At 34.5% G+C, this 72,089-nt stretch overlaps 1 protein-coding gene across 4 annotated transcripts; it reads left to right on the forward strand.

Annotated features, from left to right (window-relative positions):
- The first annotated feature begins 10,589 nt into the window (after positions 1-10,589).
- On the forward strand, positions 10,590-42,997 carry ODF2L (outer dense fiber of sperm tails 2 like). 4 transcript variants are annotated; one of them, XR_004234315.1, is made up of 18 exons: positions 10,598-10,720; positions 13,967-14,117; positions 15,491-15,663; positions 16,839-16,971; positions 17,366-17,425; positions 17,553-17,624; positions 18,406-18,522; positions 25,058-25,243; positions 27,397-27,506; positions 28,888-29,023; positions 30,229-30,339; positions 30,855-30,959; positions 33,480-33,638; positions 35,564-35,646; positions 35,747-35,909; positions 38,274-38,399; positions 41,390-41,531; positions 42,848-42,935. XR_004234315.1 is itself a non-coding variant. In XM_031969391.1 (17 exons), the coding sequence occupies exons 3-17, from the start codon at positions 15,551-15,553 to the stop codon at positions 42,974-42,976; spliced, it is 1,803 nt and encodes a 600-aa protein (XP_031825251.1). In that variant the 5' UTR covers positions 10,595-10,720; positions 13,967-14,117; positions 15,491-15,550; the 3' UTR covers positions 42,977-42,997. The 4 variants fall into 4 exon arrangements, 3 of the variants coding, with proteins under 3 accessions (XP_031825252.1, XP_031825251.1, XP_012403052.1); XM_031969391.1 differs by lacking the exon at positions 41,390-41,531 and having other exon boundaries at positions 10,595-10,720; positions 42,848-42,997; XM_012547598.2 differs by lacking the exons at positions 41,390-41,531; positions 42,848-42,935 and adding an exon at positions 39,045-40,987 and having other exon boundaries at positions 10,600-10,720.
- The last annotated feature ends 29,092 nt before the right edge of the window (positions 42,998-72,089 follow it).

The following is a 72,089-nucleotide window of genomic DNA, read 5'->3' on the forward strand; positions in this document are numbered from 1 at the left end:
TTTGTAAGCAATATTCTTAATGTAAATTCTATGTTGTTCAGTCATGTCCAACTCTTTGCAACATCATTTGAAGCTTTCTTGGGATAGATACTAGAGTAGTTTGTCATTCCTTATTAAGCTCATTTTACAAATGAGGCAGAGTTTGGTGACATGTCCAGAGTCACACAGCTATTACAGGTCTGAGAATGGATGAGTCTTCCTGATTCCAAGACCAGTACTCTATGTATTATATCTAGTTGTCCCTAATTTAAAGTTCTACTTAACCAGAATATGTAGTATGGTGAATATAAGTCACAAACTAAATAAAATGTGCCTCCTATAAATAAGTACTCTCCAGATTGCAAATTTTCAGAGAACTCAGTAAAAAACATTTGCACTATTAAAAGAAAACTGGACATATGTAATTCTTCTGATTCTCCTATATTGTTGCCAAGTGACATATCCATTGTGCCACAATTCCTCATGACAAAGAATACTGTACCATGGGTAAAATATTTGAGAGCTAGTACTGGATAGATTGTACATTCAATTACATCTGGGCAATGATGTTCTTTTCTCCCTTGATTTTATCTTGTGAAAACTATTAAGTGGTACAGATTTCTTGCATTAAGTTCTGTGTCCAGGGCTTGATATCTTTTCCAGAAAGGAAGATCTAGAGAGTCTTGCCATCCACAGAAAATGAGTCTTCAGCTAAGGTTTCACATCAGATCCTTTCATTACGGTGGAGAACTCCTTTGGCCAGAGTATAATTCAATAATTCTGATATGCTGATATCAACGCTGTTGAGAAGAGAACCTTCCAAATTTATTAGCTGGGACTCCCTTTTAATAATGAGCAAATAATCTGGCTTGATCAGTTTTGAATTGGGTATATTTTTAGAAATTATATTACAAGATCTTTAAACTGAAGACATACAATTACAGTTCTTATCTAAGCCCACAACTTCATGTATTTCAATATCATGAGTTCCTTTCTAGATTGAAACCATTGTATGAGAAATCTACAGCCAGACTACCTTTCAGATGTAATATTTGCTCAATTTAAGCTCCTATTCAGAAGCCTACAAAAACCTCTCCACAATTTATTAGGCTGACATTAAATTCCTCCAATCTCATGATAGTGCTGTGTGCATGGGTGGATCACAGAGTCAAGGAATAGAGAGTCAGACTTAACAGAGCCTTGATAAGTCTAGGAGTTAAAACAAAGAAATCCAGTTTTTTTTTTTTTTAAACAGATTTCTGAATAGCAACTTGAATTGATAAAGTGTCACACCTGAAAGGTAATCAGACTAGAGTGTGTCTCAAACAATGATTTCCATATGGAAGGGAACTCAAGAATTAGAGAGTCCACGTCATAGCCAAGAGATCAAGATAAAGGCAAAGCAGCAGATTAGAAGCCAGGTACACAGTCAAGTCAAATAGCAGACAACAGACACTGGCAACAAGCAGGATTTGAATCTGAGAAAACTGGTTTTAGAAAATAAATCTCATGTACTTCTTGCTAAGACAGGACCTAAATCTCAGAGCCTGAAATGAGAATTTACTTTAGGAAATAGGTTGTCTTTGTTGTAATAGGGAAGTAGAACACATGACAGAGACAGATCCTAAAACCTACTTCCAAATACAGGGCTATGACATATTGAAAAGAAAGTTGATTTTAAAACAACAATTACTATATAAAAACCGTATGAATCTATTTCAAAGCCCTATAGCTTCATAACACACTTTTATGCAATAGGGAGATGCTTATTGCATGCTTCCTCTCTCCCCCTTGCCCCAAATTATGACTCATTCAGCATTTATAAGGTATTTGTGGAGCCCTTTCTAAATTCAAATAAAGTTCATAGATATCATACTTTTCATGCTCAGGTCTATGTATTTTATTTTATTCTTAATTTATGGAATAAAACAAGTATTTCCATAACATAGTTCAATAAAAAAGATGGAATTACAAATGAAGCTGTAGATTTAGTATCATTTTATGCTTAGGCCTATGCAATTTATTTTAAATTTATGGAATAAAATAAGTATTTCTATAACATAGTACAATAAAAAATATGATTGTAAATGAAGCTGCAGAATTACTATGCACAACTTGGTATTCCTTTCAAATATACAATGAAATTATCATGTAAATTTCTTTTTTCTCCCCTTATCTATTTCCCCCACCCTCTGGATGCACAACATCTTTCTTCATATGTCCTTTATAGTTAATTTGGGTATTTATAATAGATAAAATAACTTATTTGATCAAAATTGTTCTTAAAACAATATAGTTACTATTGTATACAAGATTCTGCTCTTTTTTTACTCTCCATTGTTTTGTACAAGTCTTTCCATGCTTTTCTAAAATCGAGTAATTTTTTGCAGCACAATAGGATTTCCAGTTCTTTGTCACCATAAAGAGAGCTTTTATAAACATTTTATAACATATAGGTTCTTTTCCTTTCTCCTAATCATCTTTGGAAATAGACCAAGTAGTGGTATTGCTGGGTCAAAGAGTATAACTCTGAGCATAACTCCAGATTGCTCTCCAAAACGATTGGATCATTTCACAGTTCCTACCAACAATGAATGGGTGCTTAACTTTTTCCGCATCTTCCCCTTCTTTCATTTTAGCCAATCTGGTAGGTGTAAAATGATGTCTCAAGATGGTTTTAATCCTCATTTCTCTAATCAATAAGACCTATGTACTTTAAGTTGTACCCAGGAGTTGTTATATTTTTTCTAGTTTGAGATACTCCAGTGAAGTTTTTCTACATCACTGATCTGCTAAAACTACTTTCTCTATTATAAAACCTCTCAACCAGTCTATAAGCTCCTCTGTTACATTCTTGATTTTAGAAGAAGGAACTCGGAAATTCCCATTTCACTGCTCAGTGATTGGAACCCTTTTGACAGAGTACAATCTTGAAGCATTGTATTAGCAAAGAAACCTCTAAAAGGGGGAAAATGTTTTCTATTTTAGTAACCCCTTCAACTAACACATTAAAAATCATAATGATAGGGGCAGCTAGGTGGTGTAGTGGATGGAGCACCAGCCCTGAAGTCAGGAAGACCAGAGTTCAAATCTGGTCTCAGACACTTAACACTTCCCAGCTGTGTGACCCTGGGCAAAATCACTTAACCCCAATTGCCTCAGCCAAAAAATAAAAAAATCATGATAGCTAACATTTATATAGATGTGTTACTATATCGTACAGACATTATGCTATGTTTATTATATCATAAAGGCTCTATGCTAAATGCTCATTATATAGGCAGTATGCTAAGTGTTTCAATATTGACATTTATATAATGTTTTGTATATTATAAAATATTTTCCTAACAATTTTGAGAGGTAGGTAGTATAATAATTTAAGATCTTTAATGATAATAAAATGCTTCAGGATGTTTATAGTTCAGCACGTGTAAGTGACTTGATAAAAGGTATACAGTAAGTCAGCAGTCAAGATAGAACTCTTTTGAGTCCAAGACTACAATTTTCCCAATAAAAAGATGTAATCACAGGATCTTAGATTAAAAAGGCACTTTAGAGATTAATTATCTACTCCATTTTTATCAGAGAGGCCATGTTGGCCTAGTCATAGGAGTTTCACGCTTTGGGTAGATTCTAGGCAGTTCAGTTGTAAGAGTGCCTGGGAATGCTTATCTGCTCTGGAATTCTCTTGGTAGGAGCCCAGAGTAAAGCTGACAAATACAATCAGAAAAAAAAAAAAACAAAAAAGGAAAATGTTAGTTCTGAGGAAAGAGGAAAAAAAAAAATTTTTTTTTGTTTTTTGTATTTCCAGTACACATAGTAAATGCTTAATAAATATTTATTATTGAAAGGAAGATTGGCTCACAACTCCATTCTCCATAATGTTGAGAACATTTGCCTGTCTCTAGAAAGAAAAAATCTGATGGCTAAAGGTATCTCGGTGGCCACTTAAAACTAAGTAGGGAGAGTAGCCACTGGGAAAGGCGTCCCAGGACTAAAATCTAGATAAACTATTAATGAGCAAATGCATATTCATCTTAAGTTATTAGGCACAGATTAACATTGGTAGTAACGGCTAGAAAATGATTCTCTATATAAACATATGACAATTAATGAAGCATCAAGGTATATACAAACTGAGTTGGAATCCTACCCCAGACATTTACTAGCTGTGTTATTAAAGGTAAGACACTTTTAACCTCTGTCTCAGTTTCTTCATCTGTAAAATGGAGATAATTGCACCTGCCTATCAAGGTTGAGAAATCAAATGAGATATCATATGTAATAATCCATATTATACTGTATTTCAAGGCCCATTAACTCCTTTCCTTACAACACACCTGTGAAGTTGGCAATATATTTATGATTGTTTATAGATAAGGAAACAGCCAACCAGTAAGACAACTGGCCATTATTAAGTCTTTTTACCTACTGTTTGCCAGGCACTGAGGTAAATGTAGGGTACACAAAGGAGGCTAAAAGTGAGTCCATAGTACCTGAACTCAAGGAACTCCCAGTTTAAAGGAAAGAGATCTGAGAAGTGGGCCCCAAGTCAGCAAACATCAGGGCTCAGAAAATGGGTGTGTGAAAAGTTACTAATACTGTAGCCAGCACCTCTGCAAACTCTAAAACAGACCATCTGTCTCCCATCTGCTTTTTATGCTTTGGTTTGCTATCTGGCCAAACATTTCTTGTAAACGAGAAGGCACAATTGGAAGTTTCTCTTCTGTCCTTTGAGGCTCTATAACTTAAGTTTGTGTGAGATGAAGGAAATAAGGAAACAATGAATGCATTATGTATGATTTGGAACCTTTAGCAAGGCAGAATCTGTGTTTATTAACATGTGTAGTATCTGTAAACCTTTTGTGAAAAGAAGGAGAAAAGTCCAAACACTGCTGCAAATGAAGATTTCCCAAAATCAATCTCACATTCGGATAGGACCTCACAGGCCATTTCACACCTGAACAAAACCAATCTGTACCTCTACAAAAATCCCTTCTACAAAACACCCAGCTTGAAGACCCGGGGATAAAGTATGTGTGTGTGTGTGTGTGTGTGTGTGTGTGTGTGTGTGTGTATGTATGTTGAAAAAGTCCATTTCACTTTGGCACAGGTCTTGTTGGGAAGTTTTTTACTGACATTAATTTAAATTTGCTTTTCTTGAAACTTCTACCTTTTGCTTAGTTTTGTCCTCTGAGACAGTAGACTAAAACCATTATAATCCTTCTTCTGAGGGACAGTTAGACCTGAAAGTTGTTTTTAACACTAACTCCACACTTTAAGACATTACTTTTCCCTCTTTATTTACACTCACAACTCCCATTTTCCCTAAGTTTCAAGATGGTTCATCACTTCAAAATCTCCCATTTGCTCCCATGTCTTTGGTTTATGGTCCTTATCAGACTTAAAAGGGACCTGAAAGAACACCCAGTGTTAAATGTAAGAATTCCCTATCGGAAACAAGTGGTCACCAGCTTTTGATTGAAGACATCCCAGTAAAATAGGAACCCTTTCACCCATTACTTCCTAAAATAATCCAATTTACTTTTGAATAGCCTTAATTATATCTGAGTGTAACTGGCCTAGAACCTGTGGGTGGCCCAAGTGTAACAGAGCAAGCATCTAACAGAAATTTAATTTCAAAGTGAGGGAAATGGCTTATAAGCATGTTTCAAAAGCTCACCACTTCTGTGTGGCTGAACCTTGATTTATATACTTAGTATAGTGTAGTGTAAAACAAAATCTCCCCGAGTATCTTGATAATTCTAAATTATTTCCTTACAATAAAGCATCCTCAGAATGTTCAAAGATCTTCCTAAATTCATCATGAAGTCTATCTCTTGTTTGCCTTTAAACTCTCCAGTTTTCTTGTCAGTCTAAAAAATGTGACACTGTGGAGCAGCTAGGTGGCACAATGGATAGAGTGCCAGCTCTGAAGTCAGGAGGACCAGAGTTCAAGTCTGGCCTCAGACACTTAATACTTTCCGGCTGTATGACTCTGGGCAAGCCACTTAACCCCAATTGCCTCTCAAGATGAGCACAATAGATATGGGATTATTTACCTCACATTGCCAAATACTCATGTTTAGGTTGTTGTCAAGAATGCTAAAGTCCCAGATCTTTTCTCAACTTGTGTATCTTAAATTTCTCCCATCTCGTACTGAGAAGTACCACTATGTACTAAAGAGTGCTGGATTTGAAATGTGGATTTTCCTTGCATTCAAATCCTACTGCTAACACACACTAGCTTGACCCTGAGCAAGTTATTTTACTTTTAGCGTGTAAAATGTACATAATGTTATAATTCATATAAAGTTCTTTGTAAGTCTTAAAGCATCGTGTAAATTTAAATTTTTTTGGAATTTGATTGTTTGAACCCAAGTTTAACACTTTATCTGTTAAATTTCATCTTTTTCTAAATACAGTTGAACCCAATATTTTAAATTACCAGATTATCCTTCTCCACCCCAAATGTCATCCAGTATAGTTGATTATCTTCTTCATATATATATTTGATAAGATTTCCACCTTTCTCCAATTTAATGATAAATATTAAATTCCAACACTTCTTATTTTTGATTAATTTGGTATAATTATAAGCCAATACAATTACAATATGTTCTATTCCAGTGGTCCTCAAAGTGTAGTCCAAAGAATTGTTGGGGTCTCTGAAACCCTTTCAGAGGGTCTACAAATTAAAATCATTTTTTATTTCTAATATAGTAAACAGCTATAAATATAACCCATGTGAACAAAAACTCTTTGAACAGATCCTCGATCGTTTCTTTTAACAACATGAAGATATTGAGAACAAAAGTTTGAGAACTACTGTATCTACTCTAAGGATTTATGTACAAACTATTTAAAAATCTTTAAAAAGGCTTGTTCTTTTAAAATTTGCCTCTTATGTAAGACTGGCAAAACTGGTTCCTGTTCCCCAAAGGGTGGGAACAGTTAGTAAGAACACTTAAATGAATTAAGCATAATTTATTGTAAAGTGAAAGTACCTCTTATGGATATTGTGAGGATAATAGTATTTGTAAAGTGCTTTCCAAATCTTACATGAATACAAGTTTGCTACCTTTTATTATTGTGATCCTTCAGGCAAATAATTCATTTCCCTATTATAAAATGAGGAGAGGTGGTGTTGAAATAGTCAACTCTAAATGTAAGGTGCTAATTTAGTCATAATTTAGTTGTATACAAGAGGTATCAGTGGTCTTATATTAAGGCACCAAAAAAACCCAAATCTTCATTCCCTTTGTCCTCCTATTAAGTGCTGTTCCTAATTTCTGTACTTCCTCTAAATTTTTAATCCAAAATTGTCTCTTCCCAGGCCATCCCTGGCCCTATGCCGGTGGTTTCCATCATTAGGGAAGTTCCTTGTATTTGTATATGTACCTCCTGTTCTTGTCACTCTACTGGCACATAAGCTAATGATGCTTTTTAATTTATTCATGGTTACTCAGAAGCCCGCAGTATTGAGCCAGGCTAGTTTTTTTCTGAAATATGTGCTTTTTCCCATCATTCATATATATATATATTGGATATATAGCAAAGATATATAGCTCCAAGAGAAATTGATTAGCTCACATAAAGGATAAGGCAAAGTGTTATTGCATTAAACACTTTGAGGACATCCTATAAATACTTAATGGGAAGTGCTTTAGGTTCTAGCAGCACTGTCAAAGTATGGGCAATTGCCCATGTGTACATTTTTCATAGATGCCTATTAGTGTAATCAATCTGCATTTCATGGGCACATTTACTATGTGCTAGTGTGTTAATATACTTTTTCCAAAAAAAAAAAAAAAAAAAAAAAAAATTCTACTCATTCTGTCTTCATCTCACTATTTAGGGAGGGGAAAAGAAACCAGAGAACTATTTGTAAAAAGTAGTTTTCGCCTTACTTTCACAACCCTTGAGAGGGCAAGATAGTATTATCCCCATTCTTACAAAGAAGGAAAATGGGGCTCAAAGAGACTAAGGAACTTGCCAAAAGTTGCAGTAAGTAGTAGTTAATGGAAACAAGGCCTTCTAAATAACTCCTGCTAATGCTCATTTTTTCAGTATGTTGTACTTTGTACTTGCCAATTCAATAGAAAAAAAGGGACAACACATCAACCACCAAAACTAGTTTACTTGCTATATAACCTTATGTAAACAGAGGTAAATTCTTCTAGAGCTTTCAGCCTCCACCAAGATAAAAAGCTGCAGCTAAAAATGAAGCAAAATTGGATTTGGAGTTTTATAATAGCTTCCTGGATTATGGATCCTTTGACAGAGAATTTTCCAAAGAACCAGTTTAGTTGTCAGTTGTCAAATCTCCATCTACTTCCTGACCTTGGAATTAGGAAAATTTCACTTGAAATCTCACCTTAAGACACCTGTGACCCTGGGCAAGTCACTTCACCTTGTTTGCCTCAGTTCCTGATCTGTAAAACGAGCTGGAGAAGAAAACGGAAAACCCCACCAGTATCCTTGCCAGGACCACTCCAAATGAGGTCACAGAGAGTTGAATAGGACTGACCACAAAATTTCCAGGTAACCTGCTTTCTTCATTAATCAAATGAATGGAAATTTACAATATATTTACAATAAAGTCTATATTCAATTATTGCCTTTTAAAAAACATAAACGTATATTTTCTACACACTATTATGACTTATTTCTCCTGCATATAGCAAGGAAAAGGGCGGGGAGCCACTGTGAATGTCTATTATGAACAAAACTTCAAAAGTATCTCAACAGGGTTGGATAGCTGCAACACCAAACAGATAATATTGTATAGCAGAAAATGCTCTTTTTTGAGCAAGAGGACCTTCTGGCACTTGGTTGAATATTGCCTCTAAAACCGAATTTCATACCACTACACATCTCTTAGATTGGCTAAGATGATAGGAAAAGATAATGATGAATGTTGGGGGGATGTGGGGAAATTGGGACACTAAAACATTGTTGGTAGAGTTGTGAACCATTCTGAGAGCAATTTGAAACTCTACCAAACTGAGCATATGCTTTGATCCAGCTGTGTCTCTACTGGACCTGTATCCCAAAGAGATCATAAAAAAGGGAAAAGGACCCACATGTGCAAAAAATGTTTTGTGGCAGCCATTTCTGTAGTGGCAAGAAACTGGAAACTGAGTGAATGTCCATCTGAATAAGTTCTGGTATATGAATGTAATAGAATAATAGTGTTCTATAAGAAACACTTAGCAGGATGATTTCTGAGGCCCGGCCTTACATAAACGGATATTAAATGGAGTGAGTAAAACCAGGAGATCATTGTACACAGCAACAAGAAGATTATACAGTTCTGATGGACGACTGTTATTCAGGCCAGTTCCAATGATGAAGAGAGCCATCTGCACCCAGAGAGGACTGTGGTTTTAAGTGCGGATTATAACATAGTATTTTCACTTTTTTGTGGTTGTTTGCTTGCAGTTTTTTTTACCTGATTTTTCCTGTGCAGCATATTTGTGTAAACATGCATAGAACTGCACATATTTAACATATATTAGATTACTAATATAATTAATTACTAATATATAATAATATACTAATATAAAAGTGGGGAAGGGAAGGAGAAAAAAATTGGAACACAAGGTTTTGCAAGGGTGAATATTGAAAATTATCTATGCATGTATTTTGAAAATAAGCTTAAAAGAAGGAAAAAATAAAACCCAACTCTATCATCTATTTTGTCAAGAGCTTAAAGGCACAGAACAACAAACTCTTATTCCCTTCTCCTTTCACCACCTGTTTTTTAAACTTTTATGCGCCTGAATTTTCTCATGTCTTAAATGCGGGGGATTCTATTGTTTACGTCTTCTCCAGTTTTCCTTCTAGGATCCAAGGAACTAATTAATGATATAATTGCAGAATTGTAAAGTTTACCAGTAAGAGGGCTGTGTGTTTTTTTTTTTTTTTTTTTTTTTGCTGAGGCAATTGGGGTTAAATGACCTGCCCAGAGTCATACAGCTAGGAAGTGTTAAGTGTCTGAGGTGAGATTTGAACTCGGGTCTTCCCGACTTCAGGGTTGGTGCTCCATTCACAGCGCCACCTAGCTGCCCCAAGAGGACTGCATTCTTAAGCACCGAGTCCCGAACCATTTAGACGTTTGACTTCCGGTTCTCTTATTTCACAAATCAAGGAAGTTACGCTAGACAAGCTTGGGGGGAAGTTCCCGGATGAGCCACGCTCATCCCCAGCGACCAAAGCGGCTCCATCCGCAACCTTCGGGCAGAGCTGGGGAAAGGACTGATTTAGGAACCTAAAAGAGGCCGCGCCCGTATCAGACGCCTCTTCCCGCTTCCTTATCGGGGCCCGACCGGTCAGTTGGGCTGAGAAGCAGGAGGAAAGGCAAGCTCCGACCGCGTACGTTAAAAAAAAAAAAAAAAAACAAAAACCGTTTACCCTCCCTTCCCCCAAGGACAAGGCAGCGCATGCTAGAGGGAGGTTCAATACCCGCCCTCCAAAGTCAGTGATAGGTAGAGCCCGAGCCGGCTTCTTCTCTTCCCCCACGTGGAGTAACCTTGACAGACCCTCGGCTTCCCCCCCCAGACCCGCCCCTTTCCCTAAGCCCACCAATAAGAGAGAGGCGCCCAGAGCCCGCTCACTCCCAAGGCCAGCCAATGAGTGAAGGCGACCACAGGCACAGCGGAAAAGGAGGGGCTTGTGGTTGCCAAGAAGCCGCTTCCCTCGGTCCCCAGCGCCGCTTGCCTTCCTCCTTCTTTGTCCGGTAAAGGTGACTTTTCCGCTAGCGAGCCCAAGGAACACGCTTCTTCTCCCCGGGCCTCCCACCCACCCTCCTCACTCCCCCCTCCCCGGCGGTTGAGAGAGCCGCGGTATAGTAGAGGCAATTGTTCGCCCGCCTTTCCTTTTATACCGGGCGACGCGACGCGACGTGACGTGCTGACGCTATCGTCGGCGTACTGACGTTCGTAGCGCCATTTTCTATCTGGTGGGGGGCGAGATCGATCCGCGCAGAGCTAGTTTCCGTTCCTGACCCCTTTGCTCCCTCGGCGGCCGGGAGGGAAATGCCCGTGGCGGGCCGACATTTGCGCGGTTTTCTCTGCCCTCTCTGCCTTTCCCAGGGAAGTACCTAGCAGGCCCCGAGCGCTAGCGCTTCCCCGGGCCCCGCCCACGGGCCTTCCTCGGCGTCAGGGCCGGGGTGCGGCCTAGCAGAAAGGGCTCCAGGGCCAACTGTCCCATTCCTGCGGGAGGCACTCGGGCCCGAAGGCACAGCCCCGGAAGGTCGGAGCTGGGAGCACCCGAGTTCTATGCAGCTTCTAACTTGTCCCTGAGCCAGCCAGTCCCCCGCCGTGTTCTCCTCTGTCTACTCTTGTAAAAAGAGGATAATAGCCTCTCTGCCCGGGATTGTGGGGGTCAAAGGGTCAGTTGGCACGTAGTAGGCATTTAAACGTGAGCCATTGGTACCATCAGTTCTTCCGATTGTTCTATTCTATAGTAGATGATTGTTGAGGGGTGAGAGAGCCCCTGGCCTGTGGGCAGGCTTTGTGAAAGCATCCACAAACCCCAATGAGCGCAGGCTCGAGATTTGTGGCGAGACACGGAGAAATATCTTTCTCAACAGGCAAACTTCCGTGGGCACTTTTGCAAAGATGGGTTTAGAAATTAGCAGAGATAGATTGCCAGGCCTTGGGTTAAATCTGATTTGTTTGGTTTCTGAGCGAGGAACCTTTCTATAGAGGGTGGTGATCAAGCCCCTGGCCAAGGTCTCCAATTCAATAGGAGATGACTCTCTGGGAGTTTTCCCTGTGAAAGGTGGGGCGCCTCCCAGAGGGTGGAGGGTTTGAGACGGGACCACTCTCCCCCCAAAGATTAAAGGGGACACAGTTTACATCAGGGTCTTTCCAATCCTTCCCCCCCAAAGATCAGGGGGATAGTTTACATCATGATGATCAGTATTAATATATATATATTAGATATATCAATTTATTAGGCATAATAAATGTTAACTGTTGTAATTATGCCTATTATAACTGAGCGTATTTATATCTATAACTAGGCATATCTTAATGTTAGCTATTATTAGCATTGAAGTGATTTGCCCAAAGTCAGGAAAATGTTTGTTAGAATCTCCTGATCTTGGATCTCCTCTAAGATCCCAAGCCTGGGTGTCATCACATGATCATTACATCACAGAGTGATGAGAGGCCGCAGGGGCTAGATTGGTGATTTCTCTAGTTCAGAACCTCCCTAGTGAAGAAACTCCTGACCGCAGTGCCTACCTTGCTTGAGTCCCAAAGAAAACCCCAGAACACTGGCCCCAGTCCCACGAGTGCTGGCTCATCTTCCGCCCACACCCATTTTCAAGGCCCTTATGTCCTGCTTCATCTCTGCAGCTTGAGAGGTTATTGTGGAAGAATCTTAGACTTCCCGCTTTGTTACAAACAAAAGGACTAAATTAGGAAAATTCACCAACGTGCTTTGGCCTTTGTTGAATTTTCTTTGAATTTGCTTGATATTGCTTCTTTTCCTGGCCTATATTTATCACTTTTTAAGTCATTCAATCAACAAATATTTATTAAGTGCCCGATCCATATTGTTGATCCTTAAAACACTTGCTGTGAGGGGCTTTGCACTAAGCACTTAAAATACAAAGGTAAAAACAGACCTTGCCTTGGACCCTGGGAAATCATGTGACTTGACCACTTACACATCCATTTTATATAGAAACATGGGTCTCTGAATCTCTGGCCAGTTCTCTCCATTATGTCATGTTAATAATGATTTAGTGCCTGTTTGTATTGGTATTTGTCACAAGTAATGAACAATAAAACATGTTTAGGTTTGATATTTTAGTTTTTATACTGTGGAGAGCCAGTGTAATATAGTGAGAGGCACTAATCTTTAAATATAGGTTTGAATTCCCGATAACTTGCTTTACAACTATGATTTAAGCCACTTAATCTCCTGTGAACCTATTTCCCTATCTATAAGATAAAAATAAAAATACTATTTGTTGCAGTTATAATATACTATTGAAACAGTAGATAAAAGGCACTTTAGAGTTTATCTGTCTCACCAACTCAAACATAGAGGAAAACTTATAACTAGACAAGTGAAATGATTTTCTTGAGGCCATGCTGGAATTCAATACTAAGTCCTCTCCAGGATTCCCAAGTTCTGTTCTTTCCCTACTATAAAAATCCTTCTTAAATTCCACATGGAAGAAAAGTATGGTTATCAGAAATCATAATAAATTCTTTACTTATCTGGAGGGTGTACACCTGGCACCTTCATCTATTGACTGTATTTGAGACTTAGGAAGCTGCCAAAATGTGTCACAAAAAAAAAAGTGTCACAAATTCTAGAAGTAGGTACCTTACACTTGTCCTCTTGACCTCACGGACTGTTCTTGCCTTAAGAATTATAATAAACTTACTTTCCAAGTATTTTAAACAGCCTAATTGAGGCCTTCAGAGTGGAGGAATGTTCAGGAGACCGCCTCTTTGCTCTAGGCACAACCACAAGAAGTAACAGCTCAGCAGGAAGCATAGGGGCAAGCTTTAGAAAGCTGTGGTCTGGGGTCACTGAATGTGGAGGCTGACAGCCTTCAATAAACCTGAGTCTCAGTCTTTATTATACTGAAGATCTATTTCATCTGCTTCTCACAATAGCCCTTTAAAGCAAAGTACTGTCCTCACTTTATAGGTGTAGAAATGGGCTCAGGAAGGTATTTAATTCAGTTTTATTCACCAGGTTAGTAGATGTCCAAGCTGGAACTAGGACAAGCTTTTTTTTTTTTTTTTTTTTTTTTTTTTTTTTTTTTTTTAAACTCTAGTGCTTTTTCCATTGTACTACACTGACTTATCAGAGAGAGGCTAGATTGGAAGATATGTACTCCACGTAAGGAGAGAGAGAAAAGCTTCTAGTTTCCTGAAATTTCTATCTAAAAGTGTGAAGTAAATTTTTGGCACTGTTGTTACCTTCTATTTCTGACATTCTCTGATTCATCTAGATTTTATGATTGGTGTACACACTAGTGAAGTTCCTTCAAAGTTTCTCTAGGAGCAAGGTGCTGGAATGCCATTACCTCTCTTTCAACCAGACTAGTGTGATCTATCTCATTCCAAAAACAAGGACTGATATTTCATCCTGATCCTTTTCATGTAAGTTTGCAAATTGTTTTTTTTTTTTTTGTTTTTTTTTTGTTGTTGTTTTTAGAGGAAGAAGAGTACAGAAGATTTTCTTAGAATTTGAGAATTTTAAGAGTTGGAAGTTTTGCCAAAGACTCTCTAGCCTGACATCCTATTATGTAGCAGAACCATTATCTTTCAGATTGTCTATCAGTCCAAACATCAGATTTTTATTAAATGTTCACTGTATGTCCAACAATACAGTCAACCATTAGATGTTACAGATTGTGTTCTAGGCCCCTTGTGCTTGTGTTCATGCAGGGCAAAAACAAATGATCTTTTTCCTTAGATTCCTTTAGGAACTTGATATGGAGAAACAAGTATATTTAAATGGCTTATTAGCTGTTATAGCTATACAATGTTTTGGTTGTATCCTTTTCTGTTAATACTTGGGATCACTGGAATCAAACAGCATTCCTCATTCTAATGAGGAAATAACAAATGTGTCAATTTCTCCTTGGGTCATAGCCCTCTTTGTTTCACTACAAGATATAGCATGAAATCTCAAGAAAGAAAGAAAAAAACCCATTCATTTAGGGTTCATTTTTTACAATTTTTATTTATAACTTTTGTTTTTGTATCATCTTTCCCAGTATATATCCCTAAACCCTCTTCTCTCAGAACCATCTCTTAGAACAAAGAATGAAAAAAGATGGGAAGCAATTTAACAAAATTAACTAGGATGTTAACCTAGTCCAACATTGTTCCAAATGCAAAGAAGGGAGGGAAGTACATTCTCAAGTTTTTCAAAATAAAAAAGTGATCCTTATAATTACACAGAATTCAGTATTGATTTTATTGTTTTTGTTGTTTTAATTTACATTGTTGTAGTCTTAGTGTATTTGTTTTCCTGTTTATGACACTGCATCAGGCCATGTAAGTTTTGCTATGTTTCTCTGTATTCTATGATATAGTAATATCCCAGTATGGTTACTCTTATACTCTTTTTGGAAGGTTTTTTTTTCTTTTTTAATTCATTGACATAGCTTTTATCACAGTATTTTAAACCTACTTAAAGTTATTGAATGTTGGATAACCATAATAACTGATCTATATAATGCTTTGAGGTTTGTAGGATGCTGATTTCACAACTCTGAAAGAGTTGTACAAATATCCTAATTTATAGGTGAGCAAATAGAGGCATAGAAAAGATAAAGGCTTGCACAAGTATCCACAGCTAGTAAGTTTTAGTACCTGCTTTTCAGTTATTTTCTTTTTATACTGTATCACCTTCTTATAAGGGATTACTTATATTGCTTTGGTCTAACTAGGTTAGTGATAGAAGTCAAAAGTTCATCCTGAAATGTTGAAGAAAGGCTAAAATTAAAAAATAAAATATTTCCAAGTTTTCAGCTTGCCTGGCAAAGGAACTCCCAAAGCCAAATCCGGATTCTATTATTGGATTTATGGATAAGCCAAAAAAACAGGAAAATCATCCTAGAGAACTGTCATCATACTATCCAAGTAAAACACAAGAAAATAAGCAACCATGGAGTACAAGTGAAAATGAAGTAAACTGGTATGTTAATTAATAAAAAAATTTTAAATATCTATAATTTATATAAGTTGTTATATAAATTATACTACATGTAAATATAATTTATATAACTTCTAATTTTTTCCACAATTGTTTCTATATTTCCAGTGAAGCTTCCAACTTTATTCTTATAATCACATATTCCTATCATCAGATTACGTGTATTTTCATTTGCCAGAATTAGATTTAGACTTTGTAAAAACAATAATAAAAACCTTGCATAAAATATTTGTATAGCAAAGGCATTTGGCTTTGGCAAATATAAGCCTGAGTACTTTAGATAAATAAAATCATAAGTTCATAAAGAACAATTAATAACTCCTTCCATTCAGGTCCTTTTTACATAATTCATTCATTTTGGCAGAGAGATGACCCTTGGTTCTTAAAAGGCTGATACAGATTTTAGCAGCTCATACCATGCTGAAATCTTCTCAGTTATAGAATGTTATCCATTCTGAAAATGAGCTCCAGATATAGTTAGCTGGTCTTCAGATGAGGGATTTATCCATGGTTTGTCTCTGGACCCACATGAATACCTTGTATAGCTTGTTGGCTCCTTCTCTGCTGATATATAGTCTCTTCCACTTGGAGATAGTAGACTAGGGTGGCGTGGAATACTGTTCTTTGAAATATCAGATCTTTGAAGGTAGATGATTTATTTAGCATGGCTGTCCTGTAGGTGGAGACCAGAAACTTGTGGTGTAGTAAGGAAGAAAAAGTATTGCTTTAAATCTTACAGAGCACTTTTTCCCTGATAAGTTAGGGGAAAATATTTTACTCTTTATCTTCCTTTTCCATATAAACAAACAGGTTTAGAGAAGATAAGGGATTTGCTCCTGGTTACATGTGTAATAAGTACCTAGGAAGACTATTGTTATCATCCCCCTCCAAGTTTTTGGTAAACCAGCTCTAGTGTGTCTGCTGGGCACTGTGCCCCAAAGCTTCCCTCTGTGGATAAGGCTTATACTTAAGCAAACCTTTTCTCTCTGGGAAATATGTTTTTGCTGGTTTAACCTTTTAGGATCCAGAGTCACTCCATGCCCCCAAAAGGTACCAGGATAGGGCTTTATTTTTGTCCATTCAAAGCATAATGAGAAAAACATGAAAAAAAAATGAACATAAGCTTTTTTTTTTTCTTTTGGGGTGTGTGTGTATAGGCTGAAACAAGATACTCTAAATGAACAGACTGAACTGGAGAGAAAACTTCAGGAAACTGAGATTGCAGCTAATTCTGTAGTGTCACTAATACCAATATTTAAAGACTTCCTTGCTGGGTTTAATAGTGAAAGTGTGAGTAATCCAATTGCATTTTCAAAAGTTAAAATTCATGTGAATATTGACCATTTTCTTAAAAAGTAAAGCCAATTTGGTAATTATTTTGCAATGCATAAGAACTTTCTCTTTGATTATTTAAGCTGGTTGCTGAAAAGCAAAATAGTTTTGCTATGTATATTAAATTATTAAATATGCAACATTTAAAAAATAACAGGATAATTTGGAAACAGGAAGAACCTATATTTAGATAATTTAGTCAAAAATAGATTTGTTGATGAGAAAACATTTAAAAATTAACCAAATAGCCCTAAGAGAGTATATGATAATTTGTTAAATTAGTTGCCAACTTTCTACTACTGTTTGTGTACATTTTTATTGTTCTTTACTTATAATTGTCTTGAATTTGTAGGTGAGCAGTTCAGTTGACATATTGAAGGCCAAGTTAGCTGATAATGAAAATGAAAATAATGTAAGTTCTTTTCTCTTCTTTGTCTCTCTATTATTTTGCTGCCTTGTGTATTATTTGATTTATATATTTAATTTATATAATATCATTCTAATTGTAATATTCCTTTTTTTTTTTTTTTTAACTTTAGGTTCTTAAAAAGAAAGTTCTGGAAAAGGAGAACTATATCCAGGAACTTTTTTCTTTTATTCAGAAAGAAAAAGTAAGTGGGTTTTGGTATAAAAATCCAGTAATTACAGATTTTTCTGGAAACATTATTATAATTATTTTGCAAGGCATTTGGGACACAGGATAATACAGCAAATAATTGTCCAGTGTCTGAGTTAAGATTTAAACTCAACCTCTTTTAAGTCCAGGACCAGTGCTCTCTATCTACTGTGTCATCTCTCTCCCCATCTCTCCTGGAAGTTCTCCCCTTCCGCATTTCCCTCTCCATATAAATACTAAAATAGTCTCAGAAAGAATGGCTTGTATATTTTGAACTCTTGTTTTTTGGAAATTTTAAGAACTTGCTTGTGCTATCTATTGCCATTGCCCCTAAATATTTTTTTTTGGGGGGGGGGATGCTTTAGGTTTAATGCAAAACCAAAATTTTATGGTTTTCATATAAAATTTACAAATTATGAACTATACAATAATTTTTTCCCACAGAGTTTAAAATTTAATTAAACATTTAAATAATTTTGTGATCTGCCAATTGCATGTTAGCATAGCCCAGGATTATATTCTAGGGAAGGAAAGTTTTGTACAGATAAATTAAGGATTTGAAGTATGACATGAGGAAGCAAAAAAAAAAAAAAAAAATCTATCACATATAAGACTCATTTAAAAACTAGAAATAAAAGATTATATAGTTTGACATGACATTTTTATTTCATTTAGAGAAGATTGTAACCAAATAGAAATCATAGGACAAACATGAAAATAACTTTTTATACTTATCAAAAGATTAATGTGCCTCATGTTTTTTCCATTCTTTTTAGAAAAATACTTTAAAAACAAGTCAGCTTTCACATTCAGTGAAATTGGTTCAATCTCGTCTACAGCTCCAGATTCAGAAAAAAGAAGCTGAAAATGACCAGTTGAAATCTTATATGAAGGTTAATATATATTTATTTTTCCACTATTGCCTAAATGGTCAATTAAATGAAAAACTGTTGAAATTAGAAAATTATTCCTACATTTTGGCAGTTTTATTTATTTATTTATTTTTTTTAAGGAAAATGAATTCAGGAAATTCAAGTATTTAGTGTTTTTAGCAAAACCTCTAAAATTTCTAAGTTGGGGATAGTCTTGCCTATAGTGTTTTGTTTTGTTTTTTTTTTCTCTTCAGCATGCATTAAATCTCCATTATGTTTCAGGGCAAAGTTACATATTGATGACATAAAAGTAGCTCTAGCTTCATCCTCTTGTGAAGGAACTTTAGAAAAAGGAAAATCTATTTCACTTTTCTTTCTATCATATTTAAATGTTAAATAGAAAGAAACTCAAGCAAAATTCTTTGAGAAATTTGCCAGAAAGAGATTTTGTATTAAGGCAGCAGAATAACAGATTTTCAGGGAATTGGATTTTTTAGGAAGAGTGGGATTTCAGCAAAATAAAAGAAAACGAGAAAGGAATTGACTTGCAGACATAGTGATGAGAGATTAAAGAAACAGAAGAAAACTGGATTCACATTTGGCTAAAACTTTAAAAAGAGGATGTGAAACAAGGTAGTATGAAGTCATAATAATATTTGACATTTATAAAGTACTTTACAAATGCATCAAGGAATTGATCTGGGTTCCTTGAATTATTGAACCTCCTCATTCTAGTTCACTTGCTGAAAGTATAAGTTGTTATACATAGATGAGAGACAATTAATTGTGAGGACGTGACCTTTCAGATCTTGATTGTCCTAGCTATATGTATGTGTATATATATACATACATATATATATATATATATATATATATATACTAAGAATGGGCTTGTTTCATGGTCTTTGCTTTACATATTTTGCTTGGGCAAATAGGAGTGACCAAGAATATAAAAGCTTAATGGTCAGCCCTGCTATTAATCAGACCTTAGTCAACTAAGAAGAGAAGTAGCTGTGGCCCTAAGAATTGAGCTGTTGGAAGTTGATTTTCACTTTTTCACTTCCTGGAGGGCACAGTAAGAAGAGAACATATGTGTCTCTCACACCTGCCTAGTTGGGTCATCCTAGTGGCACTTGGAACTAGGAGCCCAGGAGATAACAGGCCTCAGAACCAACCTCTTGTTGGTCCCATAGTTAGGGCTTTGGTTAGTTAACATCTACGTACCCATCTGTTCTTTTTTTATTTTAATTTTATTGATAACTTCAGCTTTTTTTTTTGTTGTTATTTAAGCATATATTAATAATACCCTATATTAGGTTTTCAGCTGAGTTAAAATTAGTAAACATTTATATTTATTGCCAGACACTAAATGCTAGGGATGCAAAAGTGGCAAAAGATAGTGTCTTCCCTCAAGGAGCTTACTCTGATAATGGGGAAGACAACATGAAAACAATACATACAGAGCAAGCTAAGTTTGGGATTTTAAGAGAGGGAAGGCACTATAATTAAGAGGGCTTGAGAAAGATTTTCTGTAAAAGATAGGATTTTATTTGAAATGAGAGGAAACCAGGGAAGTCAATAGAGAAAGTTGAGGGAGGAGGAAGGCATTCTAGGCTTGAGGTATAGAAAACTATGGTCTTATAATCAAAACCATGAAGCTAACACAGAAGCTGATGAAAGAGGTTTTCAGAAGAGGAATTTACCCAGGAGAGAAGGGAGGAAGGAAAAGAAAGAGATAAGCATTTATATAGTATTACCATGTGCCAGGCCTTGTGTGAAATACTTTTGCAAATATCTTGTCTGATCCCCACAAAAACTTAATAAGTTAGATGATATTATTTCCATTCTACAAATAAGGAAACTGAAGTTAAACAAGGGACTTGTCTCAAGTCACAAGTGTCTTACTGATTTCTTGCTTAGCTCTAACCATAGTAATATTGTCTGCCTCTGAGCAATGTTACCAGCATGAAGATGTTATGAGAGGATATCATTAAAATTGAGTAACAGATCATCAGGTTTGACAAATCTTGAGGTTCTTTTTTTTTTTTTTTAAACTTTTTTAAAATGGTGGAATATTAAATTTTTCCTTTCAAAAGAAAACAAACAGAAAAAAGGGGGAAAAAATCTTTGTAACAAGTAAGTATAGTCAAGCAAAACAAATCTTGAGGTTCTTTTTCATACCTTTGATGAATGACTTTGAAAGACAGAAGCCTGCCCTTCTTAATATCAGCTAATTAATATCTAGTCCCTCCTTTTACTGATTCAAATTGATGCCTTTGGACTGGGAACATAGGGCTGACTTTTAGTGTCTGCACATTCCCTCCTTAGATAAATTAGCTCAGTATGAAAAACTCTGTTATTTGGCTCCAGTCTTTTCTTCTAACTTTGCTTCATAGTACTATCTTCCTATCCTTTCTGTTCCTGACAGATTGGCTAACTGAGATACTTGATTTTTAGTGACCATGTTCAGGCCTCTTATACTTTTGTGCTTTCTACCTATTCTGTGTCTTATATTTGGAATGACTCCAAGAATTCTCTCTTTTTCTTCTTTCCATCACATTTTACTTTATTGTTTCATTCTTCATGGAATCTTCCCTCATAGACTAGGTGTGAGGAGATAGTTCAGAAGAAGAATTAATGAGTTGGTGAAACGATTTTTCATGTACTTAGATTCAATTTGCCTTTATATGTCCAATTCTGCCTGTCATATAATAGTTGCTTTTTGATTAATTAGCAAACCACTTTATTAAGATTTGGAATGAAACTTTTTTTTCTTAAAACATCTTTAGCTTGTTTAGAGAAAACATATTGATTTTAGGGATAGAAATCATAAAAGACAGAAAAAGTCCAGGACATTAGGTACAAATTAGACAGTGTTAAATGAATCTTAGACAGAGAAGGAGGAGGATAAATGAAGGAGAATAAAAAACTAAATTTCTACCAAAATAATTAAATATTTAATAGATAATTGCTTCTTATTTTTTACTACTGCTGTTATTCATGGAGTAGCAGTGACATCCTGTGGTTCATTAAAGGAATAACAGCTACATTTCCCATGGATTTTCTAAACAGCTCCAGTGTAAAAATATATTGGATATGTTAAAAATAGAGTGTGTTTCTTTTTTATTTTTCCTGATTTCAGTCATGCTGATAGTTTGAAAATCTTGTTTATGAAACCATTTCCCCCAAATTCTTGTATTTTAAATATTTTTACATGTTGCCGGTAATATGCAAAGCTCCCAATAATCTATTTATATCAAGGGGTTTATTTTTGGTAATAGAGTAATAATGAATTATCTAAAATCCAATCCTTATTTAAATAGAATTTAGGAACTGCCTTATTAGCATTGTAGTTTGGCAGAAAGTGTACTTGTTTTTGTAAAACTTCTCTGGAGAGTTATTCTAAAATGATGATTTGAGAAATGAGAGGTTAAAATCTAGTATTTTCATGATTATTACATAAATTCCCCTGTGCTAGTTTAAGACAAGAAAAAAAAAAAGCTCAAAATTTATCAGACCTGATGATCTGTTACTCAATTTTAGTGCTTCATGCTGGTAACATTCGTTAGAGGCAGATGGTAGTATTGTGGATAGATGCTAGATAAGGAGTCAGGAGACCTGAGTTCAAATCCAGTCTTGGACACTTGTAACTCTGGGCAAGTCCCTTAAGTTATTAGCCTCAGCTTCCTTATCTGTAGAAGGAAGATAATATCATCTAACTCACTTAAGTGTTTGTGAGGATCAGATGAGATATTTGCAAAAGCATTTCACACAAGGCCTGGCACATGATAATGCTATATAAATGCTTATTTCCTTCTTTTCCTTCCTCCCTTCTCTCCTGGGTAAATTGCTCTTCTGAAAACCTCTTTTATCAGCTTTTGGGCTAGGTTCATGGTTTTGATGTAAGACCATAGTTTTCTAACCTCAAGCTTAGAATACCTTCCTCCTTCCTCAACTTCCTCTATTGACTTTCTTCGTTTCCTCTAAGTCTCAAATAAAATCCTATCTTTTATAGGAAATCTTTTTCAAGCCCTCTTAATTATAGTACCTTCCCTTTCTTAAAACCCCAAATTTGGCTTGTTCTGTATATATTGTTTTCATGTTGTCTTCCTCATTATCAGAGTAAGCTCCTTGAGAGAAGACACTATCTCTTGCCTCTTTTGTATCCCTAGCATTTAGTATCTGGCAGTAAATATAAATGTTTACTAATAGATTTTTTTAGCTCAACTGAAAACCTAATATAGGGTATTAGTAACTTAATGTTAATATGATATAATGTATTATAATATAATATCAATATATTATAATTATAACATAATTAAGTATATAACTTATGTCCTCCTGACTTCAGGGCTATCTATCTACTGTGCCACCTAGCTGCCCCAGTACTCCTATATTTTAAAATATATTGTTCTAAACTATGAGTACTTACTATTTCTTCAATTTTTTAGATATGCCTTTATTTCTGTACAGATTATTTTGGGGTGCTATTCAGTAAGTGACTATATTTAATTTTGGTAGGTGGACTCCTGAGTATTCTGTGCATTCTACAGTTATTTTAAATGTGATTTCTTTTTATCTGTATTCATGCTGGGTTTTGTTGGTATGTGCTAAGTTAGTGATTTGCATGGATTTATTTTATATCCTGTAACTTTGTAAAAGTAAAAGAAGTAAAAATAAAAGAAGTTATAATTTATAATTTCAGTTCATTTTTACTTGACTCTCTAGAGTTTTCTATATTTTAACTGCAAAAAATAGTTCATTTTGTTTCCATTTTGCTATGTTTATTCTTTTGGTATCTTTTAGCTAGTATTTTTAGCACTGTTTTAAATAGTGATGATAATGGACAATCCTTGCTTTTCACTTTAATTTTTTAGAAACACCTCTAGTTTATTATATATAACATTGTTTCTTAGTTTTAAATAGATACTATTTATCATGTTAAGGAAAGCTGAAACATAGAAAACTCTAGAGAGTCAAGTAAAAATGAACTGCAATTATAATTTCAGCAATAAACCTACACAGATCACTAGCTTTCTACATATTAACAACAAAACCCAGTGTGAATACAGATAAAGAGAAATTACATTTAAAATAACTGTGAAATATATAAAATACTTAATTATCTATTTACCAAGATAAATACAAGCACTTTATCTCTGTGCTTTTTAACTTTGATATCAGAAATAGGCATTGTTTCTCATCAAAAACCTATTCTGCATCTCTTGATAATAACTTGGAATTTTTATTGGTTTTGATATTAATATGATCTATAGATCTATTTTCTTAATAACAAACTAACTTACGTTTTGGTATTTTTCACTTAATCTTCATAGGCTTGTAGGATTTAAAACAGGAAAGGAATTTAGAAGTCATCTTAGTCTGACCCTGCTTTTTGTAAATGAAGAAGCTAAAACTCAGAATAACATTACATTTCCCAGTCTTGATAACCAGTCTTCTCTCTCAGCTGAGGAGGCTACAATGAGCACTAGCAAACACTGGCTCCCATGTAAGTCCCAAACCTAGAACTGATGACTGTTTTAGTTGGAACTATGGTGTTACTCTTCTGAGTCAGAGCCTTGTCCGAAGATGAGCTGTTTATACACCTGTTCTCTGCCTCCTCCAATTGTTTGGGACCAGCAGTTTGCAAGTTCATAGCCGACAGCTCTTCCCACATCTCAGTTATAAGAGCCTGTTGTGAAATTCCCTGGAGAGGGGAAGCCATGATTCTGAAAAACCCGTATCAGAATCTCGTTCAGGAGCGAACAGGCATCTCTGGGACAATATTGTTGTTGGTAAAGAGGTTATCTGTGGGCTAGTGTTAGTGCACACGAGGATGAAAAAATATTTGGATTATGGGAGTAAGATGTGGTAAAAGTCATGTGGAAAGAGCAGCAGTGTGTGGTGAAAGCATAGGTCCTGTTGCCATTATCTCCTTTCACATACCAGTGACAGAAGTGATAGAATCTGAAGTTAGTGATCCCATTTTTGTTTCTGGTAATAGGTTGTCATCACTGATGTTTCATTGTTCTCCCCTTCAAGTTTAACCAACAGATACTCTGAGAATGATGTAGTTTAGCTGGTTCTCTGTAGCCTCAGAAAGTTTCCTCTGTTGCTAGCATTTATTTTTTGCATTTAAAAATTTATTTTAGTTGCCTTGATTATCTGGCCTTCCAAGCCTCACTTCCCAGTTGAACAATAAAAATAAAATAAAAACATAACTTTCATGATAAATATTCACAGTTCAGCAAAACAGATTCTCATATTATCCATTTCCTAAAATCTATGTCTCATTTTGCATTTCAAGCACTAATATTATTTTTTCCTGAAGATTTTGCAGTTTATTGTTACTTTGATAATTAGCAATAATTGTATTATGAAGTCATTACCATTCTAACTATATGTTTCTTTTATGTTGTAAGCTAATTTGTAAAAATGAAATCATATTTCATCATTTAATGTTGCTTATAGTGAACTGTTTTAAATTAAAATCTGGACAGACTTTTACCCATACCTTGATATTTTGTGTATTAGTTATTGATCAACATTTTTACAGAACTTAAAAGCTGAGATAGATGAGTGGAAGCTACAATTGAAAACATATGAACAGAAAATTATTGCCCTGAAGCAAACAAATGAGCAAAAGAAAATAGCCCTGAAAAAAGCAGCTAAAGTTTGTAAAGAAAGAGCTGACTTTTTTACAGCAAATATTGAAAATCTGACTTCTCAACTTAGAGATCGGGTGAGTGACAATGATTTTATTAAAAAAATTGTTTACTTCTTTAAGATTATGTTGAAATTGCTTCATAGTGATGACCCTTCATTTTTGATGAGCTAGTTGGAATTGACTATCTTCAGGCCTGGAACAGTTTGCATTTATGGAAACACACACCATATTTGACTTTTATTTCACCATTTCATAACAATATGAAAACCATAGTAATTTAGTATTTTTCTTCCAACTTTATGTCCTGTTAGAATTCTTACAAGGTGCTAAGAGACTGGAATTGATAGAGACAATAATTATCTAATTTAGCATGGTGCTTAACAGTTCTCTACTTCACTAATGAACTTAGTATTTATTAGAGTTCATACCTTTCACATCTGTAAGAGAGCATTTAGGAAGCTAGGAGGCTCACCAAGATTGAGTCCAGGAGATTCACAAGTATAACACACAAGCCCACTTTCAGAGGCAGTCAGATTCATTATATATTCCACTTTGTGCTAGCTGGAGATTTGGAGGGAGTTAGAGGCTGAAGCTGGTAGAGGCAAAGGACTAGCAGGAAGAGTTCTTGGAATCAAAGAAAGAGATAGGCCTCTAAGAAAGCTAATTGAGCCCAAGGAAGGAGGATTTGGACTTTAATTCCTGGCTGCATTTGGGATGATTATTACACTGAACTGAAAGGAAGGCTGCCTCCAGAAGCCCCCCAAGAAACCTGCTCCCAGAGAATATTATGTTTTAGAGAAGAACATTACAATGTCCTTGTCTTTTTTTTTTTTTTTAAACTTGCATAAAAATAAAAGCTAATTATCAATTGAGCTTTTTGAGACTGTATTTTACATACAGTTCCATCAGTCTCTGGTTCAGCATAGTATTATTTAGATATCAAAAACACCACAAAAGAAAGGTTTCTCTGAAAAAAAAGACTTGACTGGATAATTTTTTTGTTGTTTTACCACCTTTTTAATATTTCTAATTTTTATTTAGTATTACTGAAGTTTTATAATGTGCTCAATCTTTGTTTTCTGGAATTAGAATCATAATCACATTCCATGAAAATTTAATGTAGTGGGAAAAGCCAGCAGATCTCTATTAGAATTTGATTCTGCTGTTTTCCAAAATTGTGAGGTCTTGGGGAAGAATTTTCACTTTTGGGGGTTTCAGTTTCCTCATCTGTAAAACAAAATGATCTGATGATATAATTTCTAAAAGTCCCTTAGATACATCTCTGTTTCTGCTAAGAATATAAGGATAGTGAGATAATGCATGATCATCTTGACTAGTGTCATTCTTTATATTGGGACTTTGATTAGACCATTCCCTGAGGGACATAAAAATATCCCTGGCAGTCTTTAGCATTGGTTGCCTTTTAATTTATAATTCCCATTCTTTTTACAACAAAGCAAAAGGGAATTCCATAGGTTACTCACTGGCCTCTAAGGAATGCAGTGTTAGAATTGCATTGGTGACATGGCAGGTAAATCAGAGATATGCCCACCAGTGACTCCCATCACCTTTCTTCCCCTGGTGGCAGCATTAGTAGTTTTAACAGGGCAGAGGGACATAGGGTTACACTAGGACAAAGGGTAAGACCTAAAGGTAAAGATGGAACTTTGCCTTATCTTTCCTGGATTGTAGGGGTTCTTCCTAATTAAAGAAATTTAGTCAGTTATTCATACTTATTATAAAAAGTGAAATTTGTGTTTAGTTCTTTAAGATTTCAGAACACTGTACATACATTGTCTTAATTGATCTTCACAACAGCCCAAGAAAGTAAGTTTTGTTATCCTCCATACTTTATGGTTGAGGAGCCTGAAGCTAGGAAAAACTCAGTCACTTGGCTGTTAAATCTCTGAGGCAGGATTCTAAAACTTTTAAAAACTGACTTCTTATCTGTGTAATACAAATAAATATTGTGACTTTTTAAGTTATAGGTCTATAGTTGTGGGAAAATCTCAAGGTAAAGGATTATGCTGTGTAGTGTTTCCATTAAGGGTGATTTTAAAATATGTTTCCAAAGAGAATATATACTAAAATGGATATTTTTGCATTCTACAGTTTGATATTTCATAAAATGAATTTATTTCCTTAAATTATATTTTGTTTGTGTTTAGGGACCTGAACAACACACATAGTTATTAAATTATATAATGAGTACTTTGTGCATTTTTTAGGAAGCCAAGTTGTCTGAAGCACTTTCAGCTTCCCTTGCCTGGAAAAGTCATTATGAGAAAGCTGAAGAAGAAAGGACAGATTTGGAGGTCCAGGTTGAGACTCTGAAAAAGTGAGAAAAATATACTACTTAACAAGACATATTTTCAGTGCTTTTTAAAGTTCATTTTAAAGGATTTGTAACTGATTTTTTTAAGATTTCATGGGATAAAGGATTTTTTTTAACCTTGCCCAATATATTTAGCTAAGAAAATTCATCAAATGATTCATAGTGAATTAACAATTGCATTTGTTTTTATATTTGCACTTCAAACAATATTTACACTTGGATATTCTAAATGGAAATAAATGTGTTTATGTTATTACCTTGTCCCATAGAACTGGAATAACCTTTTCCCTTTTATGTAATAGTATCAGCATATCATAATTTATAATTAATAATATGAATTCTCTTTATATAAAATAAATAACATCTGAAATATTTTATGCAATTAAAGAAAACCAAAAAATTATACAACTGATATTTTTGTAATTCTGGAGGGAGAATAATTAAAATTAATGAACTAATAGAATTTAAAACTAAACATTAGAATTTTCATTCAGATTTTTTCTCTGATGTTCTCATTTTGCAATATCATTGAAATTAGGACTATTTTACTTTTATAGACTTCAGTGATCAGTCGTGATAGCATTATTTTGCATATTTAAATTTATCAAATAGTGTTTGGGGAAAAACTCAAACTATTTTATATATCAAAATTAGTGCATAAAAATGTGGAGACCCTTTAGATACTTTTTATAAAATAGAAAAGGGAAGGATTAGTATTCTCTAGACCCTAAATGGGTTAAGCTATACTTTGGAGTATTTTTGACTAGTTTATGGCATGGGCAGGAGAAAAGGAAAATTGGGAAAGAAAATAGAAAGAAATTAGGAAAAAAATAGAAGAAAGAAAAGTAGAATTTAAGTGCCATAAAAAAGGTACTCATGGTTGCGTATAATCACATAGTACCAGAATTTTTTTTAGATGTCACTCCTTGGACCCCTCTTGTCATCATTCCTTTTGTCTCCTAATTAGTCCTCTCTGTTTTAGATTTCTTGGAGATCTACACAGTGAGATAGGGTAGTAGATGGAGAATTAGTCTGAATCAGGGAGACTTTCAAGCCCTGTCTCTCAGTCATTAAACTCTGTGACCTTTTGCAGATCACTTAATGTTCCAGTGTCTCAGTCCACTCTCAAAAATTATAAATGTTGGGGCTAGTGCCAGCCTGTTTTTGTAGAGAATGTTTTCATATAGATTTCCCTGCAATAATAAAACCAAAAGTCTGAGTCAAAAAAATAGTAATTTCAACATTGAAGATTGCTACTTCATTATTTTTTTATATTTTCATGTAAAAATGGTACAATATATTATATTGATTTTAATTAGCTAATTTGAACTATTCTTATCTATATACCTCTAATAATTTGTATAAAATTTATCTTTTTATAAAGGAAGATTACAAATCTTTTGGAAGAACAACAAAAGAAAGAAGATCCTAAAAGAAATTCAAATAAAGATATTCTTAGAAAACTTCACTCCAGTGAACCAGAAAATGAAAACATTCTTCTTGAGAATGAAAAATTAAAGGTACAGTAACATACTCAGCTAGAGCTAGATTACATATAGATAAATACTCTCACCCCATTTTTCCTTTGTATGAGTGCCTTTTAACAAAAGAACTGATAAGCAAAACACTTATTGATTAAGAAACATGAATGTAGTTTTACACACATGTATGAATACAAAATAAGCTGTTGTATAATGGAAATAAAAACACTAATTTGCAGTCAGAAGAGAACCAAATTTGAGTCCTGGTTCTCCCACTGGTTCTGTGACTTTGGGTAGTTTAGCCTTCCCTGCTCCCATATATCTTCATTTCCAAAATAGGGATAATAATCTTTATTATGTTTCATGACTTAGAGTGAAGATCAGTTTAAAGAATGCATTTAAAGTTCTTTACAATTCATAAAGCACAATATAAAGTTAGTTCTTGGAGCATTTTATCACTCCTCAAAAGCAGTTTATCATGGGTCCCATTCCACAGCCTGATTACATCTACATGTTTTTCCATTGCCCTCTGAGGAAATTGCAGTTCAGAATCTTTCAAGAATGTATTCCATGATTTTTAATAACAATATCATTGAGAAAAAAGAAATCAAACAATGCTAGAAAAAATCCACCCTCCTCCACATTTACATGTTTTGAAGTTAACTTTTTATTTTTAGAATAGTTTTCTTTTCCCCAAGAAATCTCAATTTTTAATTTTCTTAGAGAAAATAGTAACATCTAACTTTATTGTGAGGTTCAAACAAGATATGATAAAAGCACTATATTAATGTCAGCTAATATTATTAAGTTTTTACATTTTAATTTTTTATGGTTCACATTCATTTTTCCTTAAATTTCTCCTTACTGGGATACTGTTCACTATTTATAATTAATTGGCCATTATAATTTTATGTCACATGTAAGCTTAAAGTGTTTCTCTCTTTGTTTGGAGATAAGCAATCATGGACATTTTTATAGTCATATTTGCTGTTGAAGCCAGTGAGAAAATATACTACTCCCTTTTACTTCTATTTCTCTATAACCTTAATAACTTCTACCTTGATTTTTTATTTCAAACTCCCCTGTCCAACAAGTGAACAAAGAGTTCCCATGATCAGTGAAGTCTCAGATTCATTAAAAAAAACTTCATTATTAATTTTTCCTTTAAATTTATATCATCCTACTTCTTAGTCTTTTATAATGTGTGTGTGTGTACATATATGTATGTATATATTCCTTGGCAGATCACACTTGCTAATCTGGAGGAAAAAGTTATTTCAGTTGAAAATGAATGCTTGGAATTACAAAAAGTGGAGGAAAAGCAGAAAGCACTTGTTGAAGTGTATAAATCTCAGGTAACTATTGCATATATTTTAATGTTTATGAAAGTTGTTGGTCTGATATGTCAGTATACACTAAGTAGCCAAGTCTATCATTAAGAAATGAAAAAGATTGAAAAAACTTGCATTATTACTTATTATTTTATTTAAGTATTTATTTTCCTATTCCTTAACACCCAGGATTATCATCCAAATTAGTCTTACGTATGACTTAAAGCCAAAGTAAGCAGAAGCTGGTCAAGATTTAGATTTAGGAGTCATCAGCTTAGAAATGAGAATTTGAACTGTAATGTGGTTTTTCTTGAGGGAAATAATAGTGGGTAAAGAGACACATATTAGAGGAATATGCTAATTGGAGTTAGCATATGATTAAAAAGGTTAAAGGAAGACTGTGATTGAAAGATAATTTATCACTTGACTAAAATTTGGGCTTATGATGATGATCCTGATTATGATATAATTATCAGCATTATGATGATTGAGAAAAGAAGGGACAAGTGGGTGGCATAACTAATATAGTGTATCTTTAGGTACAGAAATTACAAAAGGCAGTTGAAGACGTGAAAAGCAGATATGAAAAACTAGTTTGTGAAAAAAAGCTAATAACGCAAACCAAAAACTCAACATTGGAGGAGGTAAGTTTACTCCTCTTAAATGTAAAAATAAAACTGCATTTGTGGGCAACATAGGGAACAGTGTGGTATATAAAATCACATTTTTAATGATTAGCCTGTTTTTTAACCTTTATCTAAAAGTGCTCTATTACCCAAATTTGTAGGATGAGACTTTGCCTCAATGTATGTTATCCTATACAGGCCTATTTATTTATTCCATCAATTTTTTTTCCTTTGGTGTTAATCTTCAGTGGCATAATGTACCATAAATATGTCATTTCATGACTGGCCTTGTTTCCTTTGGAAGCAAGATTAGCCATAGGCTTGATCCCTTCTCCCAAAGCAAGTCATGATTTCTGCCTGCTTAAGTAAAGAGGAATTTACGTGGACATGGATGCAGAGTGGCCACCCTCCAGCTCCATTCAGTCCTTCCTTCTAAGGGAGCTCTCCCATGACTTCGTATTTATTTCAGATCCTGTACGGACTTAATTGAGAACCTGGGCCCTGCCCCGCAGATGTAAGCTCTTTCTGGAGCCCAGCCTCAGGCCTGGCACATTGTCATTGAAGGCCTCTCTCCCTTGAGGAAGTTAGGCCAGGAGAAAGTCTTCTCCTGAGGTGGGAAGCAAGGGCATTGGAGAAGTAGCTTCAGGAGAGAAAGGGAATGAAAGGACTGGAGAGTGCTCTGTTGAGTATTTTCTCTCTCATGGAAGATCCCATTGTCCATTCTTTATGGTTGGGGTTCCTCATGGTAGTAGAGAACCAAAAGGACATTACTGTGTTGGAATCCCATAGTCTGGTACAGTGATATGAACTCAGAAGGTCTCTACCCCAGTCAAGGACAAATAGTTCATAGGAACATTTGGAGTGGATTCTCTAAATCTGTACATCTCACACTTCTTTTGAACTATTGCAATTCTGCTTTGCTTTGCTCATAGAACACAGCACCTTCTTGGATGAGGGCATGCCATGCTGAGCTGGCAGTGTCCCCCATGTCCCACAATTGATTCCAAGGTTCTCCAGAGAGAATTTCTGACCTCCATGTGAGTTCTTGCCTTCTATGAGCTCTCCACAAAATAGTCTTTTAGGCAAACATACATTTGGCACTCAAGCAACGTGGCCACCCCATTGGAGCTGCGTGCTCTGCAGTAGAATGCTTGGTAAGTCAGCTTGAGAAAGGACCTTAGCATCTGGTCCCTAAGCCATGCAATGAAAAGCGAGGAGAAGCCAGCCCAGGAGTGCGCCATGTCAGGACGTGCTTTTAGACACCAGATGGGAGTGCAGGGCAGAAGCCAGAGGCTTTTAGGCTGTGGTTTCATATGAGTTTTCAATGTCCTCATCAACTCTGAATCACCCTGAACACTTGCCATGATTGGAGGATAAAAGACTTCCCTAACATCCAGACCTCCCAAGACTTGAGAGAAGAGATTCTGCCATTACCTAGTAGAAGGTTTTGTATATAATATGAATTTAACAAATACTGATTGACCTGATCCCACTTGTATTCTTCTTGATGAAGAGTACTGGGTGTTTATAGTGGCTGTGGGTACTGCAGAAATCTCTTATCCTAGCAATACGAGGCTGTCTGCTCCACCCTGACTTTGTCAGAGAAACGAAACCAGCTAGCCATCTTGCTTTTTGTTTCTAAATACGACATACAGGCAGTTGTTTCTTTTTCCTTTAGTAACAATATTTCAGGTGCTGCCTCTCTAGGACTGCCCTTGGCTGCTTCTTGTCTCTATCCTCACTGCTCACATGAATGTTAAATCAGGAAGCACAACAGCAGGTAGTTTATTGTAATCAAAATAGTGGAAATAGGTCTTAGTTAATCATTTTGCACCAAATATAGTAAAACTTTAGTAATTCAGCTGAGCTAAGGCTTGTTGAATATAATAAAAAGTTTAAATTATAAAATATTTTAAAGAAATGCAATTATAACTCTTTGAATAGCAAAGTCTTACCAATTTATTGATATATTGATATGATATTTTGTAATATTGTATAATTTTTACCCCAACTGTAAAACAGGAGGCATTTTTAAAAATCCTTGCTAATTCCAACAGGAATTAGCTTTGTGAAAATGCCACTTAACTTCTGTATGTCTCAATTTTGTGAGGCATAAAATATGAGTAGCAATGTCAACCCCACATGTTTGTTTATAGAAAGCTTCCTATTTTAAAGCCTCTATAAATGTCAATTACTATTATTGTTGTGAGGAAAGCACTTCATTTCCTTAAAAGCTATGTATTAAAATGCAAATAAATGGGAATAAGATGTCCTTAAAATAGTGTGTTGGGATCAAATGAAATAATATATTTGGAATTACATTGAGAAACTGTAAAGCATTATACCAAGTTAAAATTAATGGATTCAAATTAATAAGTTTTAATGCATTTGAATTTACATACTTTTTTATTTTAAAATGAAATGCTATAACAAAAACTGTGTTATAAATGTTTATTATCTGTCTTTTGGGGAAAAAAGTAAAAATATTAATGCTCAACAAACATTCTTGTACTTCCTTTTCTCCATGGTGCTGCTCAGGTAAGGGGCCAAATGGAGTCGCATTCAAAGGAGTTAGAACATGTTCATGGTTTACTGGATGGGGCTGAGCTGAAGCTGCTGGACTGTCAGGAGAAACTCCTTTCTTGCCAAGGAAAATACACAGACAAATCCCAAACTGTCCAGGAGCTCCGGAATCAGGTGCTTAGTGAAATTGCTGGGGATATCTCAAGAAACATGTGTAAAGAAGTTTTGGAAATAAGTTCACCAGTTGAGGGCACTCATGTCAGGATTTTGGAGCTTACCACTCTCTAAAGAGTCCACTTCTCAATTAGATATTATATTTTTCCATAGGCTCTTTATTTAAATTTCTCTTTTGCCTCTGGAAACAGTAAATTAGTATCATTTATTAATTATAGCTAGTAAGATGTTTTAACTTGTAAATTGTCAGGCTTGAGGAAATTATGATAGTTAAGAGCAGAACTTTGATCTTAGTCTAAACTTGTATTATAAGTAAAGTTTTTATTAGTCTAAAGTGCTTTAGCAAATAATTAAATGTTTTAATTTATATAATAATGATTAAAAACTAATGTTTTCAGCAAATGAATAGATTAGCTTATAAATTTTATTTCATCCTTTAGCATTATTATTATATATTTCTTAAAGGGCTGATGTAGTAACAGTCCATCTTTATTAAATTTTTGTGACATTATTTGAAGATTATATTGACTATTTTCCAAATGTACTTGAAAAATCTGAACTATTTTAAAAAATACACAAAAAATTTGTATGAATTAATTATTTGAATTAAAATGTCAAAGAAAATTTTTTAAATTATTATTTTTTCTTTTGTGAAGCAGTTGGGATTAAGTGACTTGCCCAAAGTCACATAGCTAGGAAATGTTAAAAGTGTTTGATGCTCGATTTGAACTGAGGTCCTTCTGACTCCAAGGTCAGTGCTTTAACCACTGTACCAAACAACTGCCCTCTCCCCAATTTTCTTAAAAGCAAATTTCATTATCTAAAACTGATAGTAGAACTAGATCAGGTGAATAGTTGTTAACACAGCCCAAACTATTTAAATTTGTCCTGGTAAATAAATGGACAATTTATAGTATTGTAAATCTTTTCTAGATGACAGGATAAGGGGATGGGTAGCTTCTGACTGATAATTTAATTGTTTGGAACTTATCCTTTGAATCGTAGGAAAAAAGATGGCATTATTAGTAAAAAATAGAAATTTCAAACAGTGAAATGTTTTTAGTTCCATATTCTCATAAAGCACCTGAAAAGCAGTGTAAGGTGGTAGACAAAATATTGGGCTGGGAGTTGGGAAAAATCATTGACCCAAAAATCTGTGACACTGGGCAAATCATTTATTCTTTATGAGACAAAGCTTCCTCATTTGTCATATGGCAATATTCACATTTTTCACTACTTAATATCACAAGATGGTTATGAGGAATTGTCCTGTAGACTTGAAGGCGCTGCTGTAATATGAGCTATCATATATATCATAACAATATAATATTGAGGAAGCAGTGAGGGAAAGGGAATAAGCATTTATATCATACTTACTGTTTATGAGATACTTCACTGAACACAAATAATACTGTAGCATTATTTGACTTAATTCTCACAGTAATCTTGAAAGATAGGTTATTATCCGCATTTTGTAGCTGAGGAAACTGCGAGACTAGCAAAATCATTATAACTGAACACAGTGTTTCTTGTGTTCTAATGGGGATTAAGTATGGTGGGATCATCACCTTTTTCTTTGCGGAAATTGTACCTGTCAGCACAGCCCAATTGCATTAACATTTTTGGTAGTCATATCCCATTGCTAAATGAAGTCACTTGCAGGCTAGATTTAAATTAAATTCTTCCTGACCTTAAGCCCAGTGTTCTCCCCACTGGGCTAACAGTAGCCTCAGAGATCTGGAGAGTATTTTATTAATTGCACAAACTCTTCTCAGAAGCATTAGTTTCCTGATCTGTGATGTTGGGATGATACTATTTTACTTCATATGGATATTTTGAAACTTTTTGTGAAATAGATTGAACTGGCAAGAAGTTGATGAGAAAAGTAAATGAAGTTAAATTATGGATTTCTCCCCTTTTTTTAGATTAATGATAATCAGAGTCTTTTGAAAACATTCTCCTTGGAAGAGGAAAATAATTCCAAATTGAAATGTGAAAACCTTAAACAGTAAGTATGAAATTGATTTGTAATCAGGTTTTAATTTTTAATCAGTTGTATTTGTACTCTAATTTCATAAATTTGTTTTCTTAAAAAAAAAAAAAAAAAGAAAATTAGAACAGATGGATGCAGAAAATGAAAAGCTTGAAAGGAAGGTGGCAAGCCAAGAAGAGTACCTGAAGAAGAACAAATTCAAATTTAAAGAAAAATCTGCAGAGTACAATGCCTTGGCCCGGCAGCTGGAAGTTGTTTTAGAAGAAGGAAAACAAAAGGTATAGATTTCTTTTTGTTATATTCTCATATTGTTCTTTTGTTATGATAAGGTGATGTACACAGTTCTATTCCTCTGTTTTTCCTACTACATACTAGGCCACCTTGGGAATGCACTTGGGCCAGAGTTGTGGGTGGTAAAGGGATGCTGTGGCAGGAGCACAAAAAGGGAAAACACAACAGCAGAATCTGGAGCATGTTCATGGAGCTCTCTCATTGGTCACTATGCCAGAATTATAGGGAGTGCTAATTGAATCTATACTGATTGACCCTGGGCACCCATTAGTGAAGTTTTCTCTGTGATGTAGTATGTAGTATACTGACAGTCAGTATAATTTCAGAGTTGGAGGGGATCTTGGTGTCCATCTACTCTTCTCAAGATCTGAAAGGAATCTGTCCTCACAGCCCTTCAGAACCTGGTAGCTTCTCTCCTATCCTCTCTTCTGCATACTGAGTGTTTTCCGTGCCTTCAGCCAGGCTTCATGTAACTTGTCATGTAACTTTTCCCAAGCTCTATCATCATCTTGGTGGCCCTCCTCTGAACACCCTCCAGGTCCTTCACTGTGGTGCCCAGAGCTGGATACGATGCGCCAGATATGGCTAGCAAGGGAAATGTGGGAGAAGCTGAGACTATCAGTGCAGCCCAATTGTGTTAACTTGTTTACCACTACCTTGGTGACAAAGGAACTTGGAAAATTTTGTACTGGTTTATGCTTATTTTTTGTTCCCCCCCATTAATGTTTAAAAATTTTGTAAATAATTGATTAAAGGTTATAAAGTTATACAGCAATTTAAAAATAAGCTGACAGTATCTGTTGGCTGAAAAGAATTGCTTAATATGCCAATATTGCCATCTAGCGGCAACCTCTGATTACAGTCATGAGCTTCTGCAGTCTCCTAGAGGAGTGTTTAGTTAATTCAATAATATGATAACCAGCATTTATAGAATACTTTTAGATTTGCATAGTGCTCTAGAAATATTATTTACTTTTATCCTCAAAACAACTCTGGAAGATAGATACTATTATTATTCCCATTTTACAGATTGAGGCAGAAGTTACATAGCTAGCAATTATCTAAAGCAGCATTTGAACTCAGGTCTGTCTTCCTGATTTCAGGTCCAGTGCTCCATTCCCTATCTTACTTTGCTATCTCTAGTTCTTCTTTAAAAAATGTCACAGATATTGTTATATTCTAAAAAACTATTGCTGGTATCAAATCAGAAATAAGCTTGCTAATGTGAGATCTATATTTATTTTAAATTTATTATATTTTAATATTTTAAAAATAATTTTGAGTTACATATTCTCTTCTCTCTTGCCTCTTGCCCACCCATTGTGAAGGCAAGCAATGTGATATCAATTATACATGTGAAATCATGCAAAACATATTAACATATTAGCTAGCATACTTCAGTGACTCTCCGATCTCATTGATTCAGGAATTTCTTCCAGCAATGCTAATTACAGCACATCCAGGCCTACCCATCCTATGTGTTTTCATTTGTGTTCTCTCGAAAGTTCTGCATAGTTTGAACCCATAGTGAGCCAGAAGAGTCTTTGTTTTCTCCTGACATTAGGAGGATACTAGTGCCATTTGATCAGTCCATTTTTTTCTTGCATTAAGTTCTTATATGAGAGGTCACTATTAGTGTAAATTATGAATCCTATGAAGTAGTCACATTATTCAAATTTACCCTGCCTACTTCCAATGGGGTAGACCTAATGACTGTATTTCATCTTTATAATTATGAATAGTATGAATTTGAATAATGCAAATGTTTTCATGGAGTTTGTTATTTGCACTAATCAGAACTTATTAAATGTCAGAAAATTAAAATTTGAACATATAGTTCACAATATTTAGAAAATAATTAAATTAGTTGAAAGTTCATATCATAAATCTAATTAGAATTATTTGATTATAAAAGTTCATCTGTTCCCCCACAAGTTCAATTTTGTCAAGTTGTATAATTAGAACAGTTTCCTTGCATAAATGGAGTTTAAAATGTGTTTAAAACATTTACAGATAAACATTTGTAAAAGGGAAATGAAGTGTTTACTTGTATCTATTCTGTATCTAGTATTTTGTTACATATCTTGAAGTAGAAAAGTAAAATGACATGGTTCCAGTTCACAGGTAGCTTATAATCTCAACAGCAGTATATACTGGAGTTATAATTCAAGGAAAATAATATTTATCTGACTTGTTAGCTAATATTTCTTTGTACTTTATCCCACTAAGATAAATCATTTAACTCATCTTGAGATATAATGAATAGCAATGAAAAACAAGGCTTTTAAATGGTTAGTAAGCAAACATAAATACATAGCTATAGTTATTTTCTTTCACTATCAAAATTTCAGGTTTCAGAAGAAATAGAGAAAATGACATCTAGAGAGCAGGCTTTACAAACAAAAATATTTGACCTGGAAAGTGAGATTAGGAAAAAAAATGAAGAACAAAACCAACTTGTTTGCATATTGAATACTGTGAGTATAGCATGTTTTCATTTCTTATTGTAGAAGATTAATAAGCTTTTTAATTATCTATGCACAATTTACCTAAATATTTAGCAGAATTATTTGAAAAGAGTATAGCTAACAGTATGACAATTAAAAACAATCCATTAACTCCTGTAATAAAGTAACATGCAATATGAAGTTCTTGCTTAAGTTTCTGTGCTGTATTTTCTTCTCTTTGCTTTCTCAGGAATATCTATTATACTTTTCATGAGTCTGTTCTGGGCTTTTCCCTGAATATTACTTTTTTATGGTAGCCACTTCATGGTATTTATAAACTTAAGATATTTAATTCCATATCATTAGTTTTTAGAAACAGTGGAAAGTTGAAGATATTTAATTACTACATGAGCAAGGTAGCCCAATATGCCTCTAATAAGCATGTTAAAATTTAGATATTTTGACTTGTTTTCATTTTACATAGGTATCTAGATTATGACACATGGTTTGCCTTTGTTTTGCCATGAAATATCACACTAACTTTGTCCATTCAGTTCTTTTTTAAATAGTTTGTATGAGACCCTTTTATAACTATCACTGTGTATGATTAACTTAACTGAAAACGAGTGGATTTGGAGATGACATAGAAAATGCTATTGCACTATTTTCTTCTAGGAACCAGAGAATCATTGAAACTGTAGAATCACAGAATTTTAGAGGTGGAAAGTATTTCGGAGTTTATCTAGTTCATCCAAAACCTGGAAAGGAATCCTCAACCTAACCTGCCTGAGGAGTGGTTCTCCAGCTTCTACTAGAAGACTTCAAATAGGGGTATCCCCTTTCCTCTAATAGCAGTCCCAGCCACTTTTGAATGGCTCTGGTTGTTAGTTAGTCTTTTCTTCTGACATCAAGACAAAATTTACTTGTTTGTGACTCCTTCCCTTTGGCTCTGCCTTCTGAACCTAACCAAAATAGTTTATTCATAGTACACTTGAAAACATCTGTCATGTTTTACCTGTGACTTCTCTAGGTTAAGCATCCCATTTCCTGGTGGGGCTTGGATTCTAGGCCCTTTGTCAGCATGTTGCTCTTTTCTAGGTTCTCTCTAACTTCTTGCTGTCCTTCCTATACTGTGAGGTCTGTAATGGAAGACAGTACTCCAGACATAGTCTGACCAGAGTACCAAAGGACCATGCCCCTCACTATTTTTTAGAGGATTTGCCTCTTAAAGCAACCCAAGATTGCATTAACTCCATGGACTTCCATAACACATTGCTAAATTATATTGAGCTTAAAGAAAGGCCTCTTTAACTACCAGATCTTTTTCAGACAAATTACTCTCTACTCCCATTTTAAAAACTGTAGTTGATTTTTTGAACCAAAGTTTTATATTTGTCCCTATTTAATTGTATTCTATTCAATTCATATCAGGTAATAGATTCCCAAGATCTCAACTCTGTCATTCAGTGTGTTAGGAATCTTTTCCAAGTTTGCGTCATCTACAGATTAAGTTAGTATAGCCTCTGTAGTGCTGTCCAAATTATTTATAAACAAAAATGTTAAACAGAATAGGGCCAGACATAAAACCTTGCTATTAGAGAGATTTCTCTTTAAGTCAATATGGAATCATAAATTAGTATTTTGGGGAGTTTAACCATTCAGCCAGCTCTGATTCCATCTAATTTTGTCTTCATCTAGCATACTATTTTGCCTCTTTTTTACAAGAAAATTTTGGCTAAGATCTAGGGAAATGATATCTACAGTACACAGCAGGCATTTAATAAATGTTTATTGATTGATTTTCATGATCTTCCAATTTTATAACCCTATGGAAAAAAATAATAATCTATCATGATTTGTTCTTGATGAAGACATACTGGTTTTTGTAATAATCATTTCCTTTTTTAGGTGTTTATCAAACATTTAATGATCTGCTCTCAAACTTTAGTAGAAATAAAGTCATAACTCGTTGACTTCCAATTAGCAGAGGCTAATGTCTTCTCTTTTTTGAAAATTGGGAGATTTGATTTTTTCCAGTCTCATCACATTCAGATATCCCTGGAAGTGCCTTCTTTCATAGTCACACTTGAAGATGTAGTTGATCTGGGGTATTCTCACTTGGCTTTTCTTGAATATGAATTCTTTGTCTGGTCGCTTATTCCTCTAGGCCATTCAAACACCAAATGAAAATTGGACTGCTCCTCCTTCCCATCTAACTATATAAAGTCATCCTGGTCCTTTCTTTAATTGTCCCTACAAGCCCTTTTTGTTAATGTCTTTGTCTTTGTCTCTTCTTTCTTATTCTGAATACTATCTAGTACTAGAAAAATAATGTTGCTCCTTCCCCTCCTTTTTCCTTCCAGAGTGAAAAGATGAAAAATTGAAAAGTTCAAAAATTAAATGATTTTCAGGATTTGCCATTAAGTCATCAACAAAAATAGTAATAACATTTTCATCATGACCAAGGTTACATCATTTTTGATTGTTTTAACATTGCTCTCCTAAATTTTAAACTTATTTTAATTGCTATGAATTTGATTTTCTAGTTACTATATTAAATAATAAGGATTAGTTTTTTATAAATGAAGCTGCTAAATAAAACAGAAAATATGATATAAACAAAATGATGTTCTCTTTTTTTTTTTCTAGGTTCTATAAATATTTTATGATGCTAAACCATTTTATATTTATTTCATCATTTGTTATGGATAAAATGTCTAGATATGCTTAAAAATTGCTAAAAAGATTGTGCATGTCTCATTTCTCACTCTGGTAGACACCTAGCAGACTACCAATAATTACTTGCTTAACACTATTTCTAAACTCTTTGAAGGCAGAAACTTGTAGTTATTAATATAGATATCACCTGTGTACAGTGCCTTATACTCAGTAGGTCATTATATAGTTATTGATGATTTGATCATTCAATAATTAAATGCTGACTACTTGCTGATAACAACAGTCATGGACACAGGACAACTGAGCTATGAGAATTAAAAGATGGTGGTTTTTCCCAATAGCTCTAACAAGGACGTGAACCTCTGTGAACCTGCTTTGAGCCTTCTTGTCAATAGATTAAAGCAGAAAAATTTCTTGGCCTGATTTTCCTAAATAGGCCCTTATATGCTGTCACCACAGAACAGGAGAGAGCCCAGGAGCCAAGTGAGATTTTTTTGTTTGTTTGTTTTATGCATAGCAATGTTGCTTTATGGGTGTAATTATAATCTCTTAGCCACTATTGTGCCCTTAGCTTCACTAAGGTCATAGGCCAGGACCCCATGATGGATGCAATGACAACTCTTGTCCAAAGGCCATTGACCATTGGGTCCTTGATCTGATCCAAGCCCTGACTGTATTGGTGTCAGAGGTAGCTAGACCCTGGTTATCTATCTCTAGGACCCTGAAATTTGCTTTTGTGTGTTTGTGTGATTGAAGGATTTGTGAATGAAGTATTTCATCTTCAAGGATGTAGTGAATATGAGATTATCTCAGGAAACCATTAGAATTATTACCATTTTTTAACCTTTCTGCGGAATCTAAGTAGTTAGATTGTGGAAAAGCCACTTTACAAAGCACAAGTAAATGGGACTTGATTTCATAAACATTAATTGATCACTTGATATGTTCTAGAAGAAAGGGGATTTTTTTTCCCTATTGTCATAGCAAACATTTATATGACACTTTAAGATTTGGCAAATGCCTCTGTCACCTTCATTTTATAGATGAGGAAGTTGAGGCTGGGAATAAAGTTACTTGCCCAGAGACACACAGCTAGTGAGCTATTAAGTGCCAGCGCAGGATTTGAAAATAAAAACTTAACATTTAGCAGTTCCTGCAACTTGTCCTTGTTCTGAAGTACATTCAGTAATCACACATAGTAAATCCATGGTAGATAGTACAAAAAATAGTTCTTTGATCAAGAATGAAGGCCAATTTTCATTTTAAAATTTCTCTTATGAAATGGTTAGTAAAAAGAAAAGTCTTACTGTTTAAGAATAAATAACTAAAATAAATGTGTAGTTTTATTATATACTAATTTGCTCTTATAAAAATATAGACTTTGAAAAAGACTGGTTCTGAAAATGTATAAATTATATTAAATGTTAATAGTGCTATGTTAGATAATGTGACAGACCCTATTTATAATGTCAGTATCAGAGAACAGAAATTAAATTTCTCTTCTTGAACATTCAGGTGATAGCCAACCTATCTCTGTTTAATTTTATTTTGGGAATGTAACTAGAACCTAGGTGTGACTGCGTCTTTGTTTTGATGAAACCTATTATAGTGGGCTTCTACTGGATATACGTGGATATAATGAGTTTAATAGGAAATAAGTCAATAACATGGCAGATTTGAAAGTCTATGCTCTCCCTCTTCTCTTCCCCTCCTCTCAAAACAACGATATTTTGCTATTGTTGCCTTGTATTTTTTGATATAAATTGTGTCACTAATGCATTTTTCACTTTTTTATTTAGAAGGAACAGCGCCAAGAAATTTGTTTGAAAGAGATACAACATAACCTTGAAAAGACAGAGAATCAAAATGAGAGCATACTGAATTATGTACAGTTTCTTAAAAATTCTTATGTAACCATGTTTGGATGAAATAATTTCTATTTTATTCCATTTCAGTTTGTCTTTTGATTTTTTACTAAAGATCCCAAAACGACTATTATGCACCAATAGCAAGACCATGCACATAGTATTGGAAGGTAATTGATGATTCAGGTAACACTGAAAAAAGCAAGATTGCTGTAATCATTTTTCATGATTGGAGAATACCTGTTGAAGTACTTTTGGCTTCAAATGTTTTGGTTATAGTAAAAAAAAAAGAAAGCTGAATCATTATTTCATAAATACTCAGTTCCTTTTCAGGCTCTTTCCCTCCCTCCCCCCAGTTGTAATGATTCTAGGCCCAGTCTGTTACATACACCTTGAAAACACATAAGTGCTCTAAATTTTTATTTTATTTTATTTATTTATTTATTTTTATTTAATAGCCTTTTATTTACAGGTTATATATGTATGAGTAACTTTACAGCATTAACAATTGCCAAACCTCTTGTTCCAATTTTTCACCTCTTACTCCCCACCCTCTCCCCCAGATGGCAGGATGACCAGTAGATGTTAAATATATTTAAATATAAATTAGATACACAATAAGTATACATGATCAAACTCTTATTTTGCTGTACAAAAAGAATCGGACTCTGAAATATTGTACAATTAGCTTGTGAAGGAAATCAAAAATGCAGGTGGGCATAAATATAGGGATTGGGAATTCAATGTAATGGTTTTTAGTCATCACCAGAGTTCTTTCTCTGGGTGTAGCTGGTTCAGTTCATTACTGCTTCATTGGAAATGATTTGGTTGATCTCATTGCTGAGGATGGCCAGGTCCATCAGAACTGGTCATCATATAGTATTGTTGTTGAAGTATATAATGATCTCCTGGTCCTGCTCATTTCACTCAGCATCAGTTCGTGTAAGTCTCTCCAGGCCTTTCTGAAATCATCCTGTTGGTCATTTCTTACAGAACAATAATATTCCATAATATTCATATACCACAATTTATTCAGCCATTCTCCAACTGATGGGCATCCACTCAGTTTCCAGTTTCTAGCCACTAAGTGCTATAAATTGTAATGCTGAATATATTGATAACAAAAAATGAAATATTTGTCTAGGTTTTGTTTTTTGGTGGTTACAGTATAATATATAATTCCTGAACCAGTGCATTTTAACACTTTTGTTTGTACAAGTGCTAAAAATGTCATTATAATCTCTTTTAAAATATAGTAACTTTGAATTGTATTTAGTTAGAGACCAGTGATAACAAATGACACATTGTATTGAAGTCCATTCTTTATGGAGGTTATCCATTAGCCACAGACATTATCATTTTGTTTTTTGTTTTTTTTTAGGTGAAGAAGAAAACCTTTCTCAAATTCAGGTAAAAGGTACCTTCTGATATGTGGCTAAAGCAGAACTTGCACCCAGGTCTTCTTGCTTGAAATCCCAATGTTCTTTCTGCTTGTCTGTCCTATCTGTGTTATAAAATCATTTATTAGGTGCTGGCTCCCCTTGAGCACATTTCCATAGTTCAGTAGAATATGTACTTGGACTTGTTTTTTCCATAACTTGCTTGATGCCTTTCATCCTGTGAAAAATATTATACTCTTGAAGTCTGATTTATTGGGACTAATGATGCCATTTATTACAATGGGGACAATTCACATGTTCATTCGGGGAATTAAGCCCACAGTAGTAATTTTATCCTCTAGGGAACAAAGAAATCTGAATTCTTAAGTGTGGGGAATTAGAATGATGTTATTTATTATTTAGACTTAATGGTGACAGTGGCTTTCAACCTATTTCCTCATTTTGCCAGAACAGGTTTGTGATCCACCATAGAATTATGGAGCTGCTCCTAAATCTGTCATTATTAATGACTGTGATACATGACTAAATGCTTTCTCCAATTGACCTCACCTATGTTCTTAGAAAATTTTTTTGGCCTAATTTTCTCTTATAACCCAAAAACTCCTAGAATACGCAAAGACATATTACCTGAAGCAAATTTGCATTTTTTGCAAAAGTGAAGAAGACATCGTCAGTCCCAATCTTAGTTATCCCCAATTGGGGAAATAGAAAACCTAAAAATTGTCATATGTAGGCCAAAAAAAAAAGGCACGATTCCTTACATTTGCTTGTTTCATATTATCCAAAATAAAACCCCAAACCAGACTTTAATGAAAATCATTTCTTAGAAGAAAAAAATTAACGAAAATTCCATGTGTCTATTTGGAATATATTGGAAAATATTCTCCTTTTAGGCTACTCTTGCTGAGAAAATAGAAATTTCTATCCAGAATGTAACTTAATATTTCTAGTTCATTATCCAGACTAGCTGTGGTGATTTCAAATGACAGTGCCAGGAAGAAAAAAAGTAAGTTATTAAAAGCCTTGCATATTTTTTCCTTAGGATTTCAACAAAGATTTTATTTGTAATATTTGAAAACAAGTTTGTTCTTGCTTTTGAGAATGCCACAGTTTTCTTTTTGTATTGGTGTGAGTTAAGTCCAAATCAATGCCAATGTCAGTATGGTATAATAAGTTCCACAGAGCTTGGACTCCAGAGATAAGGGTTTATATCTTGACTCTGACATTTACTCACTGTGTAACCGGAACTTCTAAGTCTGTTTCCCATATATAACAGAGATAATTGTATTATTACCTACCTGATGAGATTCTGGTAGGGAAAGTGCCTTGTAAACTCTGTAGAACAATAATTGTGAGTGATTTGTATATGTCTCGCATCAGCATAAGGCTTTTGAAGTTGAATGGGTTATTTTGGCAATTCTCTTAGAATTTTCCAAGCAACAGTTTTCAAACAACAAATGCTGGATGAACATTTGTTCAGGTATGGTGTGGTGGAGATTGTTGTTCAGTACAGTTTGGACTTGCTACTGCTGTGCGGTCTCCTGATTAGTGGCAGTTCTACATATTTAGCATAACCCTGATTCTAGCATGGGGCTCTACAGCTGTCTTCATGCATGTCTCCTTGCTCTAACTTCCATCTTGGTCCTGGCACTCCAGCTCCTACTCTATCTAGTCTGACCCGCTATATACTACTGCTTGCTATCAGCATGTTTTTCCCTCTTGCTTCTTTCTCTCCCATCGCCTTTCCTATCCACACGATCTTTATACCAGATGGGTCTTTATATCAGATAATCTGGGTCAAATCAACATCATTCCTAGAAAGAGTCAGTTATCCTATGTTCCACTATTATCTCTCCAATTTTCTAAACCACAACACACCTTCCTGCCCTTCCTTTATATGTGTTGTGTTTCCCAATTAGAATGTAAGCTTCTGGAGGGATGGGGAATTGATTAATTTTTTTTTTATTATCCACAGTACTTAAAACAGTTCTAGACACAGAGTAAACATTTAGCCAATTTTTTCATCCATTTATTCATTCATAGCCTCTACAGTATCTAAGAACTCTGAAAATAATTCTTTAGTTATTTGATTTTGTGAGCCTTGAAACTCCTAATATCTACAAATTTCCTTTTCTTCTCTTTTTTTCATCACATCTTCTGATTTCATCAGAGTATGTTTCTTTATAAAATTGTTTTAAAAGACAGCTCAAGTGATAATCTGGTGTTCCCTAAACACTAAAACAAAAGAAAAAGAAAACATTAAAAGTAAACTCAAAAAGACACAGGCATGGCAATTTATATTAGTATGTGGAATACCCATGCTGATGGATTCTTAAAGCCTTCATAATAGGAATCTGTCAACTTAGTTGTTTAACTCCAGATACTTCAGTGGATCCCATTACTGTAATTTCTGTCTAATTATGCTAGCTACCATCCATGTCTTCTCATCCTATATGACCTGTGTCTTGCCATAAAGTCATGGGGAGGTAGATCCCCAAATGTTGAAGCTCTGTTGAAATGATTCTATTAAAAATTCATGAATACCATGATAGCATTGGTTATCTGATAGTGGTTATTAATCCTTTTACTCCATTACCAGCCCACTTTTTTTCCCCAACACATCTCTTGTGCTATATCTTTTATATTATCATCTGAGAGTGTGTGGATCTCTTATGTTTATATCCATGATAAGTCATAACACTAGAAAAGTCTATGTAGCAAAGTTCAGTAGATCAAGATTGAAGGGAAATTGAAATTAAAACTATTCCTTCTGGAACCCTACCAATTGGTACAGAGTAAAAGGTAAGCTTGTTGGTGTGAGGGATGGGTCCAGATGGGTCCAGAACTTTATTTTAAATGTCAACTTTTGTGAGTTAAAACACTGGGAAATGATTCATATGTTGCTAGATAGAGGTAGTTTCTATAATAATGGACCGGAAATGGGTATTTTCATCACTGTACAGGGTAGGGAGGGGACAGAAATCCCTGTGAGTGTCCTCCCAAGTGGGTAAAACCACCAAAACTGTTCTGACATACTCAAGTAATGAATGTGAGCACAAGGAAGTGTCTTATCTATGGTTGATCAGATAAATTGAGAAGTAAAACTAGGTCAGTAAAAATATAATGGAGTGAATGCATGAGCTCAGTAACAAGTATCTAGCTGGAGTAGGGTACGATGAGGAAAGTAAGAAATGGCTTCCTTCATATTTCCTGCAATACATCTGCTTTTTTCTAGCGTCCCTATCATATAAGAGTGAGTAGCTATAAAACAAAACCAAAGAAGTCAGCCCTTGACATTTGCCCCCTTGATTTTTACTTCTCTTACTGAGCCTGGGAGGAGATCCTGTTTCTTAGCCTCTTTTCATTAACTCTGCTGCCATCACTCTGTTTCACATTCCTTTCCTTAGGCTATCCAAATCCCCTGCCTATCCCCACACCGTGTTATATTTCCTTGCCTTGGGAGATGGGTACAAATTCAAAATTCCAAAAGGCCTCCCACACGTGAGGAAAGCAGAATCTATCCCCCTACTCCTTAGGGCTGCTGTATAAATAATTTTTTTAATTGAACTTTGGTTCATTCACAGTTTTGCTTCTTCAAAGACTGTAATGTACTTTCTTAGTGAAATCATGATAGTCTTATATGAAATTTCACAATTTATAGTTAAACATACATCCATAGCTGTACCATTTTTTTTTTTGTTTCTCCCCTCATCTTTCCAAAAGAATATCTTAATAATTATGATAGATTCTTATAGGTGCTCTCTCCCAATTAGGCAAATATCAAGGTATCCTCACTGTATCATCCTGTGTAACTCTTTTTCACATCCTCTCAAATATTTTTACAGAGGGTCTACCCTATCAAATGCAGATTTTCTGCTAGACCTATTGACAGAGCCTGCATATGTCAAGAGCATTCCTCGACATGTAAATGATAGAGTACCTATTATTTAGGTTTTTTTTGGTTACACAATCCACATTGATTTTTGATCATGTACTGCATATCATAATGCAGATTATAATTTTCTTTGGTGATAATTCTATGTGGTTACTTGTGTTCACTGAATACCTTTTTGGCAACAACAGCAATTTTAATTCTTCAGAGGTGGCTGTATTCCATGGCAAAACCACAGTATTTGAGGCAACATTTGTAAAGTGCTTATTACACTGCTCAATGTGTTTTTGAAAGATTGAATGTTCCCTTCCACCTTTTATACATATGTAGGATATACACACAATAATTTTGTAACAATGAGAAAATAGGTAATATAGGTCAATAATAAATGTTCTCTTAATTGTCTTTTTAGTGGTGATACTATTTTTTGATTTTTTCCTGTATGTCTGTCCATCTCTAACCTTCTTTCAGCCATCCTGAAAATTGTGTACTTAAAATTTATGTCCCCTCCAAAAGAAATCTCTTTGTGTCAAGCACAACTGTGCTTCCTGTCACATTTTTCTCAAATATTAGCTTCTACTTCCTCAAATGTTAAAAGTCAAATTCTGCTGGCTCCACTGCCTTGATGGTGAAAACAATTTGTTAGAAATTCTGACAAATTATTTACATTTTGGGTTTGCTATTTCCCAGTATCCTCCTTAAATAATCTTAGAATCACCCATGAGCTTTCTCATACTCATCTTGCTGATTTATGAGTCATTCTGCTAATCAGCTTCCCCTATTCTCTTCAATAAATTTTGCAAACTTTTTTTGGTTCTAATCTAATTTCACTGTATCTGCCTCTTCATCTGTCAAGGAGATAAAGTATTAGTTGGTTGATGCATGGTTATGGTAGTTGATAGGGATGGCCTTATTGTGGCAACAATACAAATCAGGGCTTGATTTATTAAAATGATGGAGAACATGTTAATAATTCAGAATAAAGTAGGTCCTGGGTATACATTTTGTTCCTTCAGAGGAAAATAAGAGGCTGTTAAACATTTACTAGCATTCCTCTTAATATAGGTAAAGTTGAATGAAAGAGAGAAGCTAAGGCATCTACTTAAGGCCTTAGTAGATATTTCAGTAGTTACAGAAGCAAAATGCCCTTTTGTTTGTGAGCATCATGTGTTGCTTCAGCTGTTTTTAGTTACCTCATTTTAGAATGTTTTGTCTGACAAACATTTCAGGAAGAATTCAAAGAGACTGAAAGGAATTGAATAAAGTTAAATAGGAAGTTGGTCTTGTATCTATGCGAATGTCATAGTATCACTGAAATTTAATTTAATGGCAAGGAAGGCTGGGTCTCATGATTAAAAAGTAGGTTGGGAAAGCTGCCCCCTTAGTTCAAAATACTTTTGTAGTGCTCCGAGATCTTTCTTGTTTTGTCTAGAATGGTAGATCTATGTTAGGACTAATTATTTTATAACCTTTTGTTTTCTCTCTGGATGAGGAGTTTTAAGAAGCTGTTAGCAGATGTGCTTGATGGAGAGAGATTTAGTCTTAACTCTTGGAAGACCAGGGTTCAAAACCTTCCTTGTGACACATAAACTGTCTATGTGAACTTTGGGAAGGCATCACATCACTGGGCCCTTAATGAGCTATAGAGAGTCCTCACCTGCTTTATTTTTCAACTGAGAATTTTCTGTACAAATAAAATTATATAGAACTAGGTATTTACCAAATGTTAGAAAAATCACCCCTTTATCCTGCTATTTATTCATTCTTAATTTCATGTATTTAATCTTAGCTTAAGAACTACACTATCTTCTCATTCTTTTTTTTATTCATACATTCATACATTTAATTATTCAATCATGTATTCAGTCAGTTATTTTAGGAAGAAGGAGTTTCTCACACTTTTATGAATCAAACTATAATGAATAAATAGATACTGGTTAGCAGTGGAAATCACAACAGTTACTCCACCTGAAATCATATAAAAATACTTACATATCTGGGTTTCCTCATTGTTTAATTTTATAAAAATTTATTTTGTGAATATTCATGAAACATTTGGACAACCCTTATCATATTTATCTTTTTTAAGCTTTGTACTTTTAAAACATATACACAGATAATTTTTCAACATTGATCCTTGAATAGCCTTGTGTTTCAGATTTTCCCCTCCTTTCCCCCACCCCCTTCCTTAGATGGCAAGCAATCCAATATATGTTATATATGTTAAAATATATGTTAAATATGTGTAAACATTTATACAATTCTCTTGTTGCACAAGAAAAATCTGATCAAAAAGGAAAGAAAATGAGTAAGAAAACAAAATGCAAGCGAACAACAACAAAAAGAATGAGAACATTATGTTATGATCCACATTCAGTTCCCATAGGCCTCTGAGTATAGATTGCTTTCTACATCGCAGTATCAGAACTGGCATCAGTCATCTCATTGTTGGAAATAGTCACGTCCATCTGAATTGATTATCCTATAATCTTGTTGCCATATATAATGATCTGCCGTGGAATAGATTAGGTTCAAAGGACAAAAACTTTAATAATCTAGTGTTAGACAAACCCAAAGACCTCAGCTTTTGGGATAAGAACTCACTGTATGACAAAAACTGGAAATTGGAAATTAGTATGGCAGAAATTAGGCATTGACCCACATTTAACACCATACATCAAGATAAGGTCAAAATGGGTTCTTGACCTAGGCATAAAGAATGAGATTATATATAAATTAGAAAAACATAGGCTTGTTTACCTCTCAAACCTGTGGAAGAGGAAGGAATTTATGACCAAGGAAGAAGTAGAGATCATTATTGATCACAAAATAGAAAATTTTGATTATATCAATTGAAAAGTTTTTGTACAAACAAAACTAATGCAGACAAGCTTAGAAGGGAAACAATCTGGGAAAACATTTTTACAGTCAAAGGTTCTGATAAAGGCCTCATTTCCAAAATATATAGAGAATTGACTCTAATTTATAAGAAATCAAGCCATTCTCCAGTTGATAAATGGTCAAAGGAAATGAACAATTCTCAGATGGAGAAGTTGAAACTATTTCTAGCCATATGAAAAGATGATCCAAGTCATTATTAATCTGAGAAATGATCAATGCTGATGGACATGGCCCTCTTCGACAATGAGATGAACCAAATCAGTTCCAATAGAGCAGTAATGAATTGAACCAGCGAAAGAACTCTGGGAAATGAGTATGAACTACTACATAGTAGAATTCCCAATCCCTCTATTTTTGTCCGCCTGCATTTTTGATTTTCTTCACTGGTTCATTGTACACTGTTTCAAAGTCTGATTCTTTTTTGTACAACAAAATAACTGTATGGACATGTATAGATATAGTGTATTTAACTTATACTTTAATATATTTAATATGCATTGGTCAACCTGCCATCTGGGGAAGGGGAAGGAGGGGAAAAAATTGGAACAAAAGGTTTTGTAATTGTCAATGCTGAAAAATTACCCATGCATATATCTTGTAAATAAAAAGCTATTAAATATATATATACATATTAAATATTAAATATATATATATATATATATATACAATCTGTTTTTGCTCATTTCACTTAGCACCATTTCATGTAAGTCTCTCCAAGTCTCTCTGAAATCATCCTGCTAGTTGTTTCTTATAGAACAATAATATTCCATAACATTCATATACCATAACTTATTCAGTCAATTTCCAACTTATGGGTGTTCATTCAATTTCCAGTTTCTTTCCACTACAAAAAGGGCTGCCACAAACAATTTTGCACATGTGGGTCCCTTTCCTTCCTTTAAGATCTCTTTAGGATATAAGCCCAGTAGAAACACTGCTAGGTTAAAGGGTAAGCACAGTTTGATAACTTTTTGAGCATAGTTCCAAATTGCTCTCCAGAATGGCTGGATATATTCACAATTCCACCAACAATATATCAGTGTCCCAGTTTTCCCACATCCCCTCCAACATTCGTTATTATCTTTTTCTGTCCCCTAAGCCAGTCTCAGAGGTGTGTAGTGATGTCTCAGAGTCATTATTTAATTTTTAAAGAATAAGGAACCCTATGTAAACTCTTTTTTCCTCTAATATTGCAAGTTTTTTCATTCATTTAAAATCTACATGTAATAATTACTTTTGATCTAGAGGAAAGGATGGGGAAGGGAGGGAGAAAAAATTTTGGAACACAAGTTTTTGTAAGGGTGAATGTTGAAAACTATGCATATGTTTTGAAAATTGAAAATATAAAAAATATATCTCCAAGCATCTTTTTGCTTCATTTTCTCCATTTTAATTTAATGAAAAGAAAAAAAAAAAACTGTGAACACATAAAATATTGAAGGTATTGCACATTTTGTTACCTCATTACCTTGCAATAAAAATACTAATGCCTCAAAAAAAATCTACATATAGTTTTAGTGGGATCAGTTCTAGCTAAAGAAAGTGAAAGGATAATTTATTAGGACATTTTAGATAATTTACTAATTTTAATGCAGCCCCTTTAAGGTCATACATTCTATATGATTCTTAGAGTAGTTTTTATTCACCCAGCAACCAAGTCTATAATGTTAATCATTTCCTCACCAAAACTTCAATTATGCCAAGCACTTTTTAATTATCCTCCAACCCACAAGTCTATTCTTAGCAGAAAGTCTGACTTCAGGAAAGGCAGTATTCTCCATCCACTGTGGCAGAAATCGACTTACCACTTTGCAGCCCCACCCACGAGGAGACTTCTCTGAATTAAAAGCTACCAAATTCAATGTGTATTTTTAACTTCAATTAAAGTCATGTTTGGCATAAAAATGGAACACATTTTTTTGAAGCACAAAAAATTCTAGGTTGGGATTTCATGTTATTTTCAGAATTTAGTTTATTCTATGAATCATCTTTTTTTGAATTTCCGGGAAATCTGTGGCACCTATCAGTTATTTTGTTCTAGAGGAGGAAACATTTAGGCAGCTTTGCTTTCTTTTTTTCCATATTAGTAATGTTTTAAAATGTTATATTGTTAGTGATTCTCTAGCACTCTCCAAATTATTTTGTATTTAGCATGGATCTAATTTGCAATTATTTATCTGTTTACTTATTGCCTCCCAAACCCTTCAATTCCAATGGAATATTAGCTGGAGAACTAAGATTATTTTCTATCTTTCATATCCCCAAGGACTAACACTATGCCCAGGACACTGTAGAATCTTACTAAATGCTTGTTGAATTGAATTTGAAGGTAAACATTCTGAAACCAAAGAAGTAGAAAGGATATGGACAAAAAGCTACAGAAGTGAAATATGACTGAAACCAATTTCTTATCCAGGCAGAAATAGAAATGTAAATCCTTATTTTAAGAGAAAAAATAAACTTAGAAGAATTACTTTGTGGCTTTATAAACTATTTGTATTTTACCAATGACTAATGAAGATAGCATATTAAATAGTATTAAGAAATGTTGGGTAAAACTTACTCATAAAAATTAAAACTGTGCACCCTAATGCAGAGAGTTCTCCCCCCCGCCCCCCCCCCACACACTAGTATGTAGTATTTAATTCAAATCAAGAAATATTTTAAGTGTCTATTTGTAAGGCCCTGTGCCAGGACCTGGCTTTCTTTCAGTAATCAAGATAAATTATTCCAGATTTTGTTTGAGGAAAAAAATATCTCTGATTTTATTAGTGACAAAAAAGGCAACTAGGACAACACCCACCACCAATCTATACTCTTGACTACTCTCTCATTTATATACAATTTTCATGGGAGACATCTTTTTGCCTACCATCTATCAATGTATCTGTCTGTATCTAATCAATCCATTCATACAAGTGAACAGCATCTCTTTTATTGGGTTTTGGGGAGAAGAAGGTTTACATAAGCAATAGTTTACAGTGAAGTACATCATTGCTGTTTTATAGAATAGATGATTATATTGTGCTCATTTGTTGAAAAACATTTGGTAGCATATTGTTTGTCCTTTATTCTCAGAAAGGACCAAGATATCAGAGAGGGGATGCTGTGACGTGCAGGTGAACTGGATTTAAGAGAGAGGGCTGTGAGAGCCTCACTTCCCCTTCTAGAGCCATCTGGGTCCAGTGGCCAGATGTAGATCACAATCCTGACCAGATGTGTTGTTGGATTTGGAGTCAGGAAGGCCTGCATTCATATCTTTCCTTGGACTCTTACAAGCATTGTAACTTTGGGAATATCTCTGAGTCTTCTATTCAGTAAATTGAAGGAGTTGCACCTGATGGCCCCTTCTAGCTCAAAATATCTGATCTGTGATCCCTAGGGAAAAGCCTAAATGAACACAGAACCTGGGAGTTATATATCATACTTTTTTGGGAAGAGAGAAAGCTATTAGAGGATCAGCATTGTTGGGTATAATTTCCCTCTGCAAAGAGTTTTTTTTTTTTTAAATAGAACTTTAATTCGTATCTTTTTTTTTTTTTCATCTATATTTCCCCTTACACTCCTCTCCACCCAGAGAAGTGATGAGAGACATCTTCTTATGTTTGATCTCTTGTTTGGAGTCACACATGTTCTTTTACAACCTTATTTGTAAATTAGGAAAACTATCTTTAATTCATAGTTTTGATCCCTAAAAGATTCAATCAGAAAGTTACTGAATTATGGGGGAACCATTGGAATAATAATGAATTTATTTTACACTCTGTTTTATTGCTCCATGCTCTGGCATTAGAAAACAAATATTTTCCTGCAATTTTAAATTTTGCTAACTGGTCATTTGAATTTTTTGAGTAATTCATAAAGACAAGATAATTTTGATTATATACACGATTGAAGTTTTTGCCATTGAAAATAGGAAAAAAACCAATATGGCTGAGGACACCAAATTCAACTGGCTAGAAGGCTACTTTTTCAGCTTGGAAATGAACAGATTGCCTGGGGCTATATGAACATCATGATTTTAATTTGTGATCTATAGTTTAAGCTTTCTAACTTAGTGAAGAATGGAAAGTATATAGAACTGGAATCTTTGTTCTGGACCAAGGGATCTTAATTTATTGTGTTGTGGACTTTTTGGGCAGTTTGGAAAAATCACAAAGAATTATAAATTAAATGAATTGAAATACAATGATCAAAAATAAGAATTAAAAAAATTTAATTCACAGACTCCAGGTTATTTGCTATTACCCAATATTAAAACTCTTGAGCTAATTTCCTTTTGTACCAGGTTTTCTATCTCCCTATAGATCAGAGTAGGGGGAGGAAGAGTAGGAACTTATTTTTTTATTAAAGCTTTTTGTTTTCAAAACACATGCATGGGTAATTTTTCAAACATTATTCCATGCAAAACCATGTGTTCCAATTTCCCTTCCCTTCCCCTCACTCCCTCTCCTAGATGGCAAGTTATATATGCATACATATTTCCACAATTAGATTTCTGTACAAGAAAAATCAAAATTGGAAAAATGAGAAAGAAAATAAAATGCAGTCAAACAACAAAAAGTGAAAATGCTATGTTGTAATCCACACTCAGTTCCCGTAGTTCTCTCTTCTGGGTGTGGACGGCTCTCTTATCACAAGATCATTGGAACTGGCATCAGTCATCTCATTGTTGAAAAGATGATCAATCAAAATTGATCATCATCATATAAGCTTGCTATTTTTGTGTGCAATGATCTCAATCATTTTACTTAGCATCAGTTCATGTAAGAATTTTCAGGCTTCTCTGAAATCATCCTGCTGGTCGGTTCTTATAGAACAATATTTTATAACATTCATATACCATAATTTATTCAGCCATTCATTCAGTAAACTGAAAATTCAAAAGAGAAGACTCATAGAGCATGACTTTGGAAGAGACAGAATAAGGGAGAACATGGATACAACTGTCTGAAAAAAATATTCTGAAACAGGAGGAAAAGGAGAATACATGAAAAAATATATACCATATCCTATATCAATATAATTGATTTTTATGAATTATTTTATTACATAATTTGTGTTCAATCATTTCAGTCATGTCTGATTTTTTTGTGACACTATTTGAGATTTTCTTGATAAATATACTAGCCATTTCCTTCTCTGGCTCATTTTATATTTAAGGAAACTGTGAGGCAAACAGGATTAAGTCCCTTCCCAGGTTCATATAAATAATTAGCATCTGAGGCCTTATTCAGACTTGGAAAGATAAACCTTGAGTTCAGACTTGAAATTCTGTTGACTGCACTACTTACATGCCCCTATGTAATTAATAACTCTTTAACAAAAACCAAATAACTATTAAAAATAAAAAAGTAAAATCTCAAACTCAGCATTTAAAAAGTTAGAACTAAATGCTTCAAGTTTCTATTCAATCTAACACATAGCCACCACATTAACTCATAATTAATAGTAACTATTATTTGACCATGTTTGTGAAACTTTAATGACCCCATATGAATATAAGATGAAATACAAATGCCTGAACCTGCATTTGAAGTCCTACACAATTTGGCTCTCACCTACCTTTCAAAACATTTCATATTATTACTCCACTTTACTTCCTGGAAATTCTGTAGCTAAACTGGCCTAATAGTGATTTCCTCAAACTCAATATTTGATTGACTATTTGCATACTATTATATAGGCTGCCTCCTATCCTTAGAATATATACTCCCTCCTTGCCTCTGCCTTTCCAAAGGTTCTCTAGCAGAAAGCCTGTTTAATTTTTCTTTCTGTATCCATAGGCCTTCATAGTACCTGGAATATAGTAGACATTGAATAAAGTTTACTAGCTTCCTTCAAGCTTCAGTTCAGGCCTATATGAAATTTCTCCTGATCTCTACAGATGCTGGGGCTCTCTCTTAAACTATTTGTATTTTATTATCTGTTTGTATATGTATACATGCATATATATGCAAAAATATACATATATATATATACATGCCTATCTGCATGCTATTTATGTGTATGTAGATGGATGAATGGATGAATAGATAGATGGATAGACAGATTTTTCTAATAGAATGCAAACCCATTGAGGGCAGGGATAGTTTTGTTCTTCTCTTTGTAGTTTTATAAGTGCGTTGTTTTGCGCATGGTAGGGGCTTAACAAATTTTTGTAGAATTCAACTGAAAGAAAGGTTCAGAGAATAACATAGATTGATACCAAGAAGCTTGAGCTCATTATAGGGACCCAAAGAAGGTTTAGTGGGAGATATGAAGGCAAAGAAATTGTCAGGGTTAAGAATTCAGAGTTCAAAGTCTTGATTTACTTTGATGTGATGCTTTAAGGATTGCAAAAAACTTTGTCATCTTATTCTAATAGTAACACTGTGAGATAAATGCTATTTTTAGAAGGAAGGGAATAAGCATTTATATAGCACTACTATGTGTCAGGTGTGTTTTTTCCCAATTTATTTATTTTAAAATAAAATTATAGCTTTTTATTTTCAAAATATATGTAAAGATATTTTTCAATATTCACCCTTGTAAAACCTTGTGTTCCAAATTTTTCTCCCTTCCTCCCCTCCACTCCCTTCCCTAGACAGCAAGTAATTAAATGTATAATTCTTCTGTACCCGTTTCCACATTTGTTATGCTGTACAAGAAAAGTCAGATCAAAAAAGGAAAAAACATGAGTAAGAAAACAAAAAGGTGTCTCCCCCCCAACCCCCTACAAATATTATCTCTTTTGATTGTTACAACAACCCTGGGAGGTCAGGACTATTATTATCCCCATTTTATTTTTGAGGAAACTGAATCAGGTGTTGTGACTTTTCCAGGGTCACACAGCAATTAAGTAACTGAGATAGCATTTGAATTCAGACTTCTAGACTTTAGACCTTCCACTGTGCTTCCTAGCTACCCATTAATTTGTCCCAGGAGACAAAACACTTGAAATTAAGGGAATTTATTCATACTAGAATGGATGTTCTAAAGGGCAGAGTGAAAAGCTGTAGGGAGCTAGGCAGGGAAGGCATAGACTTGAGAAGGGAAAGAGCTCAGCTGGATACGGAGAATAAAGGAATGGCTAACAGGGGGAGGGGATTTTTGCCTAAGGCAGTAATTCAGGGTTGACCATTGAGTGAACAGAGTTTACTGAATTAATCAGCTGAAGCTTCCAATTAGAATATGTTGTTGTCTGGATCCTGACAAATATGAGGTTTTTCTATCACTATTGCCCACAATCCATAAAACCTCAGACTTTGTCAGAGCAAGGGAATTCACTTCTGCAAACAGAAATCATGAGTTAGACCCACTTAGGGTGATAAGCTTGACCTGTCCTTGGCGATTTAAAAGGACCTTGGTATGTTTGTTGTTAATGAAGAGAAAAATAATTCTTAAATGTTGCACAATACAGATAGTTTTTAAGAGCATCTGGCATATGGGGTATAGACTCTGGAAAGAATAGACCATTCCATCCCATTTGCTTTGTAAGAATCTTTTTTGTGCTAAAGTTTTGCCCCATTGAATTTCCCACCTGCCAGCCTCAAAAGAAGACTTAGTTTAAGAGAAATAGAGGATGAGAAGAGCAAAGTTTCCGCAGGGAAACTTTGCATTTGATTTGAACCCACAAAATGCTGAAATCCTTCCCATTGGGAATGGATTTAAGAAATTATTTTAGCTCTACTCAAAAGGGTCACTTTTGGATGTGGCTCCAATTTATTTTTCTAGCCTTATTTCACACTGCTTCCTTTCACCCACTCTATCTTCCATTCACTACATGTTGATGCTTTATCTTATCCTGTTTTCTCTTAACTCTATGTACTTCTAATAATTATTTTTCTCCCTTACATCAACTTATTACCCTTCTGCTCACCTATCAAGGCCCAATTCAAGCACAACAATTTTGGGGAAAATGTTTTTCTATCCCTATGACTCAAAGTATCCTCCCCTGATCTAGATTTACTGATATATCCTCCTCTTGTCCATATTTTTCCCCATCCCCACCCCAATCTACATCTTCTCATCCTCTATAAGTTGTCTTTGTGAATGACACTTCTTTCCCCACAAATCCAAGCCTCTTCTGAATTTCCGTTACTTTTGAGGAACTGCATCCTCTTAGATACCCAGATTCATAACTTCTATGTGACCTTTGATTCTTCACACATCTCATAATTCTGCCAAATACTTTAATCAAAAGATCACTTCATTTTATATAGACCAACTTCAAGCAAGTTTCTAACTTCTCAGCATCTCATATATTTTCTATTATCTCCATTCACGCAGCCACCAGCCAATTTCAGGAGCTTATTACCTTTACATGGACTATTATAGCAACCTTATTATCTCTGGTGGAGAGAGTTTCCATACTATGATTCTTCTTCAGAAATGACATCCTAGATCTGGATATACATAAGTCATCAAGCATTTCTCTACCAGTAGCCAAGGCACTTGTAAAGAGCATCTATTTACCAAAATTTGTTGAATTGAATTTGGACTGAAGTAGAATGATACATAATGTGGTTCTATGGAAGAAAATCGATTCTCATTATTTCTATTTTACTTTGGGCTTTTGATTTTGTTTCATTTTAGATAATGTCTTTCCTATTGTTAGTTTTCAATATTAATACATGAAAATAAAAGGTGACAGAGCTGCTTTTTTTTTTTAATTTAATAGCCTTTTATTTACAGGATATATGCATGGGTAACTTTACAGCATTAACAATTGCCAAACCTCTTGTTCCAATTTTTTACCTATTACCCCCCCACCCCCTCCCCCAGATGACAGGATGACCAGTAGATGTTAAATACATTAAAATATAAATTAGATACACAGTAAGTATACATGACCAAAACGTTATTTTGCTGTACAAAAAGAATCAGACTCTGAAATATTGTACAATTAGCTTGTGAAGGAAATCAAAAATGCAGGTGTGCATAAATATAGGGATTGGGAATTCAATGTAATGGTTTTTAGTCATCTCCCAGAGTTCTTTTTCTGGGCATAGCTAGTTCAGTTCATTACTGCTCCATTAGAAATGATTTGGTTGATCTCGTTGCTGAGGATGGCCTGATCCATCAGAACTGGTCATCATATAGTATTGTTGTTGAAGTATATAATGATCTCCTGGTCCTGCTCATTTCACTCAGCATCAGTTCGTGTAAGTCTCTCCAGGCCTTTCTGAAATCATCCTGTTGGTCATTTCTTACAGAACAGTAATATTCCATAATATTCATATACCACAATTTATTCAGCCATTCTCCAACTGATGGACATCCATTCAGTTTCCAGTTTCTAGCCACTACAAAAAGGGCTGCCACAAACATTCGTGCACATACAGGTCCCTTTCCCTTCTTTATAATCTCTTTGGGATATAATCCCAGTTAACACTGCTGGATCAAAGGGTATGCACAGTTTGATAACTTTTTGAGCATAGTTCCAAACTACTCTCCAAAATGGTTGGATTCGTTCACAACTCCACCAACAATGCATCAATGGGTGACAGAGCTTCTTAAAAGAAAGCATATTTTTAACATAAATATCTCAAGAGGCAGTAACAAGGATACAAAACCAACTTAGAATTAAGAAAGACCCAAATTTATGTCCTGCTTCTGTGTTGTTGCTTAGTTTTCAGTTGTGGTCAACTTTACATGTCCTAATTTAGATTTTCTTAGCAAAGATCCTAGAGTATTTTGCCATTTTCTTCTCTAGCTCATTTTACAGACGAGAAAAAGGAGGCACTCATAATTGACTTGCCCAGGGTCACAATCCAGTAAGAGTTAGAAGCTGGATTTGAACTCAGGACACTCTATCCATTGTGCTAGCTAGCTATCCAATGGCTATGTAATTCTAAACCAGCTGCTTAAACTCTTGGTGTCCTAGGCAATACTCTATGATTCTCAGTTGTGGATTAGTGCTCATATGCATTAGCATTACCAGGAACTCCCTACATAAATGAAATCACAGATCCAGTTTACAAAAAAATAAACCTGACATAAAGCTTTGGCAATATTTTATGAATGTAGGAACTTGGACTTGCTTGTTTCAACTAGATTTAATCTTCTAATTAGTAACCTAAAGGGAGGCACTATAAAAATAATTATGTACGTGGATGAGTTCCACATAATGAAACCCTTTTTCATGTACAAGGCCTGTGACTAATAAAGTTTGGAACCACATGTCCATTGCATTAAGCGAATCAAATCAGTAGCTATGCCAGTATCAACACATTTGTTACGTGTATATGCCACAGAAACCACCAATATGCAAACACATTTTTACTAGTCTCCACCTTTAAAATTTCATAAACTGGAATTAATTTCAAAAGGAATAAAGACATCTGGTTGAATGTCTTAAAAAATGGGCAAACCGCAAGCTACTCTATGAAAAAAGGTAGTTTGATTGGAAACAGGGACAACCTGAGTAAAATCAAACCTATTTTAAATGTTTAATCCTTTTCTACAGTTGAAAGGAAATGACGAGGTAAATGGTGTAATGAAAAAATTGAGGGGCTTAAAGTCCGAAGAAATGTCACGGTTCTATTCTCTTCTCCCTCCCACTCCCCAAACCTTCTCAATAGTGTGTAACTGTATTATCTCCCTGCTTGGTCCTATACACAAATGACATTTTTGCTACTTGGCTCAAATTTGAACACTCTAGAGCCTTATTTAGATCCATAATCACCAAAAATGATTCAGCTCTTCCATCTACATTAAAAGATAGTGGCTGATTATGGAATATCCATTTTCCAAGCTGAGATATATAGGGATGGACAACTCATTAGTACCTGTACCTTGGACAGACACTTCAAGTTAACAATGAACAGGACCCCAAAATGAATGGGAAACAGAGGGCAGGCTAGGTTGCAATTGAAAAATGGGATAGTGTTTTTTATGATTATAAGTTTCTTTGTAAAGCCTTGCGAGGTCCATCTTTTTAACAATGGCATAAGTGATGCTATAAGACTGTGTGAATCATGGAAAACAATGGTATGTAAAGAATTAAAGGTGACAATCATCTTGAAGAGGGGCCTTGAGAAGCTAGTAGCATATTAGTGAAGTAGACAACAAGATATAGGGAAATTCCATTTAAAATAAATTAAAAATACAAAATACTTGGAACTCTGTCTTCCTAGAGAAACCCAGATCTTTTCTCTCTTAACACAATTACAAAATACTTTTCACACAAATAATTGGAAAAATTAATTGTTCATCATGAGATCAAGACAATATGATAAAAATTGAAGTACTGCCTACATTAATTTACTTATTTTGTGCCATATTAATCAAATTGTCAAAAAATTATGTTATGGAATTAGAACAAATAACACAATTCATCTGGAAAAAACAGGAATACCAAGGGAATAAATTTAAAAAATGGGAAGGGAAGTGACCTCACTGCACCAAATCTTAAACTTCATTACAAAGCAGTAATCATCAAAACAATTCAGTACTGGCCAAGAAATAAGAGTGAAATAAATTGGATATAAAATACACTGTAGTAAATGACCACAGTAATGTTTGATAAACCAAGATCCAAGCTTTGGGGACAAAAACTCACTATTTGAGAAAAACTGTTGGGAAAACTGAAAAACAGTATGGCAGAAACTAGATCTAGATTAACATCTTAAATAGTATGCCAAAATAAGGTAAAGATAGGTACATGATTTAGACAGAGGGTGAAATCACAAGGAACCATGGACTCTTATACTGATGTATCCATATTTAAGACAAAAAAGAGATAAGAGATCTTTACTAAATATAAAATGGATTTTTAAAATTAAGTTAGAAAGTTTGCAGAAACAAAATACAATTAAGATTAGAAAGGAAAAGAGAAAGATGGGAAAAACTGACAGCAACTATCTCTGATAAAGACTTCATTTCTCAAATAAATAGAGAACTGAACAAGTTTCATAAGCCTATGAGCCATTCTCTAATTTATAAGAGGTCAATGGATATAATCGGGCAGTTTCTAGGAGAAGAAATCAAAGCTCTGTATAGACATATGAAAAAAAATGCTCCAATCATTATTGACTAGAAAAATGCTGTTTAAAACAGCTCAAGTACCACCTCACAGTGCTCAGATTGGTTAATAGAAAAGGAAAATGATGAATATTGGAGGTGATGTGAGAATGCTGGGACATTAATGCACTGCTTGTTGAGTTGTGAACTGATACAACTATTCGGGAGAGCATTTGGAACTATTCCCAAAGATCTATAAAACAGCATACTCTGATCTATGACTACTACGGTCTATGTTCTAAAGAAATAAAAAAGAGAAAATAACACATTTGTACAAGGGTATTTATAAGCAGTTCTTTTTGTGATGGCAAAGAAAGTTTCCATGCTTTCTACTCCAACAATGGGATCCAGATACTGAATTGTTGCTGTACCTCCAAAATGACGCTGGAGATCCAATCTAATAAGAAAATCTACTTTTATTAAGAGAAACAATGTGACAATGTTATACAAAGTGTTATATGCTTACCAGCTATTATTATCTTTTTAGAGCTGCCTTCAAATTCTATCTTTAAAAATATTTTAAATTATATCTTTTTGTTATTATATAGCACATTGATACAAAGTCAGAACTTTTAACAAGTTAATTAAGAGACTACTTTCTTTAAGGTATATGATTCGATAAGCCATTCTTTAGCGGAATATCTGCTGGGAGAGAGGTCTGTCTTGCCAAAAAAGGCCAAAGTTATATCTTTCCTAAATCCCAGATAGTTACCCCCAAAACATCAAGTGTAGTGATTAGTGGTACAATGGATAGAGCCCTGGGTCTTGAGAGGGGAAGACCTAAGTTGAAATATGGCCTTACACTTACTCTCTGGGTGACTTTGGGCAAATCATATCTTCAGTTTCCTTATCTCTAAAAATGGCAATTTTAATAGTACCTACTTCTCAAGGTTGTTTTGAGGATCAAAAGAAATAATTTTTGCATAGTGCTTGGGGCAAAGTGGGTGCCACAAAAATGGTAAATGTGGTTATTGTTGCTAGTGAGCATTTTTCTCCATTAGCACTCTTTATGGTTTACCGCCCCCCTCCAGCCCCCCCAACTTGTCACTCACTGGAGTATAATTCATTGTTAACTTGAAGTGTCTGTCCAAGGTACAGGTACTAATGAGTTGTCTATCCTTACATCTCTCAGCTTGGAAAATGGGTATTCCACAATCATCCACTATTTTTTAACGTAGATGGAAGGGCTGAACCATTTTTGGTGATTATGGATCACCACATGGCACTCCTCAGTGGAGTGACTACTGTTCTCCTCTAGCTCAATGATACTCTGTAGGAACATGATCCTAAAACTATGGTTTATGAGACCCCATTAGTATATTCATTGTGAATATTCAGCCAGCTATACAATGAACTCAAAACAAAGATATTTACCAGGGTTGCATAGTAAGAATCATCATCTATAAAACATTCCTCCATTACAAAAAACACACAAAACAAACAAATAAATGATTTAAAAAATTTCCTTTATAAATGCTTCCTAATCCCTGATCATCCTCTCACTAACCACTTTGTCACGGGATTGGAAGCCATGCTATTGAGTTTTTAATCCTTTAACTTTTGGAACTTTTTCCCTAATTGAGGCTTACTGTCCTGATTGGTAACTGCCTAACTTGATCATTTTTTTTTTCCAGGCAGGCCCCAATCATGCTTATACTCCACTCTACAATCTATCATCATTTCACCAACTCTTTTCATAGATTCTCCAGAACTGGAACCATGATCAAGTCAACTCTGCTATTACTTTTGGAAGGGGTGTATCAATCTTCCTCCTATGGCCACAGTCACTACTCCTATAATTTCCAGACCAAAATGCACTATAAATGTACTCATATAACATGGCGTTTTAAGGAACTCATTTAAACAGGCCAAATTTTCTTACCCTCATAGACCTCTCTTATTTTTCCCTGAAGAAACAGGGAACAATAAATAATAATAATAGTTATAACTATTACAGCAATAGTAGTAATTAATACTTAAAATAATTATATAGTACTTTTTATATTTATACTAATTGGCAAGAATATTCATTGTTATCATAACGGTAATAACTGTTACCATTACTATTACTATTATTAGTAGTAATAATAACCATTATTAATCAAGGCTGCTAGGTGGCACAGTTCTGGGCCTGCATTAAGAAAAACTTATGTTTAGATATTTATTACCTGTGTGATACTGCGAAAGTCACTTAAAATCAGTCTGCCTCAGTTTTCTCAATGTATAATGGAAGTTAAAACACATCTATTTTTCAAAGTTGATATGCAGACTGAGAAATATTTGTCAAGTACTTAGAATAGTGCATATAGTAGGTACTCTATAGATGCTTATTCCCATCCCCTTCTATTCCTCCATAATAATAATAAAAATAGTAGCAGACATTTATGGAGAGTTTAAAATTTTTCCAGATACATTACATGTAATTTATGGAAAATTTTCCTATTTGAGAGAAACTCTGACCCAGTTGAATATGCTCCAACCCCAGAAAATTCAGAATAAACTAATAGCACTTGGGGAACTCATTAAAATAAATTCATTTTAATATCAAGGTACAGTCCAATCCTCTTACCCTAATGAGGAGAAAAGGCATTCATCCATTCAGCATTTTTCATTTATGTAGTAAGTACCTAATCCACTGTACCAAGTCTGTGCCTAATAAATGCAGAATGAACCAACTGAAAGGCTGGACTTGGAACTGGAAAGATCAAGATTCAAATCTTGTTTTAGATATTACTATTTCTAGGGCAAGACAATTAGTTAACTACTTTGTGAAATGAGAAAAACATCTTAAGCTTTCTAGGATTTTGAGGACCATATGAGAAGTTCAATATCAATGGGCTTTGAGATTGGGATTACAATAAAATACATCATGCATCTGAAAAAATGTAAGCATTCTCTGAAGAGAAGGAGTAACCCTTCTTCTGAGAAAACAAATGAACATCTATGAGGGTAAGAATAAATTGTCCTAGCCCATCAGTTGGAGAATGGTTGAATAAATTGTGGTATATGAATATTATGGAATATTATTGTTCTGTAAGAAATGACCAACAGGATGATTTCAGAAAGGCCTGGAGAGACTTACACGAACTGATGCTGAGTGAAATGAGCAGGACCAGGAGATAATTATATACTTCAACAATACTATATGATGACCAGTTCTGATGGACCTGGCCATCCTCAGCAATGAGATCAACCAAATCATTTCCAATGGAGAAGTAATGAACTGAACCAGCTACGCCCAGAGAAAGAACTCTGGGAAATGACTAAAAACCATTACATTGAATTCCCAATCCCCATATTTATGCCCACCTGCATTTTTTAGTTCCTTCACAAGCTAATTGTACAATATTTCAGAGTCTGATTCTTTTTGTACAGCAAAATAACAGTTTGGTCATGTATACTTGTTGTGTATCTAATTTATATTTAAATATATTTAACATCTACTGGTCATCCTGCCATCTGGGAGAGGGGGTGGGGGGTAAGAGGTGAAAAATTGGAACAAGAGGTTTGGTGATTGTTAATGCTGTAAAGTTACCCATACATATAACCTGTAAATAAAAGGCTATTAAATAAAATTTTTAAAAAAAGGGAAAAAAAGAATAAATTGTCCTAATTTCCTTAGACAACCATATTAAATAGGTGTATTTCTGTAGCACGTAATAAATTGCAAAACATTCACATATATGATCTAATTTGATCCTCACAACAATCCTACTATTATCCCCATCTTATAAAGGAAGAAATTGAGGCTTCATCTAGTAGGTAAGGAGATTGATAAAAGTGACATGACTGGGCAAATTAAATGTCTGAGCCAGATTGTAATTGTAATGCCGGAGAAACTGAGGCAAGACAGAGATAGTTTTTAATATTTTATCTGAAAGGGAGAAATTGTACGGGGGGCATGATGCTCCCAGGGCTGGTATCCAAAGCATGCAGCAGTGAATGTGAGTTCCCAATGACATTATTTATACACAGTAGCTAAACAAAGGCAGGGGGGGCGGGTGGAGTCCATACTCTAGTTAGTGGGAATCTCCAGGCAGGAACTATCAATCCGGTTCTGACAGGTTGGGGGTGGGGGGAGTAGGACCATAAATTCTAACAAACTGGGAGTTAAGGATGTGTTCAGCTTAGAGCCAGGAAGTCTGAACTCCCCCTTATCTTGAGCTTATACATTAACAATTTATAACCTCTGAGTTATATCAGCCTTAACCAGATTTGGGGGGGGGAGAGGTTGCAACTAAGGGGATTGAGACAGAACAATTAGGAAAACTGAGGCAGGACAATTTAGGGGAACTGAGTCAGGACAATAAAAGGAAACTGTGGCACAACATAATCTAGATTTTCCTGAGCTCAAATCCAGCACTCTAGATGCTGTATTATGCCACACCATTTTACCATTAATATATTGACTCAAAATTTCCCAGAAAAATAATTTTTGAGGGGATGCAACTAAATTTATTCTGCATAAAGGGAATCTAAGAAGTCAGGAATTTCCAATCATGTTATCAGACAAAGCAAAAGCATTCACAATACATAAAGGTATAAATAAGAAAATTACATTAACTTAACAAAAAAATCATAGACAACAAATCAGTTGTCTGATAAACTTTTATCCCCCAAATGATTTAGCATCTAAATTTACAAAGGCCCACTATGCTGAATTATAAGAATAACATAAGCAATAATACAAAAATGTCAGGAGATTTTAATGAATCTCAGATTTGGACAAATCCAATAGAATAACAAACAAATTTCTGGATCAATTAGAGCTAAAGAACTTGTGCAATTTTCTAAATGGGATTGCTAAAGAATATGAATATTCTCAGCACCATGTGGAACTTTTACAAAAACTGATCATTTGTTGCAAGACAAAGATATTGCAAATAAATGTAAAAAATTGTCCTGCTTTACTTTGTACCTCTCTTACGCAAATGCAAATTTTCTAATGTTTGCTATAATGTAGGTATTTTAATATGGTCAAAGAGAAATATATGGTTTGTAAGTCAATGGAAAATGCAGAGCTTTTTCTGCAAATCCCCAATGATTTCTTCATAAAACTGAATATATATCTCTAGGGCTCTGTGTTATCAGTATAATATATTTCATCCTGCCTATGTGAGTCCTCAGTCTCACATCTGTGAAACAAATCCTCTTATTAAATATAGTTATTTATATTTTCAATGTCACACAAGGATATCTATTCAACCTGTTAACATTTCTCTTACATAAAAATAAACATGTAATTTAATATCCTGGAAAATTCTATATTTGTAAAAACAGAATCTAAGTAGATTTATGTTTCAGCTTTTGTTCATTGGGAAATTTGATTTTGTGAACAAGTATTTACATTTTAAATTAATTTGTTATGGATTTTAACATGAGGTCACTTTTTAAAAAAAAAATCCCCATTAGGGCAGTGGATAGAGGGCCAGCCTTGAAGTCAGGAGGGCTTGAGTTCAAATCTGGCCTCAGACACTCAACATTTCTTAGCTGTGTGACCTTGGGCAAGTCACTTCACCCCAATTGCCTCAAAAAAAAAATTCCCATAACTCCCAGAATAGGAGAAATCTCAAAATATTTTGACACTTGGGATCCATTCTGATCTTAATGTTTAAAGAAAAACTTTTGTGGAGCTTATAAAGTCATATCCCTGTATTAGAATAGATACAATAGGGGGGCACTTCTTGAAAATAAGAGTTGCTATTGAAAACATTAAGAAAATTTTCTGCCATAAAATATTCAGAAGGCTAACTTAAATATAGAATCTGTTGAATTTTCAATGTGTCAAATTTCAGTTTATTTCCATTGTGGTTATTTTGTGTGTGATTAAACTTCCTGAATTATCATAGCATTGCATGTTTTCGATCAACCATGTGGAAGCTATAAGGCCTTGGGTTTAGAGTCCAAGTTTCTGGAATGAATCATCTTTGTTGAACTTTTATCATTCTGGGATGGATTGGTCATGCCTTGTCTCAGACTATTTCCATGTTAATTCCATTCAATTCTTCAAAGGCTTCTAAAGTTCCCACTAGATACAAGGCACTAACTTAATTTGATGTGAGTCATCTACTGTTTTAGAATCAGTTGAGTATTGAGCTGATAATGAAAATTTAAGTAGAAAGATAATGGTACCAATATTTAAAGATGTGTCTTTTTGGTCATAATATTTTTTATATGATGTGTTAAAATGAGGTTTGGCAGGGCCCCCAGATTTTTTCCATGGGAAATATAGGAAATAAAATAGATCAACAGTGATCAGTGATTGGCTGAGAATTCCCAGATGCAGAGCTAGAAAATAGGTACCTTAGAGAGAATGGAGTCATCATAGACTTAGAAATAGGAGGGAGTTTATAAAGTGATTTTATCCATTTAATAGTCTCATATCCATTTAATGCTGTCTCATATAGCTAGGGAAATGGAGGTCTAGATAGAGAGAATGATTGCTCAAGGAAATAGGTAGCAGAACTGAGACTCAGACTTCTAGTTCCAGATCTGTAGCATGCATGCCCATTCCTAATTGCATGCTGGAAAGGAAACTAGATTGTTAGGACAGCTAGGAATGAATGAAGGAATAAAGGAATGAAAAAAAAATAATTTAACAATACATTTTGCACTGTCCTAATCTTTGGGGACACAAATACAAAAGTAAAGAAGGTGGTTTCCTAAGAAGAAGCATGTGTTAGGAAGGAGGGGTATTTTGGTTTGGAAAGTTAGAGGCTGAGCCAGCTCTTACTGACTCTTAAAACTGTTGGGGCAGCTAGATAGTGTAGTGGATAGAGTAATTGTTCTGGAATCAGAAGGAACTTAGTTAAAACTGGGCCTCAGACTTTTACTTGTTATGCAAGTCATTTAACCCCAATGGATATTATGGAGCTAAAAATGATATAATTTGATAACAGAATGAATATGTGGGATGATGAGTAAGAGTAAGGTAACTAAGATGACATTAATGTTGGCATATTTCCATTGTGGGGTCCAGAAATTAAGTGAGTTTCCAGGATGAAGAAGAAAAAGTCTGAGATAGTAAGGAGTTAAAGAATGAAATTTTCTTTCTTTAAAATATAAGCTATACTCCCTAGCCCCTTTCCCCTTCCAGTTTCACCTAGTTGTCCGTTTCTGCCAACTCTCAAAGTACACACTCCCTCTTCTTCATCAGTCTTTTTTATTTTATTGTCAGATTTTTCAGCCATGAAGTTCTCCTCTCTGAAGTTCTCTTTCATTTTAGAATCTAATAATGAAAAGTCATATTTACCTTTAAATAAGAACTCTGCTTTTCTGAAGTCTAAGTGTAGTTATATTCAGCATTTGTTCCCTGGGTGGCAATGTGGAATGCAACTAGAAGATAACAACTGGTGTAGTGAGATGATATGAGAAGGTTCCATGTCAGGACTGGTTGATGGAACCAATTGGAATCCTTTCCCAAAAAAAGAGATTTATGTGAAGCTGGAGGGGAAGAATGATAGTTGTATTTAAGTTTTAATTGCATTGTCAAGTGAAAGATGGATTTAGATTTATTCTATTTGGTCTCAGAATGAAGAAATGGTTTTGGATAAAATAAGAAAAAACAGCTTAATAAAGTTATTCCAAAATACTTGGAAGATACCATACTTGGAGATAGTTGGTCCCTTATTGCTTAAGGTCTTCAGGCAGAACTTGGATAACCATTTGTTGTGTATGTTGTAGAGGGGAAAATTCTTGACTCTTAGTCCAAATATTAGATATGTTGTTACTAGAAGCAGCTAACTCAAAGCCTAGTAAAGAAAGAGGTAGACACACTGAGGATCGATAATAGAGAACAGAAGTCAGCAAAACTTTCAAGTAGACACTGAAGCACCATGCTACTCAATCAACTTTTTTGGTTCCCCATTGCTTTTGAGAGAAAATATAAACTTCTCTGTTAACATTTTAAAGTCCTACATAACCTGACTTTAACTTATCTTTCCAGTGACATTGGACATTTATTTATTCTTTCTCTCAAACTCAATGATCCAGACAACCTGACTCTCTCTATTTCTCATTCATGACACTTCATCTCCTTTCTCTGTGTCCATAGTTGGAAAGTTTTTCCCCTTTCAAGAGAGTCCTTCTCCTCCTTTAAGAGAGAATTGATATACCATTTCCTCCACAAAACCTTTCCTGATGTTTGCATCTGCTAATGCCTTCTCTTCAAAATTACTCTTAAATTTTTTTGTATTTATATTTTTGTTTCATGTATTTTTAGGTGTACTTGCTTCTTAAAATATGAATTCATTGCAAGTAGAGGTTGTTTTGTTTTATACTTGTCTCTTGAGCAACTAGTGAATGTCTAGGACATAATTGGAGCTTCATAAATATTTGTTGATAGATTGAATATAAAAATGAACAATCATAATGACAGCAATACCATCCAGAAAAAGCTAAATTCTGCTTGGTATTTTCCTTTTTCTCTATTAAAGTCTTTCTTTATTGTCTTATCATAGTATGGAGGTGGCTGAATTTTCTAAGGCTATGCTAGGGGAATCTAAGCTCTGGTGAGCACTATCAGACTAGGAGGACTTCAAATAATAATAATAACATATAATAATATCCCTATGTCTATATCTATATATAGTTGTAAGGATTGCATGCCTTACATGCAATGTCTTATGACTGTATCTCTACAGTGTCCAATAAATAAAGCCTTAAATTCAATCAGGCAGCAGAAATGAAATCTTCCATTCCAGGTTTGACTTAATTCTGTTCCTTTTCTACATCTAGTTTTCTATATGGAAGAACTCAAGTCTGTGATTTGCTCAAGGTCACATAGCTAATATTAAAGGAAGGATTTTAATCCTGGTCTTCCTGATTCAAGTTTCATTTCATTATGTTTCCTCTTTTAAGTGTGCCATTTGTTTGCCATTTGAGGATCAATTTAACCTGGACTAGGAAACATCAAGATTGACTATTAAGTAAACTAATTTTAACCAATGAAATTATAGAAAATATCTTTTGGGACACA

The sequence above is a fragment of the Sarcophilus harrisii genome, chromosome 4, assembly GCF_902635505.1.
Source record: "Sarcophilus harrisii chromosome 4, mSarHar1.11, whole genome shotgun sequence".
Lineage (NCBI taxonomy): Eukaryota > Metazoa > Chordata > Mammalia > Dasyuromorphia > Dasyuridae > Sarcophilus > Sarcophilus harrisii.

Coding starts and splice junctions, on each gene's coding strand:
- ODF2L (XM_031969391.1), top strand. CDS start 15,551: ATGGATAAGCCAAAAAAACAGGAAAATCATCCTAGAGAACTGTCATCA. Junction 15,664..16,838: donor AGTGAAAATGAAGTAAACTG/GTATGTTAATTA, acceptor GTGTGTGTATAG/GCTGAAACAAGATACTCTAA. Junction 25,244..27,396: donor CTTCTCAACTTAGAGATCGG/GTGAGTGACAAT, acceptor TGCATTTTTTAG/GAAGCCAAGTTGTCTGAAGC.